This window comes from Amblyomma maculatum, chromosome 3, assembly GCF_055883805.1.
Source record: "Amblyomma maculatum isolate TAMU_Amacu chromosome 3, ASM5588380v1, whole genome shotgun sequence".
NCBI classification, from domain to species: Eukaryota; Metazoa; Arthropoda; class Arachnida; order Ixodida; family Ixodidae; genus Amblyomma; species Amblyomma maculatum.
Window position 1 is genome coordinate 117,454,732 of NC_139346.1, and position 72,089 is coordinate 117,526,820.

At 45.0% G+C, this 72,089-nt stretch overlaps 1 protein-coding gene and 1 pseudogene across 1 annotated transcript; one reads left to right on the top strand and one right to left on the bottom strand.

Annotated features, from left to right (window-relative positions):
* Positions 1–269: 269 nt before the first annotated feature.
* LOC146195792 (uncharacterized) lies at positions 270–26,003 on the top strand. The gene is made up of 7 exons (XM_084597922.1): positions 270–367; positions 4,664–4,767; positions 6,975–7,070; positions 9,296–9,389; positions 17,295–17,378; positions 21,123–21,221; positions 25,736–26,003. Exons 1-7 carry the CDS (start codon positions 337–339, stop codon positions 25,876–25,878), a joined length of 651 nt encoding a protein of 216 aa, XP_084454048.1. The 5' UTR covers positions 270–336; the 3' UTR covers positions 25,879–26,003.
* An 8,377-nt stretch (positions 26,004–34,380) lies between these two features.
* On the bottom strand, positions 34,381–35,654 carry LOC146195793 (uncharacterized; annotated as a pseudogene).
* Between the last annotated feature and the right edge of the window lie 36,435 nt (positions 35,655–72,089).

Genomic DNA, 72,089 nt, shown 5'->3' on the forward strand with positions numbered 1-72,089 from the left:
TCGTTTTATGGCTTTTTATGGTTTCAACGATGACAGGATGCCATAGATAGATGCAAATTTAGAAAGCCTTGAAAACTGAAAAGGGCATCATAGTATAATATGCTGTTTCTCAGTGTTCGCTCTTCAGGGGGGTGCACAATGAAATATTGTCGCAAGCATCAAGGACTAGAAGAAAAAAGCCGCAAGAATACAGTAAATAAGAACATTAAAAAAAAAGACGTTCGCAAGTTATTGTTTCGAAAGCGCGACGCGTGGTTTTCTGGCTATATATAATGTCCTTCGGAGGCATGATCTCATGCGCAGTTTGTTACTAGTGATAGCTCCACGATTGGGACAATGGTGGTCTTCGAGACGGTCATCTTAGCTGGTACGTATTGCGCTTATACTTAAGCATAAGGTGCTTGATGCATTTCTTACAGCAGAATGTTGTCGACTCCTGTTGCTCTTTTCAAGCAATGTTTTCTAAAAAAAAAAAAAAATATTTAACACAAGTTGTCTTTAGTGTATTTGCACGACGTTTTCAAATCTGTTTTGTACAAAAAATTGTGGCCTAAATGGTATGCCTTTGTGCGACAACCATGATGCTCTCGCCCTCTTTGTGCGATACAGAAAAGTATCATGTTCTCTGCTGGGAAATTCAGAGTGCGCATTAGGTGGATAGAGTGCAATGAGGAGGTATATACATATGAGCTGAAAGGAGTAGACGGATTGTGTACCTCCTCAACAGTTGTGCAAGTCTTATGACTGGAATAACCTCAATGGATAGTTTGGATGAAGGAAGAAACGAGGAGTGCTTTTGAAATGTTTTAGGCAAATACAATATCACGTTGTTGAATTCCTTGACGAGGAATTGGAATCTGAGTTTCTACCGAAGAGCGCAAAAGTTGCTGCTTGTTCAGAATAAGGACTGCGCATATCTGTACTTCAGGCTGCCCAGTTAAGCGAATAATTTTGCGCTGAGCAGAAAATTAATAAACAAGCAGGAAAGGTTGGCGCATAATTATTTTGTACTTTTTATTTCCAAAGCTTTCGCACTGTGCTTGGCCTAAATGGGCTGCATCTAATGCAGGTGAAGCCCTTCTTCGCCGTATGTAAAGCGAATCAATGAAGTCTTTCCGTTGTTGCTTTTTTCACTGTTCTTTTTTTGTTTTGGGTCCTGCACATGGCACTACACCTTGTGTTCGGGATTCGAGGAAGCGCTACCCGAGGTCAAAGTTATTGCGTTACGCACTGTGAGCTGTCGCTGCGTGTCCTCCCTGTAAGCAAGTAGACAAAATGAAGAATGTAAACCGGGAAAATAAACATTATTTCGTGTGGTATAACCAAAAGCGTGATTCCTGTAATGGGCGAGTATGACACAGAAGGTTCAGCAGCAAAGAAAGACCGAGAGGTACGCCTGCCGTTGAGGTTCTCGAGTTTCCTGTCTTTCCCACGCCTGTACGAAAGGTCAAAGTAGGTTCACCTACAAGGCCGCCTGTATGTGTGACTGCTGCCTTTTAGTAATAATAATGAATATAGGCTATGCGGATTTCGCGGCCATGAAGTTTGAATTCTCTGAGAGTTTTTAAGAAACAGTATACGTTCGCTAAATTGGGGAGTTTGGAGAGAATTTAACGTTATTTACGACGGCTCTCGTCAGTGTCGTGTCCCTGAAAGAGATATGTTGTGGTTCAGGGTCAGTACTCAGCATCGGAACAAAATCTGGCAAAATTGTTCTACGAATTCTTAGGTATTCAGCTGGCAAATTAATAGTGTGGCATTGTTGCACGGTCTGGTGTATTCTGCTTAAGGAACACTGGCAAAAAAAGCTGAATCTGTTGGTGTTATGCACGAATCTATGTAATTACGTCTACTGCCACATTATCTTGCACTTCAGTTGTACGTTGAGGTCATAGTCGTAGTGCGAAAGTACGGGAAGCTGCAGTTTCAGCTTTACATGGGGTGCCGTCTTGGACACGCCAGCTTTAATTGCGGAGTTTTAACCGTCAACTGCGCGGTCAGATCCGGTGCAACGGCGTGCTGGATAGCGGAAACTACGGATTTGTGGTGCTAATGGAACCCTCCGCGTGAGTTGGGGATGTTTAACCATATTTAAACCTACTTATAAGGATCGTAAGCACCCGCTTCGGAAGCTGAGTGGCTAAGATGGTCAGTTCCTAAACCTGAGTTCCCGGTTACGAACCAGACCGATTTGAATATGCTTCGATGTATATTGCTTGATGTGAAAGTGCTACAAGAGGTCAAGGTCTGCACTTGAGAGCCATATAGGCTCTATTTTCCTCTCTGTTGACTGATGAACTTGAAAACTCGTCAGGGAGAATCGCGTTTTGGAGCCGCTGTACCGGATTTAGTTTGGTTGGTTGGTTTGATTTACCCACTTGAGGCCACTGGGTTGTTACATCACGAAACAGCATAACCAATTAGATCGACGGCACACACACAAAAAATAAACAATGGGACAAGATTGGTGGGTAGTGGTGAGTGTATGAGTACCTTCGCACTGGCACCCAATTACAGTGTACTGCTCGCTATAAGCGTATGTTCAAAATTCGCAAATGTCTAAAATTAATCCGAAGCCCTTCACTATGGCGATTCTCATATTCGATGTGTCGCTTCAGGGCCTCTCATCTCTACATATGTTGTAGTCTGGAACAAATTAGCGAGCGTCATCCGTCGGGTCTACGGTTATCGAAGTGTAGTATTCAGCGCTTGAGAAAGCAATAAAAGAAATGTTTCCTTCACGCATCATAAAATGAGCCGATTCACAGAGTGTAAACTGAGAGCGATTTTAATAATAAACTTTTGATTAGGAAGAGGGCTTTATAGGTTTATGGTTTATGTGGTTTAACGTCTCAAAACGGATCAGGCTACGCAGAGTACGGCTATGAGAGGGCTCCAGAAATTTCGACCGGTAGGTTTCTGCGCACTGACATCGAACAGCACACGAGTGACTTGCCTTTCGTATTCATTGAAAAGCGGCAGCCGCGGCAGCGCTTTGATGCCATATTCTTGAGAATAGTATTCAAGCGTCCTAACCAGTGTACAAGAACTGCTGGGTCTTTTCTATGAGAGAACATTGCCTGGAGTCATGTGCACCAGAAAAATTCTAGGGCAGTTAATCTTCGCGTTTAAGGGTATGGCGCGGCAGCCCTATTAACTTCAATTTGCCAGATTCTCTTGTGGATGCTCAATCGCGTCCATTTTCTTTTCTACTCGCTTAATCAGTAGTTCTTTACCTATGCATCTATTATCTCGCTCATGCTCATTAGCATACAGTCGTAAAACACCACATTTTGTGAAGACCACCTGACGTGGATATAAATCATCGCTGTAAGGAAGTCGCATGATCCTGCTGCGTGAGCTCAGAACACCATGTCTAAATTGATAAACTAGGGCAATGTAAGGCTGCATTCCGATCTGAGCCTTCCATCAGATTGGAAGCGCCTGCCAACTCAGTCATGCCATACGGTATCCTGATGTTACACTACCCGAAGATGAGAAAGTTCAAAGTCATGTCAGTTGTTACCTGCCCGAGCCATGGTGGGTATTTTTCACTCACAACTCTGACGTCTGAAGTTCTAGATAACAAATCTTTAACCCTACCACGGTAATATAAAATACTGCTAAGTGCAGCTGTGTGAGCCGTACTCGTATGCATGGCTACGAGCCCGCGTAAGCGATTTCCACCTCAAACTTACTCGTGCTCCAGTGAGCATGAGGACGGCACTTTCGCAAATATAAAGACGGACATCGATATTACTACCATAGCCTTCAAGGTTCCTAAGAAATACAGTGCCTAAAAATATTATCTGGACAGTTAACTGTGTAACAATAGTTTACCAGCTGGCTAGGTAACCGGTCATAGCAGTATTCGCACGCACAGCGTTGCTAACAATGTTATGCCTAGGGAAGCATTTCTTAACTTAAAAAGCCTATATTTAAAAATACTGACACTCGTTGTGAAACACCCTGCATTAGCTAATATCTCACACAGCAGCATACGTTAACGAAGATTTGGTGTCCAGCTTCTGTTGCTGCATAGTCACGCAAAGGACTGTTAGGGCAGAAATGATTCCTTATTCGCATATGGCGTTCATAGCATTCACTTGAAAACACTACTTAATTATGATGGTCATAAACAATCGTGGATAGAGTTGTCCTTAATGTATAAGCAACAAAGAAAACGCTGCATTCTGTTGTTCGCCTGTGGCTGGTGATATTATTCATGGAAATGAAGTCCGATCCGCTTCGTGAGCCTGTGGCACTCGGTCACCTGCTCTGAAGCCACGAAAACGTAGCCCTGCCAGCGTTCTCTGGAGTGCTCATTGCTCATACGGAAGCATTTTTTTATAGTACTATAAACTTTTTTGTGGAGTGGGTTGTATGTATGGTACTGTTACGGCCATTGTTTTAACCTACACCAGTGCAGCCAAAATCCATTGTAGGTATGCGAGATTTGGTAGACTGGTGTAGCTTAAACAAATGGCACTGTTAAATTTATTGAGCTTGCTCCATTTTGTATTAGCATAACTGTGCAGATGCTTCTTTGTATAGAAGCCGAGGAAAAAGGACAATGTCGGGTGCCTGAAAAACATCGAGTGCATATATTTTTCAACAAATGCGGCAGGATGCACTGTTAAGAAAGCGATCTTTGATTGTGCAGGCGCTCTAGGGCTTTGCGTTGGATACAAACTGGAAGACAACCCTCTCTATCGATGCCAAAGTAAGCAAAGAGGGGAGACACCAGAGGGATACACGAATGAAACGGTAAATACTGCCTAAATAGACAATGCACATTGAATGCTTGTTAAATAACCGGGTATGGCTGAAAATAATGTGCAGTCGCCTCTTTATACCTTCCTTATTTTACTCCCCCATTGAAATCTTCCCCCAATGCAGGATGAAAGCGCCCACCGAGAGAGAGAGGCAGTTGTTCACCTTTTGTTTACCCCAAATCAATTATCACTAATAACAGCATGTCATTTGAGCATCAACGTTGTTATAATTCATTTGTTTGACGACGAAGAGATGCATATATCTATGACCGCAGTTGTGAACTACTTTTACGTGCTACATATTATTAAGAGACAATTTGTTCTGAGCATTTTATGCCAGTAGCGAATGCAAACTAGCGTCCAGCAAAAGTTTTGTTAGTATATCGTGTTGCGTTTCATAAGCTTCTGGCTGCTGAAAACACACCTCTGCGGGTAAATACCTTTTTCAAAAGACATGATTCAGTAGAACATTATGGCGGGCTAGCTGGTGTATAATAGAAGGTGATGAAAAAATGCCACGAAAACGAAAACGAGACCACACACCACAAGCGTTGTGACGAGGGCAACACAAAAGGAAGAACTTCTAAGAAGAACGGAGGAAAATGGGCCCGATGTACAAGAAATGTAATCCAAGAGAGCATATTGGCGGGCTAACTGGTGCATAATAGAAGTTAATAGAAAAACAGCGCGAAAACGAAGACCAGACCACACAACGAAGACGAGACCACACAACACAGGCGCTGTTTTGTGGTCTCTTCATTTGTGCGCTGTTTGTTCATTAACTTCTATTATGCACCAATTAGCCCGCCAAAATGGTCTCTTGGATTACATTTCTTGCGCATCGGGCCTGTATTCCTCCTTTCTCCTTCGAAGTTCTTTTTGTGTTACCCTCATCGTCAGCGCCTGTGTTGAGCGGTCTCGTCTTTATTTTCGCGCTGTTTTTTCATTTACTTCGATTATGTACCAACTAGTCACCCAAAAGGCTCTCTTGAATTACATTTCTTGTAAATCGGGCCGATTGCTCTCCTTTCTTCTTCGAAGCTCTTCCTTTTGTGTTACCCTTATCGTCAGCGCCTGGGTTGTGTGGTTTCGTCTTCGTTTTCGCGCTGTGTTTTCATTAACATAATATATATGCACAGAACGTCTTCTTAATTTGACGACTCTTCCAAATGTTCACGAGGAAGATGACCACTAACACTTAGCGCTCCCGTCCGACAGTAAACTGTAGCGCCGCACATACGCAGGAAGTCAATTCCCAGGATTACGTCGTGTGTAGATCGGGGCAAAACTGCAAACTCGCCGGAAATACTGTGTCCCCCACAGAAACCTTACCGCTGCACGCCGCAACCGGATACAATAACTCTCCACTCACTCCATAAAAATTAGCAGTTTTGTCCCAAATAAACATGACTTTGTTCTTCGAAAGGTTCTTAAGATCCTAACTCATGACCGAAACAGTAGCAGCAGTGTCTGCCAACACCATTGTAGACAAACCATCAACAACTATATTAACCTTGTTCTTTAACATGTACATAGACGGAGGAATACTAAGTAGCAGCGCATATTGTCCAGCGACCTACCCTGCATCGGCCGCGCTGGCTAGCCTTGCCTGCAAGGGTGGCGGAGATCGGCGCGATGATGACGTTGAACGGCGCACACGAAATGACTGACGCGGTGTCACACTATGGTCAGACGCTGGATGAATTTCTGCGGAACCCTTCGTTTTGCAATTTTCCCCGCCGGGGAGGATGTTCTGGCCGATAGGTGTCGATGTAGGGCTGGATGGCGTGTCGGTCGCTCGCACTTCCACACGTATGCTTTAAAAGTGTGAACTAAGAGAAAAAAATCAAAAGGGTTCAGCGCTGCTGAGCCGAATATGGAGCGAAAGCAATAGCTGCGTGTGACCGATCGTTCTTCTTCTTCTTATTCTTCTTCGCGGCTGTTCAAGGTCATTCATGACTGCGACGGATTACGCGACGGGCCCAAACATGGCGTAGTGTTGCGTTGGCAATAAAAGGCGTGTATGTTAATTATTACCCAAGCTTTTGCTTAGCCTAACCTAGCGGATGGCCTCGAATGCTTGAAATTGCCTTGATGTCACCAGATGAAAATCTTTACGGCAGTTAGATGCGCTCATTATTAGTTTGCGCGGTGTTTTTCGAATGGCTAATTATTACCGTTCTCTCCGTTCTATCACAGTTCCAGGAAACACCGTCGGAATGCATCTACTTTTGCAAACCGTACGACGATGGCCAGTGGTACATTGGAAAAATTGAAGACGACACAGAATGCCAGGTATGGAATGAATAAAGGAGCAGTATGTGCTGTGAAAAATAATGTGGAATGCTCTTCTTCAGTCAGCAGTCAAGGCATTTCGAGTAGTTGAGCATAACAGCACGTCTACACAAAAAAGGCTCCTAAATAGATTGCGTGACACAATTGAGTAAGCACATTTTTTACTTTTTAAAACTTTAATACCGATAAAAACTTTTTGGAGCGAAACTACATAGTTTCAGGCTGCCAAGTGATATATGAAGCAGAAGCTAAATAAAAAAAAAACTATTTATTATAAGCGTGTTTCTTGCGGCCCCACATCAACCTCTGACGGCTTTAACGGCTACATGTAACCTATTTTCTATCGTGATGTTGGCACCAATATGGCTTTCACTCACACTTCAGTGCAGAACCATTCGGGTCCCGAAGCCACGATATGGTTCAGATTCTTTTAATAAAGATTTCATCCATTAAAATTTGGATCTAGATGTCATACTTAGTGTGCTTCCCAAATGGACACAGAATATCAAAGGGATATAACTCTAAAATAACTAAAAAAAACGCTGTTAATTTGAGACGTTCCCCAACAAATAATAGCTAATCACTTACCTCCACGAAAATGTTCACATGCTGCAAGCTCCTTGAAAACGTCATTCATTATCACATCGTGCAAAACGTATCACGATATTTTTTCACTAACTCAGCATAGCTATTCAAACAGTTGTGGTGGTGGTGGTGAAAAACTTTATATTTGGGAGCCTTAAGGGATGACATTCTAATGACGGGTCGGCTCTTGGCTGCGTGTTGTGGCTGGAAGCTGGTGCTTCCCAGCGACACCCAAAGCCCAGTTCGTCAGCCGCTTTTGAACGGCCGGGTCAGAGCTGGACACCGCAGCCTCCCATCGCTCGAGGTCGGAGAGTTGCCAAGTGGCTGGAGGGTGGAATTCCGAGCATTTGATCATAATATGCTCAAAATCAGCTTTAGGTGCCCCACACAGGGTGCACTGCGGCGAGAACAGTCCTGGATGGATCAAAGATAAGAAAGCGGGGGATGGGAATGTACGGGACTGAAGCTGGCGCCACGTCACCTGTTGTAGCTTAGTCATAGATTTATGAGGAGGAGGGTAGATGGTTCGTTGATCACGGTAATGGAGAGAGATTTCGTGATAGGATACCATGCGCTCGCGAGCATCTCCCCAGGCAGTGGCAGTCCCTGCTCGGCTGACGTATCCTCGAGCAAAAGAGTGAGCTGCTTCGTTGCCTGGGTGACCCGTGTGAGCGGGCACCCATATTAGTTGAATAGGGTGTTCGGTTGGGGAGAGGGAGGCGAGGAACCGGAAGGCTGGGGTAGAGATCCGACCGCGGGCGAAGTTCCGTACGGCGGATTTAGAATCGCTAAAGATGGTTGTGGCTCGGGTGGTAGCTATGGCAGGAAGTTAGAGATATGGGTCGGAGATTCTTGATGTCGAGTGGTTGTGCCGCGGTCTCAAAGCAGCTTGAATTAATACATGACATGCGTCCGCACTTAGTCAGTACGCTAGAATTGGCGACTTTATATAGATTATTCCAGAGCACTTGCACTGGTCTGCGATAAGAAAGCTCTTGAAAAGCTTCGTGCTATATATGTAGTTTAAATTATAACAGATTGCTCACACTTTATCACAGTTCCTCACTTTCTTCCATACACTAGCATCTTCAGCAAAGGTGGCCACAGGCGTGCCTCAGGGCTTCTGTGTATAGATGTTTATTTTTTGTAATTTACAGTCAATGTTGTCAATGGCACAATCGCACTGCAATCAAGTTGTGTCTATACGCCGATATATGTGTGTTTATTGGCAACGTTACGGCCGTTCAGGCTCAATAGGGACTGAGTATATAGGCTTTTCGAATATGATCAATATTATTATAATCATGTCTGACTACGCAGAATGTATCAGTGCGTGTGTGTGTGTGTATCAGAGCGTGCGTGCTGATTGTTTAAAACGATATTTGCGCCTAGGGGCCTGCTAGCATGGGCGCCGTCATGATGTTCCAAAGCTGGTCTACGTGTGAGTAAAGGAATCACGCTGGTCCCGGTGGCGAATAGCAGATTGTCGACCCTCTGATTTATTTAGATATTCCAAACGTCTCGGTTAATACAGTTTATGCTCTCGAACGGTCTAGGATATTCCTGAAATGGTGACTAGAGTAAGCAGGTCTTGTGCTTTAAGGATGCTTTGTTATTTATGTAAGTAAATTTACCGACAGGGAAGAGGTGTACAAGGAAAATGCAAAAGTGGGTACTGTGTCATCGCTGGAAATGAACAAATACCTCCTACTGGTATTGAACCTGAGAAACCAGGTAAGATGTGGAAAGAAAGCAACTGAAATATTGCTTGCACTAAATTCTGATGAATTAACGGCGATTAGGAGGGGCCACTGACTAAGAAAGTTGGGGTGTGGCAGACATAAGTGGATGAGAGATTAAGATACGTTACACATTATTTTTCCTCACCATCGATGCACATCTGCAGAGCAGCGATGCAGGACAGTATAAGGTCACACAAGATAGTGGGTTAGCAGAACCGGAGGCCGTGGGTTCGGTTCCCATCATCGGCACGTTGTTTTTCTTTCTACTATGTGTTAAATTATCTTTCTCCTAAATAGATTACATTACTATTTTATGTGATTATCAAAGTAAAAATAAAACAAAAGTGCAATCCCCGATGCTTTCCTTGTCCTCGCCGACTGTTGGCTTCTTTCCCTCATGTCTTATAACGAGCACCCTCATTTCCCCTTCATTTATCTGCTTTTAGCTTACGGGCGTCTCGGTTCTGGCAGTCTTGAAGCCATAGGTAGTGTAAGAAGGTTCTAGCACAGCTTTCGGCCTCGCTCTTGATCACATTCTACGTGACGCTGTCGGTAACACAGGACGTTCCACGTCCACCGCTAAGGTTGAGGGCGGCGCTGGCGAACACCTTCAAGGTTCGTACACAGGCAACATTAATACCCAAGAAAGTAGCAGTTGGGACAGCGGCCAATGTAGCTCAGTTGGAAGAGCGCCGGACGCGATATTTGGAGGTCGTAGGTTCGGTTCCCACCATTTGCACGTTGTTTTTCCTTCTACTTAGTGTTTAATTATCTTTCCCCTAAACAGATTACAGTACTAATTTATGTGGTTGCCGAAGTAAAAATTAAAAATAAGAAAGACATAAAATACAATCCCCAATGCTTTCCTTGGCCTCGCCGGCTGTTGGCTTCTTTCCTTTATGTATTATAACGAGCAACTTGATTTCCCCTATATTATATATATATATATATATATATATATATATATATATATATATATATATATATATATATATATATATATATATATATATATATATATATATATATATAACACAAAAGAAGATTCACATTTTTGACACTGAAATGGTAAACACAGTGAGTGCGTGCTTTCCACGAAAGAAACAAGAATATCCGTTTCTGCAGGAAGATCTATAGCATGCAAGGCTTCAATTCAGTACTACTTGCCTACCTGCATCTTTTGGTGCCGTTTGCTGTTTTGAGCGTGCACTGTATAACTGGCGCTTTGGCGACTTTACGAACTTGTACTGAATGCTAAAATATCTTATACTGCTACCGGTTGCAAGTACCAGGATAAATATCGCTTAGAAAAGATGAAGTACGGGCTCCTAACAAATACAGGCGATTCAGAAAACTTGCTTCTGTAGAGACCGGCGGGAATGAACTAATCAATTGAGACCTCTGCAAGAGGAAGCTTTGTGACTTGTTTTGTAGGCCAATCGGACGTCAGCAGGCCATGAAGTAGCTTGCATGCCGAAAACAATCGTCCACAGAGTCGTATGTGTCATAAAATCAGGACACTTTGGCCCTCTGCATGAAAGTTGACACCGCCATGAGAGAGAGTGATAAAGTAGTCACGTATTAACGGGGATAGCAGACAATGTCTTTAACTTGTTCGTGTACAGGGACTGCGAAATGGTTGACGCAATTCTAAAAGAATGCCGCCGCTTCGAATAAGCGAAAAGCCGCCGTATTTGTTCTCAGTTTAGGCGGCAGCCGAACAGGGCTGTGACCTCATCCTCTACCTTGCTGTCTGTCAACATCTGAGAACCCGATACGACTTGTGCTCCGGGAACTAGAAGCAGTGTCTCCCATAGTCTCTGAACTATTAGTACCGGAAAGTGCCCCTACAATATGCCTTGTACAGGTAGTTGTCCGGCAAGAATTTGCCAATCTAGGGATCCGAACTACATGCTCTGTTATCTCTCCAGATGCTCCCCGTGTGTCCCCAGTACTTGTTCCTAGACATCCCTACTAACCTCGCCGTAGCTGAACCAGAGGAGAGGAGAACACCTGATAACAGGTGTATGTGCTTTAACTGCTCCCGAGTCGGTCACATCTCTCTACAGTGCCGAACTCGTCCGTCACCAACCTACCGCCGATACCAAGATTCTGTTTATTATCCCCGCTATTCATACCCCTCCGAACAGCAATTCGCATGCTTCGACACTCAGACTCTATCACCAACCTTTCGTCGTCGTCCTACCGCGGTCGTTATTCGTCGCTCAGATCTCGCCGTCCGCCATCTCCTGACCCGTATCCTGGACGTTGTTTGAAAAATTGTTGGTTGGAGCGTCTTGAGGGGATGGTGCCTTGACCACCCGACCTGAAAACCCCTAACGCTCCCTGATATAGGTCTGATCGACACAGGAGCGCACGCCTCCGTTATGTGCGCCCACCTCCGCCATTGCCTAAGGAAAGTGCTTACTCCTGCCCCCTCAGCTGTCGACCTTGTCGCTGATGGTGGTACTTCCGCTGTCGTAGGAATGTGTACAGCTCGTGTGCAAATCGCCTACCGCCATACTTCTGCTCTCTTCACTTTCCGTAAATACTGCCCTCATGACGTAATCCTCAGTGCTGACTTTCTGATCACTCTGCCCTCATTGATTGCGCCACAAGTGTTGTTTAGCTCGACCTACTTTTTATGGAGGAGCCGCCGGATCCTGTTGCGCACTGCCTATGTAGTGTAGATTTTCTCCACCAGGACCCCGAAGCTGTCCCATATGTATCGTTCTCATCCATCCCACCAGTCCCCGATATCCAGTACATCGTTGCTCCAGCCCTTGATGTACCTCCCGCAGGTAACGTTGCCCTTGCGCTTACAGCATTACTATGTTTGCCAAACTTTCCATCGCACGTTCAGCCGCTTCCCCAAGGCATGTCGTTTGCCACGCTGTGCCCTGCTTCTGAATGCCTTGTATCAGCTGTTACAGGTTGTGTACCCCCCTCGGCTGACCTCCACGTGGCACACGTCCAACCATCTGACGAATACGCAAAAATATTGTTCCGGTCCTTTTGCCAGCACAAACTCACTACCTGAGATGCCTGCTTTCCTTTTATCGCGACATTTTTGACTCCCATACCCGCCCTTTGGCTCGGGCCTCTGCGGTTACGTATCGCGTAAACATCAGTGGCGCCTCTTATATCCATAGACGTCCTCATAGAGTGTCCAGTACGGAACGCAACATCATTCACCAGAATTGGACAAGAGGCTGACTAAAGACATAATAGAGCACTCGTCGAGCCCTTGGGCCTTACCAGTTGTCCTTGTTTAAAAAGAGAGGTGTTGGCGCTTCTACGTTAATTACCGGCACCTCAATGGCATCACAGAAAAGATGTCTACGCTCTCCCAAGAATAGATGACACTTTGGATTGCCTTCACGGAGCCAAATATTTCTCTTTCATCGTCCTTCGATCTATGTATTGGCAAATTGCTGTCGATGATAAAGACCGTGAAAAGAGCTCATTCGTCACACTGGATGAGTTATATCAGTTTAAGGTCATGCCGATCGGTCTGTGCAATGCTGCAGCTACCTTCGAGGGAATGATCGAATGCTTACTTTGAGGCGTAAATAGATTACATGCCTGTGTTACTTCAACGATGGTGTAATTGTTTCGTCCACATTTTCAGCGCACCTCAAAAGACTGCCGAGCATTCTTTCCGCCTTCCGTAGAGCCGGGTCGAAGCTCAACTAGTCAAAATGCCAATTCGGGCACCGTCAACTCACAATCCTTGGGCATCTTGTCGATGCTTCTGGTGACTGTCGAGATACTGCTAATTTCAAGCTGTCAAGGACTTCCCTCTTCCTCGATTGTCTACAGATTTGCGAAGCTTTATTGTGTTATGCTCCAAATTCCAACGTTTCATCAACGTTTTTGCTGCCAACGCCGGTCCGTTCACTGACTTCCTTAAGAAATACGTTATTTGACCAGGGGTCCTGCCCAAGAAAAGTTTTCTTCACTGATCCACTTGCTCACATTACCATCTGTATGGCCCATTTCGACCTGTAGGATACAACTGAAGTTCACCCAGATGCCAGCACATATGGTATCGGCGTTGGGATCGCCCAACGTCATCAAGGGCAAAGCAGTGGGATCGCATATGCTAACCGCCTTCTTTCCATCACCGAGCGCAATTGCTCGATTACTGAGCTCGAGTGCCTAACCCTTATTTCATCATCATCATCATCATCAGCTTGACTATACCCACTGCAGGGCGAAGGCCTCTCCCATATTTCTCCTATAGGGATAATCATGGGAGGTTGCGGCCAAATACTGAACCAGGGTGGCCACCGCCTGTTCTGGTGAGGAAGCGCGTTACCGGATGTGTTCGCTGGCATCAGGTCGGACCCCGAACCCTTTTATGCAATTCCATCGACACGCGTATTTTTTGTTTTATCCGGTGGAGAATTGCGCGGCACCTGGATTCGAGCCCCGGTCCCCTTGCATGCGAGGCGAATGTTCTACTGCTACGCCACCGCTGCACCCTTATTTATGCCGTGTCTAAATTTCGACCCTACCTGTTCGTTCGTCTCTCCTCGGTTGTGGCTAACCACCACGCTCTTTGTTGGCTTTCTTCACTGAATGACCCCACAGGCCGGCTTGGTCGTTGGGCATTTTGCCTCCAAGAATATTCTTATACTGTTGTCTACAAGTCAGGGCATCTACATCAAGACGTTGACTGCCTGTCTGGTCACCCGATGGAGCCGCTAGACCCTGAAGCCAATGACCTCGGCCCATACTTGTTCGCTATCTTTGATCGGCTTAAGATCGCGGACGAGCAGCGGCAAGACTCATCCTTGCGTCCACTACTCGATCGCCTCAACGGTGCCACCTCAGACCCTTTGTTCCAACTCGCTGTTCTTTACGATAACATCCTGTACCGCAGCAACCTTCGCCTTGAGGAACCTCCACTCCTTCTTGTCATTCCCTAGCATCTCCGCTCCTCTGTCTTTATGGAACTATGTGACATGCCCACCGCAGACCACCTCGGTTTCTCTGGAACGTACGATTGGGTTCGACCCACTTACTTTGGCCTTGTCTACCCCGTGGTGTTCGGCGTTACGCTTCCTGCTGCGACCTTTGTCAACACAGGAAGCGCCCATCCACTTTGCCTGCTGGCCTTCTGCATTCTATCGACATACCCTTGGAACCCTTCCATCGTGTAAGATCTCGCATCTTTTCCAACGTCCATTTCCGACAACCGCTGGATCGCTGTAGCGTCTGACTACACCACTCGGTACGTTATCACGCGTGCGTTATCAACCAGTTGAGCCACAAATGTCGCCGAGTTCCTGTTACAAAATTTCATCTTTCACCGCAGTGCTCCACGCTAATTGCTGGCGGACCGCGGCTGCTTCTTTTTGTCCCGGCTTGTTGAAGGCATACTCCGGTTCTGTTCTATGCAGCATAACCTTACTACAGCGTACCATCCTCAAACGAATGTCCTTACAGGGAGGTTGAACAGGACCCTGACTAACATGCTATCTATGTACGTCGCACCCGTCCATCGTGATTGCAACACTGCTTTTCCCAATGTAACATTTCCTAATATTACGTAGCGGCATGACACCCCAGGATATTCTACTTTCTATCTTCTATTTGGTGGCCATGCTGCATTGCCATTGGATACACTACTGCCGCCTTCGTTGGCCTCGACCACGAAGTACGCCCGTGACGCTATCACCGAAGCAACTTTGGCACGCGAAATCGCCTGCGACTGTCTCACTTACCAGATGTCTGTTTATCACCACCGGCATTGCCGAGTACACTATGGGTTAGGACCACTCGTTCTCGTTTGGTCTTGGAGAAAGTCCTTGTTCAGTACAATGGCTCTTATCGTGTGCTTCGTCAGGTGACCAACGTGACATATGAACAATGTGCCTTGTTGGGCAAGTTGCTCGGACATTATGCTAAAACAGCGCTAGAAACACGGATAGATAGAAAGACGTGTGTTTGTCTTTCTATCATTCTGTGTTTCTAGCACTGTGTTAACATAGTGACATATGAGGTTGCCCCCCCTCGATTATCCGTCGTCATGCACCCACACTGCTACTGGGGCTGTTCATGTAGTTCGACTTAAGCTGCTCCATGCACCTACTCCGTCTTCCACTTAGGTCCCGGACAGTGCGGTCACCGCCGGGAGTTATGTCAAGGGACAACGACGAGCACAAAGTGCTGTGCTCGCATGTGGAACGCGACGATGAAGAGTGTGTGGTTCGTGCTAGGCGCCGCTGATCAGACGTTCGTCGGCGCTGTAGACAGCTACTCTTCTGTAAATATCTGTTAATACATCCACTACGTCTGTGCGTGCATCTACGCTAAAATATCTTATGGGAGGCTAGAACAGTCGTCCTTTTGTTTTGGGTCGGTAGAATGTGATCTTTTTCGTTACTGTTTGCTTATCAATTGCCGCTATTTATGTTCTTTAAAACGTTGCATATTTCTGCTAGTATGTAATGTGCGCGTCTATATTTATTCAATTTGCATTGCAGCAGTAATGAAAAATAAGAAAGCATATATTATATAAAATCTAGACAACTGCCTTTATGTTTTGAAGAAAAGAGTAACGGGCGGGGTGCGAGACAAAGAAAAAAATTAGTTTTGGTTTAGCTCTGGTTAACCCTTGTTGAATTGAGAAAGCAACGGCGGAAGCTTGTTTTGCCTGCTACAATATTCCCCTACGTGCCTGCGTGTCGTAGGGATAACGAGAATGAAAATGGCTCTAGCAGGCTGATTCTGGTATCACCCTCCCGTATAAAAAGAGCGACCCGGGTTGGCACTCCTGCAAGTGCACTAGGGGTAACCGTAATTCAAACGTCTTGGCATGCTTATTTTTTATGAGGTACCATGAGGACACCGACACGGCACACAGCGACGAGTCGTTAGACCTTGCGTGGTATTAATTTCGCAATTAAAAAAAAAATTAAACACACTGGGTGGCTTGAGCAGTGTGGATAGTTTTGACTGGGTGATAAAATTGCTAGCCTTAATAGCTTCAGTAGGACCAGATGCTCCCAAGTTCCACTGGGTGCTTTGCACCTTGGGACTGTTATCGAATATTCATATTCCCCATAAGCTTTGCGACTAATTCTTGAGACATAGAGGTGTGACTTTCAAGTTATTGTCATCGGCTTATAGTCTTGATCTGCTTGATCTGGTCATATCCTTATAATAGCAGGCAAAATATGAAGTGCTATTTAGCAGTAGAAGCATGCGACAACGCGATAGCGGCGACACAAATAGGTGTTTACCACATTGGAAGCTTTCGTATTACTGGAGTGACCCGCGGCTTATGCTTGAGGAATCAAAACGTGAGATAGTTCTGGCAAGATAAAGACAAGTCCTCCTAAAATGTATCATCTGATAGAATCGCAATATGCATACAGATCACAAACCATGTTCAAAAACGGAGCGGCAAAGGACTATCCATCGACGTTATCGTGTCTTACGCGCGGTGTTATTTTGTTTTTATTTTTTGATGCCACACTTTTCAAGATAATTTGTGTGAACCTTCTGAAACGTTTTGCATACATTGTTTGAGCAAGGACTGCTTCTTTGCTGAGCGAAGTGCAGCAGTGCGAAAAGTTTCGTAGTTGTACCGCTGAATGTCCGGCTGCAACACCTCACTCTCGTAATGGCAGCTCTGAAAGAAAATGATTCACTGAACATTTCATTTAGCGGAGGAAATTGCCTAGGGGTACTGAGGTTACTGGAAACTGCCTATGCTATAATAAACACTCCAATAAGAGCAGTGAATAGGCAGTCGCGACGGGCTACTGCCTGGGCTTTTGATATTAGTTTAAATCTCCTAATGGATGCAGTGTGACATATGTACGATTTTTCTAGATCGTCCAGTTCTAACGTAGTTATCCGCATACTCGGCGTCAAATTGCAGGTCCTCTTCCGGCGGTCGCTGCACCATCAAATGATGAAGTAGGAGGACCGGAAGCACCAGCGCCTGGGCCTTCAGACAACACTGGTAAATGTGCCGGAGACATGTGTACAGATGTAGAGCTGAGCGGGTTCAGTTTATTGTACAATTTCTGGCACTGTACGCCAAATATAATTGGGAAATGAAGTGAATGATCAGGGACTGACGAGAGAGGTGGTGCCAACCTGCTTTTGAAAACATTCGTTTTCCTTTCATATACCCTGACGCAAGACGGCATAGAGGTTTCTTGCTCTTTAAATCACATTCGACATTATTTAAAATGTAAGATACCAAAATATATAACTTGCCTAAAGTTCTTCACGTTTTCTAATTGCTCTTGTGAATCGCCGATTTTCAAGAAAACAATATGGCCGTAAAGATGTCCTCGTTCTAAATTGTTCTTTTCTGCGGTCACAACTCTGCCACGCACTGGAATGAATGGCAGAGGCACTCCTGTAGTAGTAACATTCAAAAATGTTTTCAATCTTTTTAGGGTTTCTCAAAACGCATCAATAATAGTGTATTTTCTCCCGTTTATGATTAATAAACAGGTCGACTAAGTAAAATGTATGTTGCCCACAGATGCACAGTTGGTTAAGAATTGCGACGCAGAGCAACTAATTTTGTGCAGGATGTGTGTAGGAAAAGTCACTGCCTGCAAGAGAATTGTTTTAAGCTGAGAAATACACCTTGTCCCACATGGGAGGCGAAAGCAGATGGTAAAGAGCTCCGCCCATGACAAGGAATGGATGTGTGTAGAAAACTTGGTCACGATGTAGCTGAGAGTATCTTCAGTACTGTAAAAGGACCACAGCCTTACATGGAACCTGCTAAAGAGCTAAGTTCATTTAGACCTTTTACTGAGGATGAAAATATGTCTACACCTTATTTCGAGGTCACCCGTAGTTCTAAAACGAAGTCACGGACTAGCACATTGATTACCTGGTGAGTCGTTATCACTAATCAAGGGCGCGCACCGTCTTCTTCAACCTAGGATCAGCATTACGCAAGATGTTCCCGCTCATTGAGACAAATATACCACTTTTAAGTGATTTTGCAGACCAGAAGAAGGTATTTGGGCATTTAAAGATACAACTGCTGTCCGTAATGTTCACTACGGTTTCACGTTTGATAAACATAAATTTAGAGTGGCCTCGGGCCAGTTGGAACCGCACCTGAAAGAGACGCTCTGTTTCTATTTAAGTTTAGCAGCATGCCGCACTTCGTTGTGGCACTCCTTTATTCTTCCGATGTGGACATGGCTCTTAAATTATCCGCCAAATCTTTACACAAACCGAATTAGGCGTGTGTGAATGGTGGTTAAGAATGACATCTGGTTAGGTCGGATCGTAAGATTGTAATGCATCCAAGAATAAGCGGAACATTGACAGGCCTTTTGCCTTCTTAATATCGAGGTAACTAACCTAGGTGAATGGTACTCGGCTTTGGGAATCAGGCTCTGCTGTGTTTCTGAGGTCATAAACCACGTTGATTTAATTTCGGCCGTTTCTCAAATTTTTGTGAAGAAGCTTAGCTAGCCAGCTTCAGCCTCTCGTCTCAGAGACTCCGAAGCAGTTGATTTGTCTAGCAAACTCTCTTGTTTTATTCACAGTCACGACTGACAAACCGCCTTCGAAAAACTCATTTCTTGGAGGAGTACGACGCTGTCATCAGACAGTATTGCATGGAAGTCATAGCTGAACCGATAGTAGAAAAAGAGGAAGAGGGAAAGCTGATCTACTACATGCGCCATCAGCCGGTTTTTCGGGAAACGATTAATACGAGATTGCGAGTAGTTTTTGACGCTTCATCGCATGGACAGAAGGCAAAATGCCTGAATCAAAACCTCGAAAGTGGTCCGAATTTGACAGCCGACCTTGTAGCACTGTTACTAAATTTCAGAAGCCACAAAATAGTTTTGGTAGCCGACATTGAAAAGGCATTTTTGCAAATCGAGATCAGAGACAACGACAGAGATGCATTGCGCTTTCTGTGGCACCATGCAAAACCGGATGCAAATGGAGCAACGGGCGAGATACACTTGGCTAATGAAGCGAGTTCCCTTCGGAACCACCGCAAGTCCTTTCTTGTTGACAGCGACTCTCCAGCATCTTGATGATAATGGAACGAGACTATCCGGAGACTGCTTCGCTACTGGCGCAGTGCTTGTATGTGGATGACGTTTTAAAGGGAGCAGAAAACGAAGACGAAGCGCTGAAGATCTATGAAGAAACCAATACAATATTCAGCGCGGCATCTATGAAACTGCACAAGTGGGCATCCAACAATCCGGCATTGAACGAGCGCTTTGTAGCGAATGACTGCGAAGCAAGGCACCTCGGGTACCTCCCAGGAGTTCTCAAAGTGCTGGGATTGACATGGAACTCAAGCACAGATAACCTGACATTCGCCCCACTGGCAAGCGATCCATCCGAGCCAGGTACAAGCACAAAAAGGTTTGTGCTCAAGACTATACGGCGAGACTCTATGACCCACTTGGATGGCTAGCTCCATTCACCGTCAGGGCAAAGGCTTTATTCCAGGAGTTGTGGCAGAGAAATGTGGAATGCATGGGATGATATCCTACCTACGGATCTGGACACGAAGTGGGTGCAGTGGTGTGAGGAACTAAACGAATTGGAAAGAGTTCAAGTTGGTTGGTTGGTTGGTTCATAGGAAGGGAAAGGCCCAGTATCTGTCACACTTGCTCTGTGGGCACCTGAACCTCGCCGTAAGGGAAGGGATGAAGGTGGGAGTGAAAGTGGATAGAGAGAAAGGGGAGCCGTAGTGGCCGTAGTGGAGGGCTACGGAGTAATTTCGACCACCTGGGGGTCTTTAACGTGCGCTGACATCGCACAGCACACGGACGCCAAGTCGTTTCGCCTCCATCGAAACGCAGCTGCCGTGGTCGGGTTCGAACCCGGGATCTCCGACACAGTAGTCCGGCGTCTTACCACTGCACCACCCCGGCGGGGCAGTTCAAGTGCAGCGGTGCTACAAATCCGACACTGTCGAGCCTACCACGAAAACAGTCCTACACGTGTTTGCTGACGCCAGTCCTGTGGCATACGGAGCAGTGGCCTACATTTGCGTAACAGATGCGGATGGGGTTACGAATTATGATTATATGTAGCAATGCCACATATGATATAATTATATGTGGTTTACAGGAAAGAAAAGGTGCAATATCTATCACACTTTCTCCGACAAGCGTGCGTTTTGGCGGTACGCCATCGCTCCTGTCGAGTTGCGTTGCTTAGCGCGCGTTCAAGTATGAGGTTGCAGATGGCAGGAACGCTAGACAAAATGAGACTTCTGGTTGGTCACTTCGAATTTGGCGGCTGGTGACGTTTCGAACCCGGCCGCGGCGGCTGCGTTTCGATGGAGGCAAAGCGAAGTGGCGTTCGTGTGCTGTGCAATGTCAGCGGACCTTAAAGATCCCCAGGTGGTCTAAATTACTCCGTAGCCCTCCACTACGGCGCCCCTTTCTTTCTTTCTTTCCCCTTTCACTCCCACCTTCCTCCAATCCGTTACGGCGTGGTTAAGGTGTCCACAGAGCAAGTGTGACCTATATTGCGCCTTCCTCTTCCTGTGAACCAATTATTATTATTATTATGCAACGAACGCCGATAAAAGGCAAACAATGAGAGGCAAATGATAGGAGAGGAAGGGTAGGCTTTCGTCATTCTTCTCTTGAGAGACATCTAAGACACCCGCTAATTTTTTTACACTCATGTCACTTGTCCTTATCAATACCGCGGGAAGTTCTGATAGAGGTGCTTTCTTCCGCAGAAATCGGCGGCGCAGAAATGACATCTCCCACTGCGGGAGATACAGAAAACGAAGAGCCTCCAACAGTGTCGTCTGGTGGAGACCAGCTAAATGAAAATGGTAAGCTGTTCCTCTCAAATACGAGACTAAAATAACTTTCGCATTTGTGCAAATATTTGTGCGTGCAGTTACGCTGAATAGAAAGCACAGGAACTCATTTAGGTATAATTACTGCTGACTATTTGGCTCGGTCCTTGAATTGTTTGTATGTATGTACAACTTTATTAAGGAGCCGGCAAACGACGGGTGAAAGCGTCGTGACGCTGGCCAAGCGTCGACCCGGGGCTATGCCCTACTCTGCACTACCTCATTTGGCCCGTTTGTGGTGGGTTGTGAGGCTTGTGCTTTTCGAGCGCACCCCGGACCTGCTGGACGGCCCATAGTTGGATGTTGGGGCTATATTTATGGGCCTTGTAAAATGTGTCGAATTTGTCATGGGCAGTGATGTAACAAAACCATTTGTCATTATTTGAAGGGGTAGTTTTCGCAACTAAACGCAAGTTCAACGTGTTATTAATTTGGTCGACACCACAGAGCTGGTCGTAGTTACTAAGACAAGTAATTCGTGCTTTCTGTAGTCCTTAATGTATACAGTTAGCGCACAAATCTTTCACAGCTGCAGAAATTAGAAAGAAGGAACAGGATGTGTTAGTAAATTTATTTTATAATCAGCTGTGATCGCCCACAGGATAGTTACGATTTACAAGTGCCACCCACAAATTAAGCTGTAATTAGACTCAGCTTTGATGCGGCAGCGTTATAAGTCCCGCCCGTTCGGCCGGAAAAGTAAGCATTTTTGGCATCACTGTGGCAGGAAAACGGGCAGTGATTGAGCGGGTTGTGACCTCACACATGGAGATATTGTGAAAGAAGGCTAGGTTGAGACAGCAAGGTCGTGACGGCAGGGCCAGCGATGCCTTGTCTAGCGTTTTAATCCGATCACGAACCAAGGCTTGTGCCGGAGCCGGAGCCGCGGGACGATGATGATGGTATGTACAAATGAAAGAGGAAGGTCATGGCATGTACAAGTGAAAGAAGATCATGGAAGGAGCTCACAATATCAATATAAATTGCCATTGTGAGGCCATGATACGAAGCGGGGATAATAGTTCGCTAGCACGCTAACGCAAGGCTAGCGAACCAAATTTGCCCGACTGGGCTAAAAAGCCATGCGAAATGGCAACCACTGTTTTTTCAGTACGCCGGGATCCTCTGAGCGACCGCAGGGGCATTATAACGCTATTACGCGACAATTTTAATTGAGCTTAAGTGTCCGAAAAGTCTGTTCTTTTCTGGTCATATGAAGCATTTCTCTTCGTTGTTTGAAATAGGGCCGATAACACTGCCTTAATCATCCTGAAGATTGAAAATAAAATAAATGAGCGCTGTAAATCTGGGGAGAGGTTTTAAGTAGTGCTATATTGAAAATGAGCCATCATTCATCAACTTCGCCACGCAGCCTTTGACTTTGAGCGGTATACTCGCACAGCGTTTGTTTCTTTGTTTCTACGCTCAAGTAGAAGAACGGGACTTCATTGAACGTTACAATTTGTTAAAGCATTGGTACAAAACATATCAGATAAACAGCGCTTGCTCGTTTCTGTGAATTCTGTGACCCATTTGGTTTATGGGTAGGTGTTAGGGTGAAGACAAAAAAGTAAATTGCATGAAGAAGGTTTAGTGATGTCTCATTGGCTTGGTACGGTTCGCTTTTTTTTTATTTTACAGGGAAGTATGTTCCCTGAAATATGGACGTAGGACGCAATAGGAGTGCTCACAGCGTGCTCATTGTCGCTGGCCTAGGTATTTCTCCCCTGCAATAGCAGTAAGCATGAAATGCTTTTAGCACCGGCTTTCGGAAACCTTGAGGTGATGTCGAGAAGAGCTGTCGTCCGGGCACAGAAAGGGGAATATCAACGCACCGAATGAGATATAAAAAGACCATTTCTTTACCCTTCTGTCATCTCCCGAATTCGACCAAAAATTGGCGTCCAAAATTTTTTGACTATGGCAAACTCAGTGGTGCCTTCCAAATTTAAGTAGACCACCAACGAAATTCGGCCCACCAGACTCCAACGAAATTCGGCCCACCAGACTCCCCATATAAGATGTCGTCCGATTTTGAGCATAATTGGGGACCAACCTAGTTCAGTTTAGTGTATGTGGTTTAACGTTCCAATGTGACCCAGGCTTTAAAGACGCAGTAGTGAAGGGCTGCGGAAATTTCGATCCCGTGGTGTCCTTTAACTTGCGCTGATATTGCATAGCGCACAAGCGCCTTTCTTTCGTCTCCATCGAAAAGCGGTCAGAGCGGTGATGATTCGATGCCGCATCTGTGGCTGCAGCTGTCGAGCGCCTTAACCACTGCAGTTCAGTTCAGTCGTTCAGTCATGTCCGACTCTTCGTGATCCTATGGACCATGTCACACCACGCTTTCCGGTCTCTCACTATCTTCCTAACATCACATAACTTCATCTGCCGTGCCTCGAGGATGCCATCTAACCATCGCGTTCGCTGCCTACCCCTTCTCCGGCGACCCACTACCTTTCCCAACATCAAATCTTTCTCCAGCGACTCCTCTCTTCTCATCAGATGACCAAAGTAGCTGAGCTTTAACTTTAGAATTTGACCGTCCAACGAGCAGTCAGGGTTTATGGTCGACAATATCGACTGATTTGATCTTCTGGCAGTCCAAGGAACTCTAAAGAGTCTTCGCCAGCACCACAATTCAAACGCGTCAATTCTTCGGCGGTCAGCCTTTTTCACAGTCCAACTCTCGCATCAATACATACCACTGCACCACCGCCTAATTTGACTATGGCCTACTCAGTGGTGTCTTCTAAATTTAAGTGGACCATTCATAACTTTTGGCATGTTTATTCATCCTCCGCGCCTGGGAAGAACGGAGCCTGATGATAGGATATATATAAAGCACCTCGCGTACAGCGATTGCTTTGCGAATTATAGAGGGCTTGTCGCCACTGAATAAGCTGAAAAGGTTGCTACGCGTATGCCATAAGAGAGAGGCAGATATTGTTTTCGCTGTGTTCAGTGTTCTTTCGCATCAGTTCATACTGCCATGAAATTCCGCGTATATTTCCATTTGATGCACAGCATGTTTCCCACTGCCCGTTTCTCTTAAGAATGCTAGGCCATAAAAATTTATTACAGAAATGCACAGAAAATAGGAAGGTAAGCGCGGGGCAGATGGATATACATGTCACCTCATTGCCAGCATTGCCTTTATATCCTACGCTTTTTTCGGCCTTTTTTCGTTTATGCGTATGGCTGCGCCTTTGCGTGTGTGCGCGGTTAGCTCATGGACCGAAGGTGCACATGAGCTTTACGCTCAAGGAAATTATCGTTAGTGCACCCAGGCAAATTTTTCGAAGTTGGCGTTACTGCTCTTAAATGCTTTGCGTGAAAATGCTGCGACGTCCTTCTAAGTGCGAGTCACCCGCTTCAGCTGAGCAGAAAGCCGTTATGGTGCTTTTAGCTGTAATTAGCGGTGCAGCCTCTTTTCGATGTGACTGAACTTGTGTGGACGACCAAGTTGAGGCTGCAATTCGGTGCAGGTTTGGATATGAAGTCTCGATGCTCCTCTGCCCATGCTAACCGATGTATCTCTGTGCAATACCACTGTCTGTAACTGCTCAGAACGCAGCACGAGTGGTCGATGCGTATGTTTGGGTGCTTATTATGGCTGTGGTTTACGCATTTCAGGGATTCAAAAGAGCAGTCTCTAATGCACTTGGGAAAATACTCTGAAAATTGCTTCTTATGCAATTGAGAGTATTGCTGTTGCAGAGGATTGTATTTTCCATTTATTTATGCAGACAGCCCCACGTTTCTTACCGAATATATATTTAGTCGTCGAGGCAATGTTAAATGAGCGGCACTGTTTTACTTGGTTATAAAAAGATAGTTGATTAGTTATATGGAATTGTATGGCGCATAAGGAAGTGTGCAAGCGTCAAATACAAGGTTAGATGGTTCGTGATGTTAAAGTATATTTACTCAGCGTACTGAGGTGGCATTTGGATCTGGAAGAGTGCGATATACAAAGATTTATTTGTTATTTTTGAGCTTCGTATGAAGGAATCATTACGCCTAGGGTATAGAGGGCATCACCCGTTCGGTGTAGCTGACGATAACAATGAAATAGAGTCGCAGGACGGCATTCGTGTGTGAAATCAGCGCAATTTTTTTTTTTAACTTCTTTGCCTAATGCAACCAGCGGCAGCGTCATGAGACGTGGGATCTGATTAGGCGGTCTACGGCTCACTGATCTTAGCTGCTTCAGCACTGGTGTCTATATCCCCATGAAAATAATCATGAGAGAAGAAAACTTCTGTTTCCAAGTTTTTAGTTAAGCTACTGAAGAGTTCAGTATGACATCACCAAGTTGGCTACATTGGTTTTTACCAACGATCTGCGGCGCAGTATGATCTGTGATTGCAACACCGGCGATGTCACTAGTGCTTTAAGAAGACGCCTCGGGTAATAAGGTTGTGCAAGACATACGCGGCAGCCAGCTATTCGTGCTTTTACATTTAGTTCCATGCTCTGTGTAGGCCCACCAACACCGCCGGGCGAGCTGCCACCTACAGGCGAAGAACCTGCATCCGCGGATTCGAAGGTAAAAGAGGAATCCTCATCGGTAGGACAGCCCAGTGACGACGACGACGATGACGAAGGAGCAGAAGAAGAAATTTAAGGGAGTGCGCACTGCATAAAATAACGCACGAAAATCTGCCAGATGCAGCGATTTCTCTAAAGTAATGATTTAACTTTTCTTAAGGCTTCACCGGGTTAATAAAGTGTTTCTTTTCTGCTTCCCTCTGTCCGTTTGCTTCGTTTCAACGAACAGCTAGAGCTCACAGAAGAATTTCACGACTGCAACAGGCTGCGCTAGGGAAGAGTGGGCACGTGTGGCCTTCCGCGACCAAAACCTTTTCAATACCCCCACTGGGCGCCGTCGGACCACGCCGGAAGACACCGAACGCACCAGCTTCGAGCGCCGCCAGAGTGTAACAGGTCGCGTTTTGGCCGACGTGACGTCGCCGTGCCGCTCGCTCTACGTCGGAGTATAATCGCGCCTTTAGATGCCGAACCTAAAGGAAAACTCCAAGGTTTCTCAAAATTGTTTGAGTTCGTAATCAAATAACTTTCCGCAGAGTCCTCTTAGCCCGATACAAAAGACAGTTTTGAAATAGCAAATAGAAGACTTCAAAAAGAGGACCCAGCAGACTAAAACTGAAAACTGAAATTGCGTTTCGACCAACCTATTCAGTCAGTACCTGATCATCCAATTACGTCACAGGTGCTGTTGTGGTTGCTATATGTTTGGATACAGCCAGTGACTATTAATGGCAGCAATGGTCATTTTTCCGAAATAGTGGAAAGCATGCTCTAAAATTCCTAATTGAGCGCGAAACACGATACCAGTGCATCCCATAGACTTATTCAGTTATATGCGCAAGATGCCTACTGAAACTGCTTCTGTGGATCCCGAGGTGGCACAGAATTTCTTTTCCACTACATAGAAATGCCGTCCCAACGCTCAGTTCACAATACAGAAAAAGACTGTGTGTAATGTATCATGAAATTTGGTTAAATACTGAAGCGTACATGTATCTGCCCAATTTTTGAATCACACTTCGAGCTCAAGGGTATGAGTACATTGATCACAACAAGTCAAGAGTACTGGGACAGCGTTTAATCGGGAGCGAGCTGTAGAATATTGTAATATATAGTTATGCATAAATTGACTGGAATAGACGAAGCTTGCGATACGTGCGAAAATATGTTTTGGAGCTTTTCGTGCGCTGGCACCAGGTATAAAATGCTGTTATAGAAATGCAATGGGCAACATTCTGAAAACATTATGAGGAAATTGATAAATATTTTAGGATTCCTTTACTAAAATATTAGCACAAGGGGTCTGATCTTTCGATGCACAATAATATTGTGCTTCCGGGATTTGTACTGTGCTCTAAACGATCGATTATAAGCTCCGCAAGAAATCGATTGGGCGCTATCTCGAAAGAAAAGTATGTAAGATACAAGTAACCTGCTGAGACAAGATCTGCAAATAGAATTACTTTTCTCAGGATGTCACACATCATGTGAAAAAATGGCATTCAAAGCTCATTCCCTGAAATGTTCATCATTTGTGGATGTAGGCGAGGAGGCCTCAATAAAGACATATGTGATGTCTTAAGCAGCCAATGCCTTTATGCTTTGTGCTCAAGCGAGAAACTTAGATCGATAATTTAGGCAGTGGCTTGATGATATAAAAATTGGTGCAATTAGATGGCAGTTGTAAATGGGTATGAGGGCTTCTTGTACACGTTATTCTCAATATTCTGGTGTTATTTATTCGCGCAATATCCCCCCCACCCCCCCCCAGATTTCTCCAAAAAGGCGTGACTCTCCTGGTGTTTTTATGTGCATCCAGTGTAAGGATGTGAGTGCTGTATCTTGCTTGTACTTTTACAGCAATGGATGCGCTGAGAGTCAACAAAATACGCATGTTTGAAATTTTTTTATACACCTAAGATTCGCAGCGGAATTCTACGGATCATCGTTGTTCAATTACAAACGAGTCGCAAATTAAACTTATCTATTCTTAACCGGTATTGAAAGCTTAAGGAGTGTATATCTTCCTTGCATGCTTGAAAATTTGAAAGTTGTGACTACTGCCATTCCAAGCGAAACCGAAGGCAATGAGGCCAAACAACTATCAGATGGGCTTTCTGCTGATGAAGTCCAGACTGAAAACGGCGGGAGCTTTTCAAATGCGGGCAATGGAATAAATTTCGCATGTTGAGAGAAGTGTATGAATGTACTAGTGCCTCCAAAATAAAACGAAGCACGGGCCTGCGGAAAACGTTCTCTCCTTCGTCCGAGCTGCTGACGTGGCGAACACCAAGCTGTACATATGCGAATCTGCTTGCAAGGTCTGCCGACAAACGAAATTTCAGTGGGCGGAGAAATGAATATATTTGCGAAAATATATGATTTGTCATATAAAGTAATTTTTTCACTGTATACGTAAGATGGGCAGATCGGGCATCAAATAAATAAAAAGCACTCGGAGTGACTTCTGCAGTGGGGATCGTCAAGATTGAATGCGAAGAGTATCTGGGTTCCGGAGTTTGTAGCACACAGGGACATTTATCGAAGAATCATAATCGCACAGATGTTACTACAAATTCTTGGTGCAGACGTGTGTAATCAGCTAAATATTTTCTTGAGCCTATAAGTTTCGGCTAAATGCACAGTGACGATGGCGAATGTAAATCGAGGGAGAATTATTCGCGCTGTAGCACCGCGCCCAGGTGAAGGAGTGGGGACATATCCGAATGTTTTGCAAGATATATGGTGTCCCAGGCTACTCAGGCATGTTCTTTCGGCTTCGCTAACGCGGACGTCGGAAGTTCGAGTAATGCATGGCACCCACTTCGTAATTAAAAAGTTAGTGCTAGCCAGAATGATAGAAGGCACAAATAATGATGACCACTTCTGCTATCGAATTCCTTTTCTAACAGAAATACATAGGTGCCTACAGAACACTTCTCAAGCTGAAAAAGGAATAGCAAAGAATTCACGTCATCTTCATTGCCTTTGACGCACTGTTTTGTTCCTTTGCATTAACGCCATTTCGTAATTAAGGCACATGAAGTACAGAAAAATATCTGCTGCCATTACATGAGCTAATATGACCGCTTCAGGGCCGACCGAAAACCACCAATGTAAAGGTACTTGCTACAGCGCTGAAAAGTTTGGCTGCTGCTAACTCACTGTGTGAAAAAAAAAATCTCAGAAAGGTATAAAAGGGTGAATGATTCACTACATATTTCACTACAGAATAAGAAAAAATGCAGAATGAAATTATCACTAGGGAGAACTGTCTATAGGCTAAATACTGGAGCTATGAAAGGACAGCACCTGCAGAGATAGGAAGCAAGTAGGCAATGGTAAACTTTTCTATGTCTTCCCGCTCTCAAATGAATACTATATGTTTTGTATTTGGCTGCGTATTTCAAGGAGTCCTCCCACTGCCGTGAAACCATCCGTCATTGGACGTGTTGCGTAGTGGCAGAGTCTATGTTGGGAAACAGCCGGCAATTATGGACCATTGTAGGCCCACCGTTTTCCGATGTGTTTCGAATTTTGCCTTGTGCTGCCTGGGAAAGGCACAGTACCTCACAATTTTTCTGAGGACACATATCGCAAGCCGTAAAGGAAGAGAGGAAGAAGGTAGGAGTGAAGGAAGAGAGGGAGATAGAGATGCCTTAGTGGAGGTCTACGATCCACCGCGTATAATGGCTTTCGCCTCATCGCACTTTTGTGGTCCAAAGTGCCCTCTAGAATTTTTTACTTCTTGCAGATGACTTAGATCGATCACGGCAAATCTAGCATCTAAAATACAGTGCCGAAACATTTTTGCTTTCTTCGGCATAAACGGTGTCATTGTCTTGAACGCATGGCGATCGTATTTGTGCCACGTGCTAGCAGTCCAGTCCAGTCGCATAGAACAGTCCAGTCGCACGGGCACTACAGCAATATTCATGAATTTGTGTATTTGCAGCATATACTGTTGGGGAAACATGAATGTGTTTTCCCAAGGACGGGTTGAAAAATTATCTTTGCTTCCAAATGTATCTAAATATGTCATATCATTTTATACATGGTATAAGCATTTAAAACGCATAGAACAAGGATTGAAGGAGGCATATAAGTATCTTATTGCGAAAACTACCAAAAAAGTATAAAAGAGTCCAAAAAAGCTCCACGATTAAGCGGATGGCATCCCGTAGGATAGCATTTGCGTCAAACTTACATCAAGAAAATTCATTTTTCATTTTAGAGCTAGTGTAAGCCTGCTGTTCTTGCAATGAGGTTACATCAAAAAGTTTAGATTATTTGGGCTTTCGCATGCTGTTCAGTGAGATAATTTTAAATCGGGCACCGCAGATGCTACCAAATTTACTAACGAATGATTGTGCAAGAGCACTAGAGCTAACAATTATTGCCAGTCACATGCCAGAATACCTGACCGTAGTTGCGGTAATTTTGATCTGACATAGACCTTTCGCGACTGGGCTATCTTAAGCAGGTAATATCGGCGATAATGTGCAATAATCGTTTATATCTTCTCAAATGTCATTATTGATATCACACGTGCTTTGAACTGATTCGTTGATGGTGCGGAGTTAAACGGCAGGCATGTTTAGCTTTGTGCTGAGCTTGTCGACAATGACTCCGCGAACGCCGCATAGCATTAAACCACAAAACACCTCTTTCTCAGGAGTTTAGCGCAGCTGAATAATTCCAGTAGTGGTCCTTCTGTCGCATGTTTCTATGTGTGCGTACCTGCGAAGAACACCACAGGAGCGACGCTACGCACCAACATTTATTCTCAGTAGGCTGTGGCGAAAATTTATGCGGCTTGTAATTAACAGGCAGGCATACGAGAGTACAATGTACGTCCCACAATATCTGCATCGATGCAGCATATCGGTGGTGCAGCTAAGCGGAATTCGTTCGGCTTTGCCAGCGTTTATAGGCAAAGTCAGTGCGCAGACAGACCAAGACAGTGGCCGTCCGTAAGAGAGGACTAGCGAGAGGAGTTGTTGGTTTTGCGCAGTAGAATCACGACCACATTTGCAGCGAGTCTAATGGCGCAGTAAGGGGCTGGATACATTCTGCAAATATTTATAGTTTGCTTTATTCATGCTTTCAAGGCAAGAATTATTCACCCTTGCGATGCACGAAAAAACAACGTCAAGAGAAAATACGTTGCGCCCGTTGCAGCCGAGTACTAGGAGGCCACAGCAAAGTCAAGGAAAATGGTAGACACGCTTGGAGCTACATAAAAATAACTACTACTAAGTGTGCTAGGCTCTATATTTGATGCCTAGTCAGGAACACGGCTGGAGGTTGACATTAGCCGTGGAATGTGTGTAGGTTACACAAACACATCTGTCATTCAAAGTGGAAAAAGAACTAAATCGCTAGTCCAACACATTCGTAATATTACCACTTAATAATTTGCACTTAGCAAATTCACATGCATAGGAGTGTTACGCTATTCGTAATGTGTTGTAGTCCATAAATACCACCTCGTTTATAATACAAGCTCATATTTACACAGGATTTTAAAGCCGCCCATGCGATCGCTGCGTAAGAAACCTCAAGCAGCATTTTTGTCTAGTGCACGTTAGAAGGAACTTCGATTGGGGCTTCCGATACTACCTACCGACCTTTGCTTGTAGATGGTGGGGCCGTAAGTTATTCTACTGGTATGCTCTGGAGCATTCTGTTGGTTTCTATGGTTTTAAAAGTGCCTTCGACATTATATATTTACCACTGCCCCACGTGGTTCCTCCAAAGCAGTTTATTATGCGTAGCTTTGGCAACGAGGATGAGCGTGTCAGCATAGAAGGGTTTCAAACCCAGGATTGCGACATGAGTTTTAACATTAGAAGGACCTTTTAAAGCTATGACAGCTAGAACATACACTGTTAATTGGTAATAAAAACTCGGATAATTCTTGTTATAAATTTTAATCCGTTACGGACTAGGCCAATATCGCAAGGCGCCTGGAATTGCTGCAGTAGCGGTACGGAACAATAAAGGGAATGGTACTCTTCCTTGTGCCACTGCACTGTGCTGCCAAGGTGGAATTGGAGCCTAAGTCGCATAGAAAATTGTGTACAAACGAAATAGAGTGTGCTAGCCTGCGTTGTAGATGGTTAATAAAATGCTTGGATAAGAACTAGTGCAAGCCTATATTTCATTAAAGAATACAAAATATGCCAAGAAATCTTTTGGCCTTGTAATGATCAATGTGGCTCACCCAGTCTAGGACATTGTCAATAGTGCTCGACGGCTTCATACACGATTCAAGTAAGGTTTAAAGTTTACCCCCCCCCCCCCGTACATTGTATATTACCTATATATCTCCTGCTGCTTCGTGCTGCAATAAGTGAGGGACACAGGATTATGTGAAGGAAGCGTTACGACGTTCTTTGTAGGCTTAAAACAAGCACTAGGCGGGCTGCCATCCAGGCTGTTTAAATCTCAGCAATTTCATGGATTGCAATAAGAAGCTTAGCGGTAAGTTCTTTGTTCTCGTCAAACAACTTTCGAAGTTTGAAGTTCCGAAGCAGTTGATTGGAATTTTTGTCAAGTCAAAGCCGACGGCACACCACTTTCGGTGTCGACATTGTGAGCATAATGTCACAGGCGTGCATCTGGCAGCTGATTGTTGACCATTGCTATGGCCGGGCGGTGATTGGTTGGGGGGCGGGGTATTTGATATCAACTCAAACGGTCTTGAACAATTTTTGAGTTAGGCTTCAAGCTCGTCGGCAAGGTTTGACTACGTTAATGTCTTCCGTCTGCATCACCCTTTACGCATCTTCATACGAGTATATGTATTTTGCTGCTTGTTTATTCCAATCGCTAATGTAACCTATGCATGTTGTATGCTACTACATTATTCGAAATACAACATGACATAGACATAATGCTATGTTTTGTCTAGTCATTAAAGGCGTACGTGTGCAGCTTGGGGGTATCGGGTCTGACTCCGGATCGAAGGATGCCGGTAGGTACAATTCCCTGCTCACACTCCTGAGTTGTCATCTCATGACAGGTCTGCCATCGCACGTAATTTTGTGAATTCAGGCAGCGCTAATACAGAGAATACGCCACGATGCATGTGCTGTATAATTGGGATTTACTTAACTTACCTACTACTGTTTTTGAGGACTATTAGTTGATGTTTCAGGGTCTAAAAACAAACAGAGTAAACATGAGAGTCTTACTCGTTATGCTGCTGATATTTTTCGCAACATCTCGCACACAGAAGACAATATAGTGCAATGTTGAGGCATTTAAAAGTTAGTAAAAACATGGCCATGCTACAAGTGTATGGTTTCAATTTGTTCCTCCCTGCAGCAATTATTGAAGGCGGGGTCTCTCGATATCTTCCCACTGACAAGTATATTTCTTTGTATGGCTGAGGGGTAGCCCTAGCCATCACTTAAGATGACCGCATGTTGATTTGGTGCACTTAAATTGTTTATATTCCTGTAATAAAAAAGACAAAGCAAAGGGCCAGAAGCCGGCAACTTTGAACTGGGCTCTAGAAAACGTACAGAATAATACAGAAATGTAAAACGGGCATAAAAATCAAGGTTTTCTGTGTTTCACATATGCAAGACAGGACTCATTTTCAGTTCTGAAAACCGTGAAACCCGGTAACTCGATGCACCTTTGCAGTCTGAAGTGTTCGAAAGGGGCCCATTTGATAACGTATACTGCACGGTTGTTTCGTGCTCTGTGTTGCTTTGTTTCAGTCAGCATTTCTAATCGCACTCCTATCGCTGTGATATATTTCTATGTCCCCGTGTTCTTTTACAGTTTCCGGCACCTCGCTGTCTTTTAGTCGAGGCTGACACCTTTTCAACCCAGGGTTCTATTCCAATATGAAACACCGCAGTTTCAATGCCACTTGGCATACCGCAGTAGCTGGCTACTAGGAGGCTACGCATATGCCGCTGGCTCCGGCAATGGTATCTTTGCTGGCGGAAAGTAAGAAGATGATGAAAAGTAATGAATGCAGTTAGTGACGGAGGTTGGTTGTTAGCAATCAACGTTGTGGTGGCAAGCCGTGACTGCGAACGGTATGCCACAAGGCTTGAATTGCCCGAAAAGGGCGCTAAAAATGCGGACCCTGCATTTAAACTGTTATATCTTTGCGCTTCTCCCGTCAACCCGCCGGGGTGGCGCAGTGGTTACGGCGCTCGACTACTGTTCCCAAGGACGCGGGATCGAATCCCGGCCTCGGCGGCAGCTTTTCGATGGAGGCGAAAAGCAAGGCGCCCGTGTGCTGTGCGATGTCAGTGCACGTTAAAGAACCCCAGGTGGTCGAAATTTCCGGAGTCCTGCACTACGGCGTCTCTCATAGCCTGAGTCGCTTTGGGACGTTAAACCCCACAAACCAACCAACCGTCAACTTGGATGGTAAAAGTAACTGTTGTGCCAAAAGCAGTTGCATGTTCTCATCTTGTTATTTACTCTTTCTTTGGTTTCGCATTTTTGTGACATAACAAATGACTCCAATAAATGAGAGAAAAAGAGAGAGAGAGAGAAAAAGAGAGGGAAATAACTTTTATGCTCACCATCAAGAATGGCGGGGAAGAAGGCTTTAGCCTAAACCCCCATTCATTCCCCTAACCGTCAGCCAGAATCCTTTGGGACCAGGTGGCGGCCAGGGCGAGACCGATGACTTTGCGTTGCTCTTCTGGTTCATAACTGACTAATAAGGTCTCCCAGGATTCTACATTTCTATTGGATCGTTATAGAAAGGGCAAGTCCAGACCGAGTGGGCTAGATCTGCTGTGCTATTACAGTGAGTACAGCTAGGTTTAAATACTTCCGGACGCCATCTACTGAACAAGTGAGGGTTTGGAGACACACCGGCATGCAATTTCCTCTACATGATTTGTTCTTTTCTGCTGAGCTGTATATCCGCTGCTGGATAGGTATTACGACCGAGCTTGTAATGAGAAATGATTTCAGTGAACGCTCTGAATTTGTCATCTGAAGGGAGGCTCGCGTGGTGGCGGCGCGTCAACGGCGATCGTCCGGAAAGTGAGCCCTCGGGTGATCGCGTGAACCTTCTCGTTCCCCTCAAGGCCCTAATAAGCCGAGGACCAAATCAGTGCGATTTGCTCTGCTGGTACTTGCACTTCTATCACAATTTTGGCGGCTACAGCAGATTCTGCCAATATTGTGATTCCCAATGATTGGCTTCGAGTCACTAACTATCACTCTGGTACCATTTTGTGTTATTGCTAGAGCAATGGCTACTTCTTCTGCGGCAGTTGAACTTGTGTTTTTAACGGTGCAGCACGAGACCAGGCCTTCACTCCCACGAACCATCACTGTGTGTGCGGCCTTGCTATCGTATTCGGTGGCGTCCGTGCAGAGCACATCGTACCTGCCTTCAAATCTGGCTTGTGGTGCCACAGCCTCAACTTTGCGGCCTTTGTGAAATACCGGATGCATGTTCTTTGGCAGCGATGAAATTTTGAGTATGTCCCTAGTGGCTCTACGTACGTTATCTGTCCGCTTTAAGCACTCAATTTCAATTTATTCACATCCGGGTTTGAACCCAAGACGCTCCATGATTTGTCTTCCAGTTTTGCTTCTTAAAAGGCTTCGATACTGGGACACCGTGCCGGCTTCTATGAGCTCATCAGAGTGGCGGAGTTTTTGGTAAACGTACCGACGTGAATCACATGATATCACCATAGGTGGGAGCTTAATCTCATCCGCAGATGTACGGTGCAGTAGGGCGTTGATTGTCGCATGACTGATCAAAATGATCACCGCTTTAAAAGAGCTCGCCTTGGTATTGAGGTTGTTGAGAGCGCGCGTGTTCGGACTTGTTGATTTTGTATCGTTCTGCATGCAGACGCATCGTTCCCACTGGAAGACGAGCAGACTCCGGGAGAAACGAAGGCCCCCAGTACTGGCGGAGCAGGAGCATGTTCTCCCCTACCGGAGCGCCCTAGGAAGAACAAGGAGGTCAATAAAAAATTTAAGGCAGAGTCCAGTGCTCGGACCGTTATTATTCTTAATATACATTAATGACTTGCCCCTTCACGTATCATGTCACATTCGTATGTTCGCAGATGATTGTGTCATTTATCGTACTATTAATAACTGTTCCCATCAAGAAGCCCTCCAGACTGACCTAACTAACGTTCAGAAATGGAGCGACCTGTGGATGATGACACTTAACCCTCAGAAATGCAAGATTGTATCCTTCACCCGTCGCACTAAACCATTTATTTTTTCGTACAATATAGCTGAAATCCCAATAGAAGGAGTTAACTCATTTAAGTACTTAGGAGTCACGCTATCTCATGATTTATCTTGGCGCACACATATTTCTAATGTAATATCATCCGCGAATAAAACACTAGGCTTTTTGAAACGCCACTTACGTCACGCTCCCCAACAAGTTAAACTCCTGGCTTACCAATCGCTAATCAGACCGAAACTAGAATATGCATCCCCCATATGGAATCCACATCAAATATACCTCATAAATGCCCTCGAATCCGTCCAGAACCGTGCCACTAGATTCATCCACAATACCTATTCATACCAAGTCAGCGTGTCGTCTTTAAAAGCAGAATCCGCCTTATCAACCCTTGTTATTCGTCGCCGCATTGCCAGCCTAAACCTGTTTCATAAGTTCTTTTACAGCACCCACGGTTACGCAGGCTATATCACATCACCAGCTCGCATATCGCATCGCACTGGTCACATTCTTCAAGTTGCCCGGCCTCGGACCCATACGACCACGTTCGCTGCTTCCTTCTTCCCCCGAGCAGCATTAGATTGGAACGGCCTTTCCCACAGCATCGCCGCTATCACCTGCCCATCTAACTTTTCCAAAGCACTAACAGATCATATTGTATGTTGAACCCACATGGCAACCATTGTACTTATTTTTTTTTTTTTGTATAATCCACCCCTTATGTAATACCCCCCCGGGGGTCCTTAAGGTAATAAACTGAACTGAGCTGAACACTGCATCAACCAGCACATAAAGGATTACTTAATTCAGTGCTCCTTGTAAATGAGCTTGCAACTATTATAGTGGTTTATGGTATTATTAAAAGCTTTGTCTTGCTTTCCTTCCAGCGTTTTCCCCGTCTCGACAAGTAAAAGATACAAGAAAAACAATTTTGTAGACGCGCCAGGTCGGCTGCAATAGAACATTTCAATCTTTCCTTGCTTTGCTGCAGTATCTTGAAAAGGAATTATTATAATTCCGCTCATGTAAGGCTTTAAAGAAGAATTTGTGACCACAAAGAAATCGCTGCGTACTACATAGAGAGTAAGATGGTGTTAGTGTGACCGCGTTCTCTAAATACACTCTTTGTGGGGTAAAAGATCACAAAAAGGGAATAGATTACTGAATGGGCGCGACACGTTAATGTTTCAGGCATTACGGTGACATGGCCATGAGAATTAGGCGGTACCACACTATATATTAGCTCCTGATTAGCGCGGAATCACATTTTATTTTTAGTTGATAAACTCTCCAACTGTATATAAAAAAGTTTTAATGAGCTTCATGTTGAAATTGCGGACTACTCAGCAAAGAGAAAAGCTGCACAATGACTTTCTTATTTCAGGTGTGGGGTTGTAATAACGATCCACAGAGATACACACGCACATCAACGTATTTGCGGAAATGAAGCCCTGGGACACTAGCAAAGCATGCGGTAATGTTATTGCCAAGGAAAGTTTTTATCCGATAATGACACTAACGCAAATTTTTTTTTTTATATAGCAGGCTACGTAGAAGAAACAAGCAGAAACACAATTACACACCGCCTATGGTATCCGAAACACGACATGCACTTGCAAGAACAGGGATATATGGCCGGGTTTTGTTTTGAACTCCGGTGGGATACTGTTAGAAAGGGAGTGAGAGAAGCAGCACAGTGCCGGTCGCGTTATATTGCTTCATTGTGGGGCTGTAGTAGCAGTACATCCGCACGCATGCGAACGCATGTACGGATCGGTTAGCATGAAGCATAGATCTGCGCACAAAGCTATATAACAATGAGTTCACTGTAATGTTGGACGTGGCAAATTTACGAGACGGTGTGCGTTCTGATGACCATGCCGAAGTTCCCCGCGCGAAAGAGCGGAAAATGAAAGCCTGAAGAACTAACTTCGTAATAAATGCTACAAAAGTTGAAGATTGAGTAGCAGTCGCTTAAGACAGAGAGCATAGCACGCGGTATGCATAGATCGTGGTTTCATATGCTATCGGCAGAAAATGGTTGTTCATTATTCTACATTTAATGAAGTATCCTTGAGCCATGAACTGATCATGTTAATATGATATTTATCTAGAAAATATGAAAAAAAAGGAGAAAAAAAAGAAAATTCGCTCACGTTTTCCTAGGCTTGAATGACTGCTAGCTTCTTCCGTACGTATCCTTTCCAAATATTCTGGATGGCGGCTGCGCCCGGCTGATGACGAAAATGACGCTTTAGGCTGGAATTAATCTTTCGTCTCTAGGTAGTTTCATATGTTGAAGGGACACAGACAGTAAAGTGTCATTCGCCTCTCCAGTAGGGTTATGATCATGAACTGAGAATTATCACAAAAAATGGAGCTTTTAAAGGATAGAAAACACCAAATAATAGGATAATTTCGCCGGAGAATACGTCAACACGCATCCCTGAAGCAGTTTCCTGGAGCCACTTCAAGTCAAGATGACTTCAAAATGAAGACAGTCTGTCAATTTCGCCGAGGATGTTACGAGTTCGAATCGAGTTCTGGAAAATTATTTAAAACCACAAACAATGAATGTCAAGAGAGAAATTTTTTCATTAAGTTTTTCCGCAATGTCCAGTTCTTTTGTCTCCTCGGCAGCGAAAAGAGAAAAATTGTCGCGAATAAAGACGAAAAGCACAGCATAAAACTAATGAAAAGACACAGGTCCTCAGGAAAACGTAAAAAGGCGCACTCACACCATGCAAAGACCATAGTAACGCTGCAAATTTGTTCCGTGGCCTGACAGCCTGCGGGAGGAATAACGACGTTTTAAGTTCTCCTGTACGGAAAAACAGCGCGTGATGTTTTTGCATAACATAGACTGTTGTTTGGGAGTTGTAAGAAATACATTGAGAAATTTTGTGTTAAAGAGGATGTCTAAGTTCTGCTGCTAAAAGCGTTTGAAGTGATGTACACGTGAACGCGCATAGAATGCGCAACGAGGCATGAAGTATGCATCTGGTCTGATGCATAGAAACGTATTTGCGAGCCTTGAAACGCGCAGGGCATATCCATATAATAAGCATTGTTACGGGACGGCAAGCCGACGAACACAAGTAACAGAGGGCAGAGAGGTGATCCGATGACAGTGAGATGAATTTAATGAATCCCAGTGGGCCTAGCGCGGTTGCTGTTGCCCGCGCCACTGCTTGCTTTTACCCGGGGCCACCGCATGATCGTCTCAATCGCGGACGAGAAAGTCTCGACGTCGATGGGAATGGCGTGATGATGGGCGTGGCTGGATGATTGATAGAAGACGAAGAAGACAATGGCTGGCTGCCGCGATTATTCCCCTTGAAGCCTAGCCCAGGACGCTTTCGGGTCACAAATCGCCAATACTCGATGACCAAGGCATGCACGCACCGTATGGCACGGGCGGGGGTGATGCCATCATATCTGGTGTTGCAGTAGGTCGGTGGGGTCTTCTGGTCAGCGTCTTGGCAGTGGGGTTGTCAGGTCATTCGGATCTCTCGTTGTGTCCTGTGGTCGCCGGAGAGGGGGAAGGGAGCGTCTCGGGTCGGTAATCATTTTGTCTCTCCTTCGTAGTGTATTGTGGTGGGGGTGGGGGACAGGACGGTGGATAGGAGGTCGAGTCCGGCAGGCTGGGGAACAGACATGAGATGCCTTTTTCACCTTCTGTAGATGGTGCAAAAGAAGTGAAAGGGCGCCGAAGTTGTGGGCTAGGATGAAGAGTGACAATATTGTGCCTAGCACCTCCAACCAAAATCGTACGGGGCGGCAATGCGATGAACACAAATAACAGAGAACAGAGAGATCATTCAATGGCAGTGAGATGAATGTAACGAATCCCTGTGGGCCTAGCGCGAGCGCTCCTGCCCGCGCCACTGCCCGCTTCTTCCTCGCCCGTAACAATATCTACAATCAAGTCTGTATCATGTTCTCTTTCGGTACGCTTAGAAAACGCGACTGCTACTCGCGTCATGTCGTTTTGATAGCGTTAGGCCTATATGATTGTCATTCCAACCATGCATCAGAGGGTAGAGCTTGAAGATTTCTTCTTGGTATTTTTTCACAGTTACAGTCACTGGCAAGTTTCGTGAGGTAAAAGCAAGAACCATGCCGTTGCAGCCTTGTGCAGCGGTGGGTATTTATGGAGGGTCCGCCATCTGTTGTGCGAAAAAGAGAAAATAAGCTTCAGTCTTTGACATAGACTACAATTATTATGAGAATGCTCAATAGAATGAGAAGTCAATATGCAAGGTGAATAAAGGATCTGGGAACGAAACGCCCAAAACTGTTTTACTTTCATTTATGCAACAAAATGAATGTCTAGTTGGTGAATGAGCCACGTGTAGTTCAGAAAGTATAGGGCACGCTTATGCCCACGAGTTAAAAATTAACAACACATGCTTCGGTGGCTGAGGACTGGAGATTACACCTGCAGTAGAAAATGTAGCGTTGTTCTGAGCGTGAATAATAATCCAACGCAGTTCAAATTCAGTTTGTTTTTTTCACTAAATTATTGAGAAATTATTGGCCTATTGCTATGTTATTCTGCGTTGGGTAAACATTTATTAGATGTCGAACTCTTGAATGGTGTATATTGTGTCCGGCCCAGCTCTTTTTGACCTGCTGTCTGGCTATGGTGTGAGTCATATGTCATTTATAATGTAAAATATATTTTTAATCAGTTTATTTCATAGGCATCCTGTCTATCAGCTTCACCCTCAATGACGACTCCATCCCCCCCCCCCCCCCCCGTTTCCCCAGCGAGTATTCGAACACACGCTGCTAGAAAAGAAGGGCTGCCTGCTGTCAAACACCCGCTCGAGAAAATCTGCCATGTTCTCTGCACGGCTGCCCGTGTCGCGTCACACTTGCTAGGATTGACAGAGCATTACAACATCCACATAGCGCGAGCCCTACTTCACAAATGCATCACCCGCTCCGAGTATCCATGCTTCGAAAACTGAGAAGCTGGACAGGATTCTTCTCAAGGTCCACTGGCAAGCCCTCATCTACGGTTGTCAGATAGGAAGGGGGCTAGCAGCCAAGGTAGCGCATCCCAGTATAACACATATTCTATCAACCTATCATAATCCATACGACGCCTCCTGTAACATCCCTCTGAACCCAATGGAAAAGGAGAAAACCAAAAAGTAAGCCTTCATCATCTCATAGTACGCCTAAACAGGAATACACATTACCAAGCCTGTACACATCGCCTTTCGGAAATTCAATCATGCTCACCTCTATACCTAGGGCGAAACTATGACCCATACCAGCGCATGACGTGCACCACTAACGAGCGTAGGCTTAACCCTCCCTCACTACCTTCAAGGTCTCGTCGGTATCCGTCCGTCTGCCGAACACAGACCAAGATCGCTCTAATTCCTCGTGTGGACGTTGTCTTGCACGGCGACCGCGGTGGAATGTATTGAAGGCCGGCTAAAGTATTTATTGGAGGACCGGCAGCGAGAGTATCAGAGCGAAACGTATTTCCTGATATTTCACTCGCACTCATGCTCATTTGGCTTTACTTGCTTCTCTAGACGGCTGCGCAGGCCAGATGATAGGCAACCTTGGTTTCCCTAGATGACCGGCTAACATTTAAATTGAGCTATTCTGAACGCATTGCCTAGTTCAAAATGTCGAAGGAGCCAGGTAAAGAAGCCGGGGGCAATTCTGCGGCTCAGGGAGGTGGCACTGGCTATGTAGCAAAGGGTGAGCTTGCAGCGGTCTTAGAGGTACAGGGAATGACACAGGGTCAGTTTATGCTGGATGAGGTCGGAGACCTTGTGTGAGAGGCGCAACTTGAGGCTGCATGGACAGCAGAGGAGGACAGGCAGTGTCATTTAGATAGCTGCAGTGTGGTAGCAAGAGGCTTTGCGCAATGGGGGTTCCAAGAAGAGAAAAACATCGCGGTGGCTGCATGATACGAAGGCTTCGTCGATGTTGTAACTGTGTCGATGCGGGAACGCTTAAAGGGTATTTCATGAGTTTAAGCAGGCGCCTCAGGAGGGCATGGTATATGAGAAGTACCCCCAGAAGCTTGGACATTAGGTGGTGAAGGGAGGCAGATTGATGGGCACAAGGGTGGCATGCGATGCATGTGCAGGCAAGTGCTGTGAGCTCCCCCGGATAAATAAGCACAAATATGAGCTGCTAGGCAGAAGAATTGTCAAGCATACAGCCACAGTGGGTGACTGGCCAGAGATTGGTGCAGATTGAGGAAATGATCACGAGCTTTCTCTACCGCTCGTAGTCGCTCTGCCTCATTCTCTTGACAGTAGTTAATCATGCTTGTACCCCTCTTCTCAATATCACCGTGCGCAACAATCACATTATCGAAAATGAAGCAGCCCTATAACACTGCATCCCTTCTTGTGGTCAGTACACTATAATTTTATGAGATCCACAGTTTGCGCTGCGCCCTTTTCAAACGGAGAAAATGTTACTCGCACACTGCAAATCATCCGCCGCTCCCTCTACCCGCTATGCAGATGAAACTCATCTCTGCCTTGACACAAATCGATGGGCTGACGGCACTTCTAGAACCTGTACCACCGGGTAGCAGGTGGTTCGGACTGCGTTTCCTATACTGGTGTCGCCCCGCTCGTCAGGCATAGCACTGCTCTGTTACAACACCTTTGCGCAATTAAATTCCCCCTCTCACGGCCTCAACCCCGACTATCTCGCCCCGATGCGGTGAGCTGGTGACCACAGCAGGCAAATACACGCATCCACCTCACTCAACCGCACTGTGGCTTTCCTACCCAAGTACCTGCTACTTGTCCTGAATACACCAAGTACATACTCTCTACAATGTCATCTGGGCCGACTCCCATAACCATGTCCTCCCAGCCATGTCAGAAGCGGCGCTCTGAGCTACGGTTCTGGATGACTAGCGCCAGCTGATGGCTAGGTCGGGGCGTACGCTCGCCTCGACTGCGGCCCTTAGCTAACAACTCCACTAACCATTTTCGAAAGCTAAATGTAGATGTTTCAACAGCTAATGTGGTACATAGACGCTTCCCAATGCCTTTGGTCAAGACAACCATATCTGCCACAAAAGGGCGCTAAAAGGACATTTTTGACGCAGTGCGGTACAAAGCACGTACTGAAATCAGAATGCGTGCTCAAAACTAAGATACTGAAGTAATTTGATCCTGAACTTTCAATTTCACACTGCTTTGTTTTTGAATGCACAAAAATAATTATAGAATGGGGGTATATGCACTGAACACAAGAGGCTGAATTTACTGATGAATATTAAGCAGACCTTTTGCGTAATCATGCAAAGCAAGGTGCGAGAGGGGATAGAGAGTAGTGGAAGAGATTTTAATTCCTTGATCTGACAATAGCCGTCCCGGGTACACTTACCACAGAACATTGTATACGTTTATTTAGACGAGCTGATTATCACATTTATGGGGTATCGGGCTACATTTAACACACAATAAAACAGAAAAGTGAGGACTGGCAGGGAAGAATAAACGCACACAAGCATTGACTGATACTAGCTCATTCCTGACTGTTCAGAAAGGTTCTGAAATTATTTGTTAGCACAAGAAATGCCTAGTGCTTCGATGTGTCCGTTCATGGGGGATTGATTCACTATTCAATCAAATGTAATAGCTTCCAAGCGCTCTACTTGGCACTTTGTTATCCTTTCGTGCATTATGCCTCAAAGCATGCGCAATCATTGTTCTATAATGCCTCTTGACCATAATGCGTTGTAGACGCGCTAATGAATTGGATAGGGCAAGTGTAATGTAACGTACTCTTGAAGTGTTGACTCTCTTATAGCAGTGTACGACTCGACTATGTTGGCGCAGGATGCTTTATTGTATTGAGCGCATTTGGAGGTGAGAAAGATAGGCGAAAGTTTCAGAGTGTCTAATCGTGCGCATGCAGCAGCGCGCCAAGAGTGACACACGCTAAATAAGCTAACTAACAAAATCAGCGAGGTATCCCGAGTCCGCTCTGTAGCTGTAATGAAAACAGGGCGGATGGGGCGGCTCCTATAGCTGCGAGAACTGCCAAGATGGCTGATGAAGTTCTTGTTTAACTAGAACGAGAAATATGATGAAAGCGGTGGCAACGTGAAGGCAAAGTGACTGATACGCACTTAATTTTACACCGTGACTTAACCGAGGCGCTAAAAGAACTGTGTTAACATCCTACCTTGAACAGTTTCAGATGCGTGGTCCTACAGGGCGCTTCATACTTACATTTGCTTTCGGCGACAACACTGACTGCACTTCTGGTCATTTTTTCCACAGGTAAAACTTATTTTCATGTTATAGGTAGGTGTCCATTGCACTGGACTCGTGCTTGCTGAAAAACGTCTATACAAAGATTTAAGAGTTGAATGCAACGGTGTTATTAGATCCTATTAGCATCTAGCCTACGTTCATCTTTGCTGATTTGGAACCAACAAGCGTTGCTTACAGAACAAAAGTTTCTTTTCACCTCCATTACTTTTCTTTTTTTTTTGCAGAAATCTGCCTGAAAAATTTAGCTGCATTGCGAACATTTTGGCATGCTCCTGAATTGTACTGCTCTGCTGAGATTTTTCGAACACCGTCAACGATGCAGCCACATTTTCTGCGACATGGGACCGTTGATTCTATTCCGTTAAAAGGTGACGTGCTGACATGCCCATGAATGTCGCCACTAGTAAGAAAGCGGGTCCTGAGACAGAAATCAGTATTTGGGATTCGTGGTCAACTTTCTGAGTGCGACGCCCCACCTGTGTAGTGTTCGGGGCTCTAATGCGCTCGTATGTTTTTCCTTCTGCAATAGCGTCTTCATCTGCAACCATCCCTGCAGCAGTGATTGAGAAGTCTTTCTGCCGGTAAACGCTGACGACCACTGCCATCGCTGGCCGAAAGAGACTCATGATGTTTTAGAAGTGATGCTTAAATTTCTGCCCATTGTTGCTGATATAATAGGCAGGGAGGCTACCGCGGTTGGCACAAAAAGAAGTTATCCGACGTATTTAATTTCCTCTTGATCTGTGTGGAGGGAAGCGGTGGTCAACACTCCTAAGGATAGGTTACACGCAACATAAATACCTTAGAAAGCAGATTTAACAGCGGCCACCGTAGTGGAATCAGTACAGCAGTAAACGCGTAATTTGAAGGTCGTAAGCTAGGATTCCACACACGGCGTATGGTAGGCTCTTATTTCACCTTGTAGTCGATTGTCGCCAAGATTACGCTACACTTCTCATCGAAAAACACGTGACGAAAAAAAGATCCCCTGCTGACCTGTTTCTCAGTGAATCTTGGCTTCCTGCTTATGTATGTCGAAACTAAGCCCCTCATATTCCCGGAATTTCTTAATTTCCAACCGAAGCACACGTGCTACAGCAAACGCAGTGTTGGCTCAGTTTTATGGACAATGCTTTGTTGTAATTTCCAGGACCGGAGCGATGAGTTCGTTTTATTCTTCGTAGCATAAACATGCGAGAAGAGGGCACCAACACGGCTCGATTCGCTTATTCATAGAATCATGGACATCTCTACACACAGATTTCGAATTACAGCGTAGTATGAACCCATCGAAGCAATCCGGAAACGTCGCTTTTTATTATTAATACACACATTTTGCGGAATGCCAGTCCCAGGAGTTTACAAAATATTTGGACAATGGTATCTTCTGCTTATTGGAAATGCGGACATATGGTCGGTGAAGCATCTGTAGCAGCATAAAGGTCGCCCTCACATTCAAAAACATGCATGAGCAGGGCATTATGTGCACGCGAAAATGCACATGAGAAGTACTGCGCGCTTCTGACCCACATTATCGCAGGCACATACCATATATCGTTGCGATATCCTCCTGCATCGTATGAGTGTGAAGGGCTAGAGGCCTATTCTGGCTAAATATTCGTAGTTTACAATTACTTGGCCTTGCCGCTACCTAAATGCTCTCTCGCCATAGCAGGAGACTCTCATCCCAGAGCATTGATAAAGTGTACTGCAAAGCGAAATAATGCGTCAATATTTCTCCCTCTAACGCTCGCTGATAAAGAAAACGTTTATATGCGGCATACTGTTCTTTAGTTAGGTGGTGGATAATTTCATCTCAAGATATCTTCCACATGCGTGCATGGTTAACGTGAGTCTTTAAATACCTTTAGCTCGTTTTAAGAATTTACTGCAAAGTCGGCATTTCTGGAAATGTCCTAGACTTGGAAAAACTGACAGAGCAGATGAGTCCTGGGAGGCACTACTTATCAAACAGTACGAAAAAGGGCAACGTGAAGTGATCCGTCTCGCCCTGGCCACTGCTGAGATCCAAGGGATCCATGTTGACGGCTGAGGGGGAGGACATGGCTGGGACAGAGCTGCGCCTCGGATGCTCGCCAACTTTTTGGCGGTTGCAAATAAATGTTATTTCTCTCTCATTTTTTCTCTCTCCTGTGTCTTTACGGTATTTCACCTTTTTTATGCTCTTTATTGTTATGTAAAAACAAAGTTCACTGGTTTGACGTAGTCATGCCTACTGTACTATGGAAGAGCACTAGTTTGACCTAGTGTGTCATGGTAGGGATAAGGGAAATAGTTGACTGACATTTTCTTTGCCTTAGTGCCCTCACCTACCCTAGGCATAGGGGATGGCGAGCCTGTTACACTTTGTGAAGCAGTGACTTCGAACTAAATGTAGCAGCTTTTCTTGTGATACGTAGGATGCTCTGCAGCAATACTTGCGAGAATTATTCAGACGACGCGTCCTTCGGATGAGATAGGGCGTGGATGAAGGAACGGGTCTGGGATTCTGACAGCAGCCCTCCTTCATCTGCTTTATGATGTATGCTTAGCATTGCGTTCGCCACCCGTAAAGGCTTTCTGAGACTCGTCTGTGCAAAAAAAAAAACAAAAAAAAACATAACAAACACGGCGTACTATGGCTGCAAAAAAAAAAGGGTACCTTTTATTTTACGTGGCACCTGAGAAAACACCTGAAGGCGTAGTGTGATCCCAAATTAACATATCGTCGTAAGCAGTTGCTAAGATGCCAAATTCCTAATATGCTATTCTTTAGCTCGCGAGGAACACTCAGCCTACGATGTGTGTGTACAAACTACCTATAAGACCTCGCTTTGGCTTGGGATTATGGCGAAATATATCGACCATGTATTCAAGCAGACCTGTAGCAGGATCACCCCTGCTTGGGAACGCCATCATGTGGTGAAAAGAAAACAAGAACGAGTAGGAGATATTTCCGCGCTTTCAACTGAAACAGTTTTATAAGGTATACTTGGAAGTGAATGTCCGTCATCGAAATTTTGTCCGTCTCAATATTCTCGCATTATCCAATTGTTAGAAAGGTATTCATCTACAGTAGCTAAAATGAATTATTACGGCTTTGGAATAGTTCTGGAGCCATAAGCCGCTTGCAGTCAGGGAGATATTCTGGGTGCGATATCCCCCAGGGAGAAAGAAAATGGGCTAAACGTGGTGACAAGTACGTCAACGAAGGCAGCTAGTGACACCAAGTGGGCTGTCTACATGCAAATCAAGCCGCCTGGTGTCAGCAGATCGTGCTGAAAAGATACACGCAGAAGAGCTGTCGCTCACGTGGAAGCCAAGGTATCTGGCCAAGGCATACTAGAAGTTAATATCATACACGAACGTTCCTATAAAAGTGGTCGAATTGTGCCTTTCCTGCTAACACACACTCTCGGTGACAAGATGGACGTAATTTTTAGCATTACAGCATTAGAACGGACGCTTGGAGGAAACCCGATTTAGGTCTAATCCAAAAAAAAAAAAAAACACGTTGGTTGAAAGGGTCGTGACGTTACACCAGTAAGTCCTCGCACAGACAAAGTCCAATCATTGGGGGCGTTAATACATTATTCCTCTTTATTCTACAGGGCCATTGTCCCAGAAGGACTCGGTATTCCCTAAAAATGAAATGATTGTGGTAATGAGATCGCAACGTGAACTTAAACGTATTTATTACTTGTAAGATTTATCATTATCATCAATTTTAGCCGGATTATACCCACTGCAGAGGGAAGGCCTCTCCCGTTTCCCTGAATTAATCCGGTCGTGTGCTAGCCGCGCCACTTGACCTCTACGAACTTTTTAACCTCATTTATCCAGCTAGACTTCTACCGCTTCTTGATACGCCTTTTGTTTCCTCTTAGAATGAAATTGCTTACTTGGTTGTAAATGCAGAAGAAATGATAGCTCTGCGCAGGCTGGTGAAGAGACCTATTTTTTTTTAACATGTTAACCCTTTATTGCCTTCTTCGCTTCGTGATTCCATTAGCCTCAGAATTGCGCTGATATGTTCATGCATCGTACCAATGATAACCTTAATCCTAGAGGGAAAGCTTTCTTCAGACTAAGTATATGGGACATATACACCTGACGTCGCATTCATGTCGGATGTTTTTGAGGACACAGCCGCAGCCATCGGGTATATATCCAGGCTCCTCCTCTCGTTTTAGCCTGGATTACAAGCCCCTTGGAGATACACTCTTATCACTGAATGTTGACTCTCATTTGAATACAAAACATGCATGAAGGAGGGGCTTGGAATTGATTTCCGCTAAACTTTGCCCAGGACACCTAATTTAGCTATGACGGTGACCTTGGCGTTCAGAGTTCTTCCAGATTCTCAGTTCTGAGCCTGTACTGTTAGCGGACTGCAAAATATACGAGCTGCAAGACGAAGAAAGTTGGTACGATTCATTCTCTATGATTGATAGTGCATTGAGACCTGTAGGAGCGATGAGTGTTTTTTCGTATTCTCGGCTGCGGAGGTACCGAAACAAAAGGCGACAAACACGTCTCTTTCTGGTTGTTTGTCATGTCGCGCCGATGTCTCGTGACGAATTTCCAGCTGTGGAGTAATGCGAACTCATGGATGCGATTCGGCAACATTGGCCTTTACCATTATGAAATAAATTTTCGACAAGGAAGTTTTCGAAAATGTACTGTGTTCTGAGCATGGTGTTCCTGCGTTTTTCAATTCAGAAATAGGTTGGGCGAATAATTTTCAAGAGAACATTTATTGGAACATTTTAATTAGGAGAAACGGATAAGTGTTATCAGTGAAGCTGAAGTTAAGCAATACCTTTTCATCTGTGTTATACCACAGTCACACAGCGCTTCTCCAAGGTCTTTACTACAAATGAGGTTTATTGCATTAAAGGAGCAAAACTAAAAAGGAGAAGCGGCGCAGCTACAGTGCAAATGCAAATGAGATAGATGACGATGATAATTCGGACGGATGGATGGATGGATGGATGGAATATAGGAGTGTCCCCTTTGTAACAGGGTGCTAGCAGTAGCTATCCTGCTCATTTTGCTCCCTATATCTTAACTATTGTTTTGGTTAACTGTACAATCATTCTGTTTATTGAATTTTGATACTACATTAGTAAAATTATGTTCCTTTTCTGCTTTTAAGCCGCCAATCTTCCAGTTGTTTTTTGCTAGCTTCCACCGCCGGTTTATTCACCCGGCCACTGTTATCTCTAAACCCCAGAGCCTCAGGAACAGTGATTGCGCCTTCATCAACTTCCGGATGGACACCATTACATTCGAGTATAATATGGTCAATTGTTTCACTGGAGTTACCACATACAGCACATGCGTCATCTACATTGTTAAATTTCTTTTTGTAGCCGCGTGTTCTAAGCCATCCTGATCTAGCTTCAAAAAGTAGGGCACTGCCTCTTGAGTTATCAAAGAAATCTTCCTTCCTGATCTGCATTTTCCACTTTCGGTATTACTTTTTACATCGAATTTATCCAATATTTACCTTCTGTGTTTTTCACCTGTTGCTTAATGCTCTTTATTTCTTTCTCTTTGTGACCAGCATACTTACTGGTTAGTTTCCTAGTTCTTTTCCTCCATTGTGAGTCAACGCTGTTTAGGTATAGGTATTTAAATATTTAGCTGCACATCTGTTACTGTCTAATTTCCTGAGGCGTTCCTCATTTAATATTTTACTCTGAGCTTTCCGTACTTTGAAAGATGCCCAGCCCATATCTCCTTATACCGCCTCATTTGTGGGCCCCTAGTGCTAATCAACCGACGGCTCTCTGATTTATTTCTAATTTTGACTGTACCTCTGATTTTAGGCACAAAACTGCATTTCCGAAAGTAAGCCCGGGCACCATATTTCTTTTCCAAATACCCCTCAAAACCTCATACCTGTTGTATCCCCACAATGCCCTATGCTTCATTATCACGGCATTTCTTCGCCCTTTGGCCTTAAGCGATTGCTCATGCTTTCCAATGTAAAGAAAATAATAAAAGAAAACAAAATAATAATAATAATAATAATTAGTTCACAGGAAAGGAAAGGCGCAGTATCTGTCACACTTGTTCCTGTGGACACCTGAACCGCACCGTAATGAAAGGGAGGGAGGTGGGAGTGAAAGTGGAAAGAGAAATAGGAGCCGTGGGGGTGGAGGGCTGCGGTGTAATTTGGACCACCTGTGGATCTTTATTGAGCGCTGACCTCGCACAGCCCACGGACGGCTCTCCGTGTCGCCTTCATCGAAACGCAGCCGCCGCGGTCGGGTTCGAACCCGGATACTCCGGCACAGTGGTCGGACATCTAACCACTGCACCACCCCGTCGGGGCGAGAATGTGACAGATACCGCGCATTTTCTATCCTGTAAATCAATTTCAAACGCCGCTGATGCCTGCTGTACTAATGCCTCTTAGACATCCGAGTCTGCTTCTGCTTGCGCTGTGGTGCAGCGTTCGAGGAAGCCGCAGATGAAAGGCGTCGCACGGACGCCTGGATCGGACGCTCAGCGGGGTCAGCTTCGTGTCCGTATATGCATATATCGCCTAAAGACATCACAACCTGTCGTGAAGGTATATCGTGCGCCCCTTGTCGAACACAAGCAGCATTTCATAGAACGCATTAAAGTAGAGGAAACTCTTGGTAGTGATCACTGTATAATGAACACAACAATCTACATACGTCCGCTGAAACGCCCAAAAACACAGGCCTGTGTCGCAGACTGGACAACTTTCGGCACCTCTCTGTCTATCATAGACCCCCTCCAGTCGGGATATGACACCTGGCGCAAATAACTCACGTCTGAACTGAGGCGACACGAAAAGCATAAACAGCTCACGGAAACGCAAACAGACGTGGATAATCATCCCCTACATCTTTGGAAGGCCCGCCGTAGCCGCACCAAAAGATGGAGAAAACAGAGACATAACAGACGACTCAAGAAGCACATCCTCGAACTCACACAGCAAGCCGCGGAATATGCGGCCCAGTTAGCCGGCACTAACTGGGTGGACAGGTGCAACACGGCTGTGCGCCAGATGTTAGGCCACAATACGTGGCGCCTGTTTCGAGCTCTCATCGATGCAACAAAAACACGCACGGAAACTCAGCGCCACTTACATAAATTCATGCACAACTTCACAGGAATGAAAACACAGCTAGCACACACGATAAGGAACCGATACCTGTGCACCACCAAGGATCCCAGGAGCGGTTATGTACTCGTATGCAGGCAAAGAGAACACGCAGCTGGACACACCGTTCCAGCTGCACTACCTGCGGGCGGCATTAGGCAAGATGAAGCACGGAACTGCACCCGGGCCCTACAAGGTCACGATCAAGCTTTTGGCCAACGTTCCCGACGCAGCCTATGCCATGCTTGTCAAATAAATTGATAGCATTTGTGATCGAGAAACTCCTCTTTCTCTCAATTGAAAGTCTGCTCTCGTGACCTTCATCCCGAAGACCGGCAAAACTATTGATGTGGTGAACCTTCGCCCTATCTTCCTCACGTCTTGTGTCGGCAAGCTGATGTGCGTGACACACTCTCCGAATTTCTCGAAACATACCACATTTTCGCGGACACCATGTTCGGTTTCCGCCCTCATAAATCAGCACAAGATGTACTTCTGCAGATCCACCACGACATCTTAGAGCCTGTCGAATGTCCCCACAACGACAAGGTTGTCCTGGCCTTAGATCTTAAAGGCTCATTCGAGAATGTTAAGCATGAAGTAATCTTCGACCACCTCAGTAACACCAACTGCATTCAAAAAACCTTCAATTACACAAGACAATTCCTTACAGACCGCCAAGCCTACATACGCATACAAGATGCGGAATACAGGCCATACACCATCGGCTCGAGGGGAACACCTCAAGGCGCGGTATTGTCTCCCCTCCTCTTCAATTTGGCTATTGTTCATCTCCCATTCAAATTGGCTTCTCTTCAAGGGATATATCACGCTCTTTACGCGGATGATATCACAATCAGGACAACACAAGGTAGCCTGGGCCACATAGAGTCTTGCCTGCAAGCCGCGGTGACCGTAGTCGACGACTACGCGATCTACTGCGGACTGCAGTGCGCACCAGCTAAATCTGAATTTGTACACGTGCGTCCCTCCCATCGAGACACAACTCAGCTTCGCGTATGTCGGCACTCGGGACCAATCCGAGAGGCCAAAGAGATCCGCGATCTTGGCCTCTTCGTACACCATCAACGCAGCGCTGACACCACCCTGGCCATACTTCGCACGGTGAGAGACCAGGTGGGCTGTATAGGTCGGCCGGGTCTCCAACAAGTGGGGCGGATTACGAAGCAAGGATGCACTGCGTCTTGCCCATGCTTTTATAATGAGTAGAATCCTCTATTCGACCCACTCACTACTTGTACCTGCGAAAATACGATGAAGACCAAGTGGAGGCCATCCACCGGAAAGTCATCAAGCGGGCTCTCGACCTTGCGATCAGCACGTCCAATCAGAGAATTCTGGCCCTTGGTGTAGTGAACGCTTTCCGGGAGCCTCGAGAAGCCCTCTTCCAATACACGCGTCTTACACAGACCACGTACGGTCACCTCCTCTTGGACGGGCAACGTATCAAACACGAATACCACATTGAGGAAAGGGTGAGAGTGCCAGAACCCTGGAGATGCGTTTTCCGGGTCCGACCCCTTCCTCGCAACATGCTCAAAGAAGACCACAGCGGTCGTCGCCAGGCGCGCGCGGAGCGACACTATGGTCACCAACAACACGTTGAAGCTGCCGGTCCACACTACGGGGTGCGGTATACGGCTGCAGTCGTACACAACACAAGTTAACAGCCTAACATTGAAAGCCTACAGCACTACGCACGCGGAAGAGATTGCTATTGCTCTGGCTCTCATTATTCCTAAGTCGAAACACATTATCACCGACTCGCGAGGGTCTTGTCGGAACTATAGGCGGGCGTGGGCTCCCTCGCTTGCCCGGCATATACTGCAATCTAGCTGCCGATGCATAGACCCAACTCCGCATAACATCATTAGGGTACCCTGTCACCAGAGACTCAAGGGAAATGAACAGGCCGCTCAGGCCTACTGCGCACTCTCTCCCCGGGCTATCTCCCTGTCCTTGGAAACCTACTGCCAATCAGAAAATCTGGCCCTTACATTCAAAGACATCACCGATTACTACAAGGAGGAGCGCAGGCGCTACCCGGCCCCTTGTAAGGGACTGGATCGCGCTGACGAGCACCTTCTCATCAAAAGTTTTACCAATACTGTACTCCTCCTTTGATGGTGCGTGCCAGTACTTTGGGGAGGTGGCTGACACCTTCCACATGGTCTAGGTGTGCCAATAAACCCATATATCCCCCCCCCCCCCCAATATTACTAGAGAGGACTGGGAGGCGGCCCTGCTCGGCTGTCAAGACCTCAAGGCTCAAAAGGCCTTGGTTCAATGGATGCGGGCGGTTTTTCTTGCCAATGGGGCCCCGGAATAGGGGCTCCACCTAGTATTGTGAGAGGAGGAGACTGATACGTCTCTAACCCAAACACCTCTCTGTAACTATTTACAGTTAATAAATGTTTTAGCTACCACCACCCTGGTGTTCTTTAATTCGTTTACAGGAAAGGGAAGGCGCAGTATCTGTCACTCGCGGAATCCAGCTATCTGCTTCACGGCCAAGGGGAATTATGGAGTGTTTCAAAATCCGCGGCGTTTTATTGTCTGCAAAGATGAATATTTTTTGGGATGTTCTGCAAAGAAAGCTGATGAAAGACTTTCTTTTGAATCCCCACAGTGTGCATTACCTGATGGCCACCGAACATGACCATGAACCCTTTTACATTTTTTTTCCTCATGGACTATACAATCTGTGGAAAACGTGCATGTTGGATCGGAATGCTAAGCCTATCGTCTCCCCCGCTACTCATTTCGGCCAGATGGTGCGCCAGCTTAGAGACGCTTACGAAGATATAGACTGTCAACCGGACTGGTTGCCATTGCTGATGCGTTGTCTCTCCTTGTCACCGTTTTAGTGAAGTTGTGCTAGTCGTATTCTAGTTGTGTGATGGTGTGTTGTATGTTTCAGTTGGACTCTTCGCCTACATGCTGAATACTTTTTAAATAATGTATATAGCTCTTTGCTAAATTTAAAAGCATGTAATAAAAAAAATTCTGGGCATGGCGCAGTTGGTAAAGCGCTGGGCTGGGGATCGAAGGGCTAGAGGTTCGATTACCGGTGGAGACAAAGTTTATTCATTTATTTTTAACTCTTGCTCTCGCAAGCATGACACCTCTGCTCACAACATTTTGTCGAAAACGATGAGACATTAAAGGCTCCTTAATAACCTAACCTGGAAGCTGATTTCCAGCTCAGAAAAAAGAGCCCTTTTGCCAGTATCTTCGCTTTCACTTCACTTCTATCCGAGCTCATCTTGCACCTTAAGATTACCCAAGAGATCAAATGCTGTGTTGCGGAATCAGCGAGATATTCTGGGCTCGATAACCAACCGGGACAATGAGAATCGGCTAAACGTGGTGGCAGGAACAGCAACGAAGGCAGCTAGGGACACCAAGTGAGCTGTCTACCTGTAAGAAGGCCATTGTCTGGTGGAAGCATCTCGAGCTGAAAAGTGACACGCAGAAACGTGGTAGCGCATGTAGCGCATTAGATGTTAATACTATACGTACGAGCGTTCCTATAACCGTGGTCGAAATGTGCCTTTCCTGCTTACACACCCCCTCGATGACAATGACAGTGTTGGAACGGAGGTTTCTAGGAAACCCTGTTTTGGTTTAGAAGAAAAACCGTGTTTGTTGGTGGGGCCTTCATGTTGCACCGGCAAGTCCTCAAACACACCCAGCACGATACTGGTGGCGTTGCTATATTATTACAGATTATTCTATAGGATATTCTATAAACGGAATGCCTTGTTAGTGCTTTAATGTTTTTTTAATGTTGCACCAGCTAGTCAAGCAAAACGTTCTTCTTGAGGGATGGCTTTCTGCAGACTAGATATCCAGGACATATACATCTGATGCCGCATTCCTGTGGAATGTTTTTGAGGATACAGTCGATGACAAAATGTCTATATCCAGGCTCCTCCTCTCGTTTTTGCCTGGGTTCCACGCCCTTTGTAGTTAAACTTTTATCACCTAATGTTGAATCTTATTTTGAGTGAAACATCCGCGTAGGAGGGGCTTGGAATTACTTCCGCTAAACTGTGGCCAGGACACCTAACTTCGCTGAGACGGTGGCCATGGGATTTATAGTTCTTCTAGCTCCTCTGGTGGCTCCTCCGCCTGTAATGTTAGCGCACTGCAATGTACACGAGTTGCAAGACGGAAAGTTGATATGATTCATTTTTCATGATAGATGGTGCACTGAGACATGCAGGAGCGATGAGTGTTTTTTCGTATTCTCGGTGGCGGAGGTACCGAGACAAGAGGCGACACACACGTCTCTTTCTGGTTGTTCATCATGTCGCGCAGGTGCATTGCGACGGATTTCGACAAGTGGAACAATGCGAACTCATGGATGCGATTCGGCAACATTGGCCTTCGCCATTATGAAATAATGTTTCGTCTTGAAAGTTTTCGGAAATGCACTTATTTCTGAGTATGGTGTTCCTGCGTTTTTAAGTTCTGACATATGGTCACTGACAGCACCTGTAGACACTTTTGATGACCTCCTGAACATGCACAAGAGCATATGGAGGCAAGATCTCATGCGCAAGCCGAAATGCTTGCGGAAGCAGACCTGGCAATAAAAAGTAGTTGGGCGATTAAATTTCAAGATACAATTTAGCGGAACATTTTAATTAGGAGAACCGAATAAGGGTTATCAGCATAGCTGTATTCAAGCAATACCTTCTCATCTGTGTTAGTTTTGGTCTCAGGAAGTCCTTTCTCGCTGGAAGGGTGCTTTGATGCGTATATTAGCGCACACACGGCATGAGAAAGGGCTGTGACATCAGCTTCGAGAGTTGCCTTGGTAAGGGCGTTTCGCAGCGTGCCGATCAACGGTGTAGCTTCCTAACAGTCATTTGAATTCAATTATGAATCCTTGTTATTGTCGACCTGACTACCGTACCCCCGAAATGTCGGGAGCGTAGCATCGCCTGAGCCAATTGCTATGGTAGGAAGAAATAAAACAGGGTACTGGTGATGACCAGAGATGATGCGACAAATAGTCATTTTCTGTACTAGTTGAACATTTTTTCGCTTTTGCATTCATCACTTTTTATTTTTCTTTTCGTTTATTTGATTTCATTATAGGCATCTGGCGGCTGCTAGTAGTTGGAGATGTAAAGTCGTTTGGAAAGCTGGGTGCACAGTATTGCGCTCATTGGAAGGCACCAGGAGCACAACACAGAAGATTCAGCAGATGCGGGCTATAATGCTAGCGCACATAATGAATTTTACTGCGTCTTGCCGGACACACCGAGTTCATGAGGGGCAGGTGACGGGAAAGTCCGAAAAGAAATATATATAAAAATAGAGTCCTAAATTCGCCGAAATTCGTAAGAATGAGAGGCAGCTCGGAAAGCAGGCTTCGGGTGCCACTTTGCCATTGTGCCTTTTCAGCATCTCCTTATATGAGACGCAGTCATTGATTTACATACAGTTATTTTATCATTGGCAAAGTGAATTCCAAGATATCACAATAAATGTATAATGGCAGACTTATCAAAACACCACATTGGTTCACTTTTTGACTAATATATGATTCCATCGCCATTGATATATCCTAATCACACGAGTCTATGCTTGTAAAAGTGGTTGAGTAATAATGAAACACACTTGCGCCTCATATTCACTCTAATGAGAGAAGAGGCAAGGGCCCTTTAATGGAATAGATAAATTAGGTAATTGAAGTAAATGGAGCGCCAATGCTAGGAATTATCATGGCATTTGATGAAAGTGGCCATATTCGAGGAGAAAAAGAAATCGGAAAGGGATGACAACGACTTATTGGCGCTCCTAAAGGTAGACAGCAAACACTATGCCGAGGATATCGGCTCACGGCTAGGAGTGAGGGTAGGAAGAGCGGGGGCGCTGGAAACACTTTAAATCAGTGTTCGCGCATCTTTTGCTACAGTATGACTTTAGCTGGATTGAGCTATAGGGTATACGCTGAAATAAGACAGCACTCGAAACCTGTTGCTCAAAGAATGCTAGGCTATTTTTAGGATAGGAAACCCTCACTAAAAAATAAGAAACACGTACGTGTTGTCTAGGAAAATCGAAAAGAAAACATCTGGTGGCTGTCCAGGAGAAGTTAGGCACTAACAGGGAAACTGAAAGTCGAATGGTATCATGTACTTCTCTTCTAGGTAATGAAAATAATCTGATTTGGTAGTAACTTTCCTCCAGACAGTCACCAAATATTACTACCAAAAACTCATATTGCCCCCCCCCCCCCCCCCCTTCCTCGCTCCCATTAAGATTTTAATGATGACGCACGCCACCACGGCCTTTTCCAGAATGCTGACCTCTGTTTTTTTAACCTTTAAAGCTCGCGTTCGCTGCCATGACACCATTTGGGTCATCGTCCTCTGGACCAATCAGCGACGGATAATGTGACCATGTGGCATCATCACTGTCATCGGAGTTACGTATTCCGAATGGTAGCATACACCACCATTCACTTGAAAACGTTGCCCACGGAGTACTGCTTTATGTATGCGACAGGAATTTTATTCGAGTGGGAAGGAAGCTTTTAAGCGCTTCGTCCTCTGAATTAAATGTCGCATTTGGCTATCGGGCTAATGTGAACACGCGCATAAATATACTTAAAATAAATTTAAAGACAAATTTTGACTGTGCTGCCTCAGCGTCTTTCTGAAGAAATGGCAGATACCCAAAATAAATCAGAATTCTTCGCTCCCCCAACAGTTGAAAATGTAAAAGGATACAAGGTACCTGCTTAAATGACTTTTTCAAAGCTTATTCCGTGAACACATATTTTTTAATGAACATAATTGATAAAGATCGCGAGAAACACTCATTCGTGCTCACGTCTGAGAATGTGAAAGTATTATTGATATACCTAAATAATATACCTAAATATACCTAAATAAATCTGAATTCTTCGCTCCCCCAACAGTTGAAAATGTAAAAGGATACAAAGTACCTGCCTAAATGACTGTTTTAAAGCTTGTTCCGTGAACACATATTTTGTAATGAATATAATTGATAAAGATCGCGAGAAACACTCATTAGTGCTCACGTCTGAGAATGTGAAATTATTATTGATATGCGAAATGTTTATACATGCCAAACACCTTTATGTAGCTAGTAAAATGCTGAGTAATGCTTTACTGCAGAATCTGTATTAGTCATGACTATACAAAACGTCAAGTTTCTTCCTGTTTGACTATAAATCTCCTGTTATATATGTTTGGATTCATAGTTCAATTTGGCGACGTCTTTCGATTTGTGTGCCACGGACGTTGCGGCCACAGCCAAATTATTCATTGTCCTGCCATGTCACGTACTAACTATTACCTCTCAGACGCATGCTCATAAGGAGGAGCGCGATGTATGCTTCTATAGTTTGCAGTCGTGGCACATATATCAAAGTAAATGTGGTATCGTGTCGTTATAATACAATTCGTCTAATCAGTACCCTATCATGTCACCGGAAATATATCCCCTGTCATAGTCATCCTCATGAGGAAGACCGAACAAACGTTTTGACACAATGCCTTTGAGATTGCAGTCCAGGTCAACGCGCAAACAGCCATGCCAATAACATACTACCGATTTTTCGTACCATTTTTGATACGCGAACGGCTTGAGTGATAATGGGGCCAGTAATGCTTCCACACTAAAAACGGAGTTGAGGCTGTAGCGCATAAATGAGCGAAACGGCGAGGGTGTCTGAGCCAACTGCCTAACTGGCCAGATTCGAAGAGCGCATGCAGCTAGCGCAGTTAACGGTCGTTCTCTGGGTTTAGTACACTAGTCCTGTGAAGATTTCATCCGTATTCCTAACGACGAGATAGAAGTCACTCTGTCTGGCAGTTCTTTGAGGGAGTATATTTCTTCCATTGTATTACCGCTGGCTCTGATGGTAAAATGGTAATTTCCTGATTAAGTAATAAAACAACTTCATTCGAAACAATCGAAACAATTTTTTCGACCTGGAAATGAAAAGGCAAATACATCTTAAAAATACGACAGGAAAGCAATTGTTAGAAAGTGCTGCAGAGGGTTGTAGTCATTTGAGTTCTTTGTCTACATTGTGATGGGCTTTGAGGGTACTCAGCTATCGATGAGGAGTTCCGCGAGGGGAATACCTCATTAGGTGCCTTGAGACAACAGTAATATAATGTTCCATTGTTTTGTGGCGAAGATGAGACACGGCATGGCGGCTGAATTCGGCTGTTGTCAAGAGGGAAGAATATATGGTATAAAAAAGGAGGTTTATTGATGAAGCGATATGATGTGTTGACAAGGTAGATATGAACAAAGCAGCCAGCATTTTTATTCTGGACGAATTTACGATTGATGTAGTATTGGCCACGGGTTAACGCCACTGAACTTTTTAGAGTCTCCAATAGAGATTCTCGCTAATGCCACATGATAGTGGTCACAAGAAATAGGTACATTTATTCTGAAGTCTGTTTTATACAGAAATCGCATGTATAAACGCTTTAACAGCTTGGAAATCGGCTTCGTGGTACTATGTGCCCCTTTACGAAAACATTGTTTCTTGTTTAAGCGAAAGTCATTGTTTTCTGTACGCATCACTAATAATTTGAGCCTTTTAAAATGTCAGCATCGGCAGATGTTTGTTATCGTTCAGAAGGTTCTGAAAATTGTATGGATAAGCCTATAATTGGTGCATTCAGCCTCTCAGTATACTTTGTGCAGATCAGTGGAAAATTTACGAGTGTTGTCAGCATCTCAGACCACAAGAATATGGCCGGATGAATACAGTAAAAAACTGAAATATTTAAAAAAAAAGATTCAAAGCGATTGTTTACCAAAACAATCCGGTGACCTTTGATTTTCGACTATATATAGTCCCCTGCCCACCCACAGTATTGTACGCAGTCTGTGTCGAGGGGTGCACTTTTGAACCATGATGTTCTTCGTCACACTCGTCGCAGTTGGTAAGGATCGGCCTAATATTTAGTATTTCTCCGCTTGAATTTTTAACACCGGTTGCCTGCTATTCCCCTAGCGGTGTTCGAGGAAACTTTTTCTTGAAGAAAAGAAACCAATAAGTTAGTCGCATTTAAATATTATTAGCCTTCATTCAATCTGAGGCGAAGCTTTTAAAGCCGTTGTATTTAAGATAAATATTTATGCAGAAATGCGAGTTTTAGTTTCATATACAGTGGTTTCGTCTATTCTAAAAGCACTTTTTTCTTCAATACTGGGAAATTTCGTCTTCACTTTGTGTAAATTCCGTATTTGTATCCGACGAGTGCAGTTTAACGAGAAGATGTAAAGATGCCTACATAAAGGAGCACACAAATACTGCTCCGACACGGCAGTGCTCAAAGTGGCATGACTTCAAAAGCCCTATACTTGGAATGGGAAGGTACCAACTGGCACATTTGTTATATTTAAGAAGACAAGGATATCGTTCCGGTAAATTGTTCAAAGATGGAAACGTAAGAATACATGATGCTTGGTACGTGTAAGAACAGGAGCACTACAAACGTTATTTATGGACTTGATGCTGCGCAGTTGAGCAAAGCATCTTGCGCCCAGCAGGGGGTAATAAAATGAAATAGGAGGATAGTCGGATCCATGTCATATATCTATACTTCATTTTTGCACAATATAATTTCCCAACTGGACTATATCCGATATGGAAGGTAAACGGACTCTCTTAACTGTTAACGCTGAAGCCGCTTTTGTTGTTCTCTAGTTCTAAATATACCCTCTGTTTTGAATTTGGTAACCGGGAATCACTAAATAAGGCCAGATCTACTGCGCAACATCAAATGAATTATTGACGCGTGTCATCTTTGTGAATAACTTATAATTCGGGAATATGGCCGAGATGATGGAGGCCCTAAGGAAGAGGTAGGGGTACGCCTGCGCTTTGGTTTTCTAGCCTGCTGCCATGCTCAGGTTATCCTGAAAGGGCGAATAAATTAGGCTGGCATGGTCCCTTCTGTGTGTTCGTGTCGGCGTGCGCGCGTGTGTGTGTGACTAATGCCTTTCCTTCGTAACTAATATTGGAGGTTGTGATCTTTCTGCTGTTAGGAAGATAAGTTAACAAATATGGTTTAAGGAATCTGAAAACGTTCTTGATTTCATGGTTCTGAGGAAAAATTAACTTTAGTCAACACTGCTTCCTTCAGCGTCCTGTAACTTCAAACGATGTGGCGGAGTTCAGGGTCGTTACGCAGCTTGTAAAGGAAACAAAGTAGGAGTATCGCAAGAGTTGTTGGAAACTTGTGTCACCTTAAGCTTTCAGGTTAACAGTGTTGCTTTTGTTATTATGGCGCAATCTACCCCTCACACAGAAGAAATCAACGCTAAATGTCTGTAGCGGTATGTAGGTTTTTGTACATCGATGTAATCAAGTTGATGTTGTTATCTTGAATTGCATTCAGATGTCGATACTGAAGTCATAAATTTTATCGCGCCCACCGCGGCTGTATAGTTTAATTGAGGTGAAATAGGAAAGCACCCGGGTGTCGTGCGTATTCAGTGGAATCTCCGGCGCCCTAAATGTACCCAGAGTCCTCAACTACTGCGGTCCCTGTAGCCCACACGTGGCTTCAGACATTAAACCTTATAGTTTACAATTTTTATTGTTTGACAGAGTGGCCTAGAGGTTTTAATCTGGCTACCTGTACCTTCAGTGCGACAGCAGCTGGTAATCAATTTGTGGCAGTTAGTCCGCGATTAAAAAGGCATAATTACAGCAAAGCTTTGAGCCCACATTCCTAAATGAACTTTTTTACAACAAACTCTAGTTACTGTGATGATTAGAGACTCAGGTAGTGAGGAAAAGGCTTCCTTTCAAATGCTTCAGTACGCTGAAAGAAACGCTGTGGTTTCCTGTGCAGGTTTCCTTGGACTTTGTGTTGGAATACCTCTGGAACATCATCCTCTCCATCTATGCCAAAGTAAAAAACGGGGAGAGATACCACAGGGATACACAAATAAAACGGTAAATTTTGTTGAATCACATGGTTCTCGGAAATCAAACTGCACACCAAGCACCCGTATGTGGCCGTAAGTTGATACTAAACGCTCCACTACGGCGCATCTTCAGTGGGTAGAGCGTCTTAATACTGAGCCAAGAGATCCTGGTTCAATTCCAACCTCCGTGGCTGCGTTTTTAAGGAGGCAAGCGCCCCTTTGCTATGCAATGAGCTGCAAATTGTTCAAAAATTATTTTACTTTCATTAGAGGTCCACGGAGGGACAATGTGAACAGCGTTCTCCGTGGCTCTCCGCTATGGCACCCCTCGAAGCCGTAGTTCTTTTCGTGCGTTAAAACCCGCAAAATACCAGTTAATTTGCTCGCTTCTTTCCCTCCTTCCTTTATCCGTTCGTGCAAGGCGCGATGCAAAAGCCCACCGAGAGCGAGGGAGACACTGCAGCTTTCTCTCCCGGAAAACAATTTCATAATGCTATAAACATGCTCATTTGAGCGTCCAAAGTGATGTTTATTTTACTTTATTCATGAGTTGTTGCATAATGCTAACGCGACTCCACCTGTAAGTTAGGTTTGCGCGGTTGCTACACTGCTACGATGGAAATTGTGACACCTTCTCTTTCATTTTACCTTTAGTAGCGATGAAAATGTTCAGCAAAATACCCCTTATTAATTTCCCTTCAGCACGTATTTGTTTCACGCATAACCGCCGCTGTGGTCTACTTTCTTCTTACAGTACCAAGAAACTTTGACTGAATGCATCTACTTCTGTAAGCCAAAGGAGGATTATGACCAGTGGTATATTGGTGCTATAGAGGACGGCACAGAGTGCAAGGTATGTGATACTTCAAGGAACCGAATCTATCAGGCGTAAGTCGGGTTGCATGTCGCTCCATCTCAGCAGTCGTAGCAGTTTCTGACAACAAGCCCACAAAGCCACCTAAAAAGCTTAAACATAAAAGCGCAAGCGCACATGTCGTCGAGCCCGCTCTGAGTAATCAAATGGTTTTCTTGTGTACCGCAAATATTGAATATTTTGCTAGGAAAAGTATTCTTGCGCAGGTAATTCAATGATAAATTTTTCTAAGGAAACGTAGGCATGCACATGACATCTCTTAACGCACCGCACAAGAGCTTAAAAGAAACAGGAAATTTCAATAATATTCGCTCAGGATGCCCGACCTGTAAAAACGAAGATGTCGAGGCCGACATCCACCACTTGCTGTGGGAGTGCCCAGCACTCAAGCCAACACGAATCCGGCACCTGAGCATAGCTGGCCTTTCAGCAACCAATCCTGCCTCATACATCACTTCGCTACAGGGACCTCATAATCGCTCACTTCTGGACTTCATAAAATCAACCAACCTTTTTCCATTCATTCAATCATTTATTCATCCTTCATCTCATACCCTACTGATGCCCTGAGACAATAAATATCGACTAAAAAAATAATCATATATACTCGAGTTAAAGCGAATCTCAGCTAGAGCTGCGGTGGCTGGACTTGCTGATGACATTGTGAGTTTGTCTGACGTCTATATGACGTCTGTGTGTGACATCTGCAGCTTTTATGCCGCTACATTTGCTTAGCACCAACCGTTACCTTTATAGACACCACCTTTTTCAAAGTGTTTTCACGTGGATGGGTGGAACAAGCCTTCCATATTGTGGGGGGAGAGGGTGCGTCCTTTTCTAAATTTAGAGTAGTTCCCTTATATGTAACCACGAGGGCCTTGAGTCCCGAAAGCGAATGTTGATATACAGCGTGCGGTGCACGCGGTCCGGGGTTGTAGCACGCCAGACCTATCTAAGCCATTCTTATCGTCGGCATAGCTTACGGAGTCGTGGCGGGCCTAGGTATAATTCTTTCTGGAAGCGGTTGGCGAAGGCAGCACTTTTTGGGAAGATGCTGAAATCATTGAAGCGCACGGTAGGCATCGGCTTGGTTGAACGTAACACTAACCAGTCTGCCCTAGTATAGTACCAGCCGACGGACGACTTCGCTTTGGTGACCTTGGGCTAGCGTATTCCCTACGCCTGATGTTTTGTGGAAATAAAATTTTCTCCGTTTCTCAGCTCTATACACACCCACGCCCGTTTGACGCAGGCCGTAAGTTCTTACCCGTGTCTCTCGTTGCGCCTGTCGCTTCTGCGATGAACGTCATATTTAATGCTAGATAAGGCGGGCCTTCTCTGTGTGCTGCTGACATCAGCAAAACTGACGCTGGTATTGTTTCGATTCTGAAATATATATCTATCGCCACAGAAAGAAGGAGTTATTTAGCGCCTATTCTAGAGCTTCACCCCCGCATTGGGCACCTGTTAAAGCAGGTGTTTGTGTGTTTTGTGCGACACCACGGACCCCGAGCACCCACGCTTAGCCGTGCGTGGCATCGTCGTGTCTGGGGAAAAGGGGATCCTGGTGGTTGAGCCGATGCCGAGTGTTTGGACCTTTAAGGCCCCTCGGCGGAGGCAACACACCACTTTGGCCCACGCTTCCCATAGACGGCACCTCCGGGCTGACCCACCCGGGGGAAATCGGCAGTCGCCTTTTCCTGTCCTCCTCTCCATCTTTCACTTTCCTGTCATCTATCCTACAACTCTCCTGTCCTCTACTCTCTTCTTGGTTTTTTCCTTACTTCCCGGCGGCGAGGGTTAACCTTGTGTGGCTGACTACCCTGAGTTGAGCCATATTAGGTTATAGTTAAGGTATACAGCTGGCGTGGGCAGGGCTTTTTTTAGGCACCTGTCCCGTCCCCTTGTTGGACTCCATGGTGGGTGGCTGGTACCATAACCGAACAATAAAATAAATTTTATGGCTTCTTCCCTTTCCGCAACTGATCGCCCTCCCGCCAAGAGAGGGCGCACCGATGTGACGAACAAGTTTTTCACTAAAAATGTAAACAGCTTCCCCCGCTTTCATGTCATTCACTCTGAACAAGCAGAAAAAACAGCCCGTCAAGTCTCACCGTTCCTTGTGACAAAGACTCTCACAGACACAATAGGTCCAGGCTACAAAGTCAAAAAGCTACCAAATGGTGACCTCCTCTTAGAAGTGCTGTACAACCACCAGTGCGAAAAGCTAGCAGCTGTTACATCATTCGGTGATGTCCCTGTCACAATCTCACCACACCGCTCACTCAATACAGTTCGTGGGGTCATTTCAGATAATGACCTCAAGTTTCTGACCGAAGAAAAATTGCTCGAAGGACTCAAGGACCAAAATGTCATCAACGTTTACCGAATCAAGATCAGGCGAGACAACAAAGAGATCCAAACTAAGCACATCGTCTTGACATTTGCGCTGAGCACCCTTCCAGACTCCGTTGAAGTAGGATACACAAAGCTGCAACTCAGACTGTACATACCTAACCCACGTCGCTGTTATAACTGCCAGAGATATGGCCACAGCTCCCAGAGCTGCCGAGGCCGACTCACCTGCGCAAAATGTGCTTCAAATGAACATGCCACTGACAACTGCCAAACTGAACCAAACCTTTGCGTAAACTGTGAGGGCAACCACCCAGCATACTCAAGATCCTGCCCAACATGGAAGAAAGAAAAAGAAATTGTAACCTTAAAAGTCACTGAGAACATTACATTCGGAGAGGCGAGAAAGCGGCTTTCATTGGTCCAAAGCCCAACTTACTCCGTTGTGACGCAACAGGGCGCAGCGTCACAGCGTGCTTCGGCACCCGCCCAGGTCACGGGTAGTGACCCTGGTGTGGAGCCATCCGCGCCCACGGTGGCTGCAGCTGGCGCTGCTCCACCACCCCCAAAGCAGGCTTCGCGACCTTCCAGGTCTGCGGGGCCCAAGGCCTCTTCTCACACGGGGAGGCCTACTTCAAGCGTTCCGGTGTGTTGTCCGCGGTCATCCAGCGTGTCTGAAGACGCGATGGACACGACAACACAGGGTAGTCCTGTGCCGTCAAGACGGCGGGACTCCTTAGAGCGTGCAAAAAAGGACAAGCCCCGAATCACGGGGCCAAGAACAACGTAGTCTCTATTTTACTCATATAGCTTAAGATGGTTTTTGTAATAAACTGGAATTGCAGGGGACTGCTTAATAACTTAAGCGACATAAAAGACATTTTAGCAACATATTCACCTGTGGCCTTATGTCTGCAGGAAACAAACCTGAGTCCTCTACATGTGAATATTCTTAAAAAATACAAAGTCTTCCGCCGTGATCGAGAGCAGGCATGCAGGCTCTCGGGCGGTGTTGCCATCATAGTTAAAAACAATATTGCATCTCGTGAACATAGGCTCAAAACTCGGCTAGAAGCAGTAGCTGCCACACTTATCACGTATAAAACAATCACAATTTGCAGTATTTATATAGAGCCACACTTAAAAATAACACTCCATGATATCGAAGACCTTTTCAGCCAACTGCCAGATCCATGCGTAGTAGTTGGCGATTTTAACGCCCACTCTTCTTTCTGGGGCAGTGAAAAAACTGACACGAGGGGCCAAATTTTAGAAGACTTTATTCTGTGCAATAATATCTGCTTACTTAACACCGGAAAACCCACTTACTGCTCCCCGAGCTCCGGTAAAATGAGTTTTATTGATTTATCTTTCTGCTCATCATCGGTTCTTAGCGATTTTAAATGGGATGTCTTAGATAATCCGCATGGAAGTGATCACCTACCTACAACAATCAGTCTAACATCATCACCATCTATAATTCAAACCAAACCAAGATGTTGGAAGCTGCATTTAGCAGACTGGAAGCTTTTTAACGAGAAAGCCGACTTGAGAAAACTATTTGCCGAAGATTTTAATGTCGACGAGTTAAATGAAAGATTTACCTCTTGTATTTTAGCCGCCGCACGCCAAGCCATCCCTCAATCATCTGGAGTTGTGAGACAGAACTGTAAAGTGTGGTGGACAAAAGACTGCAGGGAGGCAAAGAAAAAACAAAATAAGGCGTGGAGTATATTTCGCAGGTACCCCACACAAGAAAATCTCCTAATTTTCAAAAAGGCTAGAGCTAAAGCCCGCTATGTGCGTCGTACTGCTGAAAAAGCTTCATGGCAGCATTACATCTCTTCTATAAACAGTCATATAACATCCAAGGATATGTGGGCACAAGTAAATAAATTAAATGGCAAGTACTCCCCGTTTACAGTTCCTCTCCTTACAGACCCAAATACCCAGACAAGCATTCAAGAGCAAGCGGACATTTTAGGTGAACATTTTTTCATGGTATCTAGCTCATCACATTATTCAGAATCATTTTTAAAGTATAAAAGCCAAGCAGAAAGACAGAAATTACCTACTACTGGCAGCGTTCACGAATCATACAACAGTCCCCTTACACTACAAGAAATAAACACAGTTCTCTCTTCCGGCAAACGTACAGCACCAGGCCCAGATGAAATACACTATCAAATGCTAGCCCATCTTTCTGAATCCTCAGTTGAAGCACTCTTAAAATTTTTTAACACGGTATGGATGTCAGGAGAAATACCGCAGGCCTGGAAGAAAGCCATTATTGTTCCGTTACTGAAACATGGAAAGCCACCAACATCCCCAAGCAGTTATAGGCCCATAGCACTAACGAGTTGTATCGCTAAATCGTTTGAAAGTGTTCTAAATATCAGGCTTATGTTTACACTTGAATCTCGCAAACTTCTCGACACCCGCCAATGTGGATTTAGAAAAGGATGTTCGACAACTGATCATCTTGTGCGCTTGGAAAATACGGTACGAGAAGCATTTATACGCAGACAACACTGCCTTGCCGTATTTTTTGATTTAGAAAAAGCTTATGACACGACGTGGAGGTATGGAATCCTACGTGACCTGGGAGACCTTGGCATCCGCGGCAGAATGTTAAAATGCTTGAAAGAGTTTTTGTCCGACCGTTCTTTCCAAGTTCGTCTCGGTGCTACTCTGTCAAAACGTTTCACTCAGGAGAATGGTGTCCCTCAGGGGTGCATCTTGAGTACCACGCTGTTTATAGTAAAAATGAACTCCATAGTAAAAATAATCCCAACGACCATCATGCATTCAGTCTATGTCGATGACCTACAAATAGCATGTACATCCTCTAATGTATCAACGTGTGAGAGACAAATTCAATTAACAGTGAATAAACTAGCGACATGGGCAGATAGAAATGGTTTCAGGTTCTCTGCACAGAAATCAATAGCCGTTTTATTCTCACTTAGACGAGGTTTGCAAGTGGACCCTACAGTTTACCTCAATGACATTGCTCTCCCAGTAAAACACGAACATAATTTTCTAGGCATTACTTTCGACAGAAAGCTTACTTTCCTCCCCCACATAAACACCCTTAAAAAGAAAGCCTCCCAATCTTTAAATATACTCAAAGTGCTGTCACGTAAACGCTGGGGAGCCGACAGGACATGCCTTCTGCAGATTTATCGTTCAGTTGTACGTTCGAGCTTGGACTACGGTTGCATAGTCTACGGTTCCGCAAGACCCTCATACCTAAAACGACTAGACCCAGTCCACAACCTAGGTCTGCGTCTTTCGACCGGGGCATACAGGACGTCGCCTGTGCGAAGTCTGTATGTAGAAACCAACGAACCATCTCTTGAGGACAGAAGAATTATGCTAACTTGTTCATACATTCTTAAGATCCGTTCGCTACCAACACACCTCTGCTACCCCATAGTAACAAAGTGCCCGTCCAGAACCCTGTTCAACAACAAACCGCAAGCAGTCAGACCCCTCCTCCTCCGCTTCGAACAGATGTGCGAAGAAATAAAAATACTCGATACACTCCCCGACATTGCACAATGCCCTGATCCATTACCCCCTTGGTATAAATTTCCCTGTGTATGCGACCTTACTTTAACACAGTTTGACAAACAACAAACTCCACACGAACACATATTACAAGAATTCCTGACATTAGAGGAAAAATACAAAGACCACAATACATTTTATACCGACGGTTCTAAAACTACCTCATATGTTGGTAGTGGTGTCGTAGAAAACAATCGCCAGAAAACAGTTAGTTTGCCCAATTGTGCATCAGTGTTCACTGCAGAAAGTTATGCCATATCCATAGCTGTGGAAAAAATAATAAAATGCAATATTGAAAAGAGTATAATCTACACTGACTCCCTCAGCTTAATCACAGCATTACACTCTAAAAATGCAACAGAACCTGTAGTGGGAAAAATAATACATTGTATAACATCAGCCGAAACACGAGGTTACAAAATTAAATTCTGCTGGGTACCTAGCCATGTCGGAATCGTAGGTAACGAGACAGCTGACGAATGTGCAGCAGCTGCCCGAAAAGCAAAAATAGAAAAAGTAAATGTACCACGCAAAGATGTTTTGAAATTCATACAAAAAAAGCTCAGGGAAAAATGGCAAGCCTCATGGAAAAATGAAATAAACAACAAACTACACGTCGTGAAACCAGTTGTCGAAGAATGGAAGTCATGCAGTCACCAGAAACGCTTCATGGAGGTAATATTATGTCGCCTTCGAATAGGACACACGCATCTTACTCATAGTTACATTCTCAAAAAAGAAGATGAACCCATATGTGAAGACTGTGGACATGGACTGACGATAAACCACATTTTAATTTCATGTAAAAAACTCGAAAAGCTACGGAAAAAGCATTTCACTCTATTTTACACCAAACAGATACCATTCCATCCATCACTTCTCCTAGGAGAGAATGCAATTGTAGACATTTCATGTGTTTTTAGTTTCTTAGAAGAAACATCCTTCCTGAACAAACTATGATATCTTAACACTTCATTCCTTTTAAAAAAAACCATAATATACCTTGTGCTTGGCGCATGATAGCCTGAGTTGCTTATGCGCCATAAAACACAATACAACAACAATCTAGAGCTTCACATTTAAATGTAGGTACTATACCAGTTTACCCCGACTCAGCACGTTGATACTTAGATTCACAGCTTGCTATAAAGGTTATACGGCTGCTTTATTTGTGCAATGCTCAATAATCCGTTGCGGAAATATTCGTTACTGGTTGCTTTCTCACTTATCGCGGCTAAAACGTTAAGGCGAAGTAGAATCCTGATAACGACGTTCTCATGGCTGCAAAACCGGACAATTGCATAATTTTGTCTAAACGTATAATCCGCATAGAAGATCTCGCCAAACACAGGTAACAGATCCCTAGAAATAAAATATTTGAATGGTTGTTTATTAGAAGAGCCTGTGTGTTTTCTCATTTCTCGCTGTCGAAATTTTCTTATGTGCACTGTTGAAGGTATAACCGGCTGATCCCGCACAAAAGATTTATGCCAGAAAGCTAAATAGTTTGTTCAAATGCATAGGCAGGGATGAAGGCTGTTGTGTCTTTGCCCTTTCCTGTGCTTTTACGCATAAAACATCATCATCATCATCATCATCATCATTCGCCGTACTATACCCTCTGCTAGGCAAAGGCCTCTCCCATATTCCTTCAGTTAACCCTCACACATATATCAGTAAATCAAACCTCCAAGCAGCAAACATTTCGACGCGGCGGTATAAATGTGATTTCATCTGATTTAAAATTTGTGGTATCGAACGGCGGAGGACGTTCCCGGACTAGCGAACAGGACGCCGCACACTATAATTTTCTCCTTCTTTATGGTCTAACTAGCTGAGAGCGGTTCACTAATTCAGCTTTCCTTTTTTCCCGTTTCTTTCCTGAAAAGGCTTCAGGCAAAGTGGGAAAGTGCAAAAGGGGATATTGCATATTACCCGAGAACGAGCCTAAACCAGCCGGCGGCATTTTGGCTGGTCGACCCAAAGAATCAGGTAAGAAAACGGAAAGGTCAGTAACATGAGGTATCTGTAAATATTTCAGGGGCAAAATCAAAAAGGAAGGACACTCATCATCATCATCATCAGCCTGATTATACCCACTGCAGGGCGAAGGCCTCTCCCATATCTCTCCACTTAACCCGGTTCTGTGCTAGCTGCATCCACTTGACCCCTGCGAACTTCTTAATCTCATCCGCCCACCTAACTTTCTGCCGCCCCCTGCTACGCTTTCCTTCCCTTGGAATCCAGTTTGTTACCCTCAGCGACCATCGGTTATCCTCTCTTCGCACTACATGTCCTGCCCATGTCCATTTCTTCTTCTTAATTTCCACTAGAATGTCGTCGGTGCAGCGGTGGCGTAGCGGTAGAACATCCGCCTCGCATGCAAGAGGACCGGGGTTCAAATCCCGGTGCCGCGCAATTCTCCACCGGATGAAAAAAAAAAAAAAAAATCCGCGTGTCGATGGAATTGCATATACAGGTTTGGGGTGCGACCTGATGCCGATGAACACCTCCGGCAACGCACTCCCTCACCAGAACAGGAGTTGGCCACCCTGGTGCAGTAATTGGCCACAACCTCCTATGATAAGCTCCATAAAACCCCGGCCCTCAGTCACCAGCGGCTGCGGAACAACTGACCACGGCGGCGGTCAGACCTGTGACGCAGCAGGGGGTGCTAAGAAAGCCTGGCTCCGCTGGACAGGCCGCCATTGGAAGGACACTAAATAAGAGTATTTCAAGAATTGCAGAGCGTTAAGAAACATGTGGTCTCACACACCTATGCATAGGTCGACAGCTGTGAGTTATTTTGAGCACGCCCAAATAGAAATAGTAAAAAAAAAAAAAACACGGCCTTGGGAATTCTCACTTGCGAACAGTT

Excerpts from the sequence above, each read along its gene's own strand:
- LOC146195792 (XM_084597922.1), top strand. The coding sequence starts at position 337 with ATGGTGGTCTTCGAGACGGTCATCTTAGCTG. Across the intron at positions 4,768-6,974 it reads AGGGATACACGAATGAAACG|TTCCAGGAAACACCGTCGGA; the intron begins GTAAATACTGCC and ends GTTCTATCACAG. Across the intron at positions 7,071-9,295 it reads AAGACGACACAGAATGCCAG|GGAAGAGGTGTACAAGGAAA; the intron begins GTATGGAATGAA and ends ATTTACCGACAG.